This window comes from Triticum aestivum, chromosome 1A (genome assembly GCF_018294505.1).
Source record: "Triticum aestivum cultivar Chinese Spring chromosome 1A, IWGSC CS RefSeq v2.1, whole genome shotgun sequence".
NCBI lineage: Eukaryota > Viridiplantae > Streptophyta > Magnoliopsida > Poales > Poaceae > Triticum > Triticum aestivum.
The window spans coordinates 116,815,546-116,887,634 of NC_057794.1; positions in this window are offsets into that span (position 1 = coordinate 116,815,546).

Here is a 72,089-nt window from a genome sequence, read left to right on the forward strand (position 1 = left end):
GGAGTACAGATTACTACAGGCTGTTCTGTTTTTGACAGATTCTGTTTTCAGTGCATAGTTTGCTTGTTTTCTAGTTTCTATGGCTTATATTGCTCCATATAAATTGTGGAAATAATATTATACAGTAGGCATTGTGTGAGAACAATTATGAATCTTGTCTTTGGCAGTACCAAAAGTGAAATGGTTTACTCTTTATCATACTAACCTATCTCACAAAGTCCCGTTAAGTTTTGTGTGATTGAAGTTTTCAAATATTGGGTGAGATGTAGATATGATGAGAATAAGGAGTGACAAGACCCTAAGCTTGAGGATGCCCAAGGCACCCCAAGGTAATATTCAAGGAAGATCCAAGCAACTAAGCTTGGGGATGCCCCGGAAGGCATCCCCTCTTTCGTCTCCAACATTATCGGTAACCTCACTTGGAGCTATGTTTTCATTCGTCACATGATATGTGTTTTGCTTGGAGTGTCAATTTATTTTGCTAGGATTTACTTTCTGTTATTTAGAATAATATTTTGCACCTGTTATTTCGATAAAAATGTCAAGTATAGCCTTTGCCATGCTTATCTTGCAAGTCTACATGTTGCTGTTTGAAAATAGAAAGTTTACCGCCGTTGCAAAAAATCCATAGAAAATTCAGAATGTGATAAAATGTTGAATTTTTTTTTTTGCAAAATGAGGTCTGATAAATTTTCTATAGTGTGGCAATATTTCACAACTTTTGGAGTTATAGAAGTATTGATACTCTTGCATTCTTTAGAGACTATACTGTTTGGCAGATTGCTGTTATGTTTGCATTATTTGCATATGTTTGCTTGTTTAATGATTATATTTGAGGATAGGAGTATTAAATATGCAGAGGCACTTTAGTATGCAATGTTTAATTATAATTTTAGTGATTTGCTAGAGTAGAGAATGATAAGGTTTTGGCATTGGTTTACACTAACTTATCTCACGAGTCCTTGTTGAGTTTTGTGTGGATGAAGCTTTTGAGATTTAGGAAAACCGTGATATGAGAAGAATGAAGGAGACAGAAAATCTCAAGCTTGGGGATGACCAAGGCACCCCAAGATAATATTTCAAGAAGTCTCAAGCATCTAAGCTTGGGGATGCCCCGGTAGGCATCCCACCTTTCTTCTTCAACAATTATCGGTTAGTGTCGATTGAGCCTAAGTTTTTGCTTCTTCACATGATGTGTGCTATTCCTAGAATGTCATTTTATTTTCATTTTGCTTGCTGTTTTAATAAAGTACTTACATCTGAAAGTTTTTAAATAAAATAGAGTCCTCAAATAGTTGCCAGGGAGGCTAGGTAAGCGGCATTCACATCCCGTCAACGAAGCTCTTTTCTATGAAATTGCTCTAGTGGTTCACTTATATCTTTTGAGCATGGTGTGCTTTAGTATTTTTGAAGAAATTCTATCTTGCTTCACTTAAATTAATTTGAGAGAAATAAATATTATGCTCGTGATCTTCATTTATTTCTTTTTGGAGTAGTTTGTCATTTACTCTTGTGCTTCACTTATATCCTATGAGTAAATTGTTGAATAAATTGAATGTCATGAAGTTGAAATCATATCATGCCTAGTGGTAGCTTCACATCGGGTTTAGAAAGTGAAATCTTTTGAGGCTTGACAATCACAATATTGGTCATATAATCAATTCACGAATAATTTGTAGAAGGAAGAGAACTTTCACATGCAAATATACTATCCTGGAAATCTTTTGTGATTGTGAGCCCCCATCAAAATATTATATGCCAAAATTGTTGACGTTGGACAAGGAAGACAACGTACTGATTCATGTTTGTTCATATTCACATAGAAGTTATATTGTCATAGATCCTTTAACATGTGGTGCTTGCCCCCCATCTTTGATAGCCAAAAATCCCGCACCGAGTAGAGATACTACTTGTGCATGCAAAAACCCTTAAACCCAAATCTTATTTTCAAGAGTCCACCATACCTACCTAAGGATTGAATAAGATACTTCAAGTAAGTTGTCATCGGTGCAATAAGGCAATAAAAGTTGCTTCTAGAAGTGTTAGATCATTTAGTGTAAGAGAAAATTGAACGTTGTACGAACTTGTGATGGCAAAGAACAAAAGCGACATACTGCATAATAAAGGTTGCTATCATAAGGGGCAATATAACGTGACGTTCTTTTTCACTAAGGGGCTGAGGATACAAACAAATAAGCGCATGGCAACCTCTGATTCCTTCTGTGAAGGGACTATCTTTTACTTTTATGTATTTACTTTTATGCAAAGAGTCAAAGTTCTTCTCTCTATTCCTTTTTATTTTTCTCTTTTGGCAAGCATCATGTGGTGAGGAAAGATCTAGGCACATATATCCAGTTGAATATGGGTAGCGTGACTTATTATTGTTGACATCACCCTTGAGGTGAATATGTTGGGAGGCAAAACAATAAGCCCCTATCATTCTATGTGTCTCGTTGAAACGTTTTGCTCATGTGTATATGGTGAGTATTAGCAATCATAGAAGACTATATGATGGTTGAGTATGTGGGGCTCTTACTTAAACTATGTTGAATAAGTTGAATTGAAATTGGTTGGTGACTGAGAACATAGGTTGTTGAGTTTCAAGAGAATTCATTGTTCGAACGTTAACATGTGAATTGGTTGCTACTATAACATGAGAAGTTATATAAGAAAGAATTGCTGTCATGATGCTAGGAAAAGTGGTTGAAATTATCATTGATCAAACTTATGCACTTTGCTAGCATTCACACTTCATAAATTATTTCTTTTCTCATTTACCAACTCGAGGACGAGTAGGAATTAAGCTTGGGGATGCTGATACGCCTCCAACGTATCTATAATTTATGAAGTATTCATGCTGTTATATTATCATTCTTGGATGTTTTACAATTATTTTGGAGCAACTTTATATCATTTTTAGGACTAACCTATTGACCCAGAGCCCAGTGCCCGTTGATGTTTTTTGCTTGTTTTTTACATCGCAGGAAATCAATATCAAACGGAGTCCAAACACCGCAAAACTTTTTGTGGATTTTTTATGGACCAGAAGATCACCAATGGGCCAGAGCAGCACCTGGGGGGTGCCCCGAGGGGGGTCCAACCCACCAGGGCGTGCTTGGGGGCCCAGGCACGCCCAGGTGGGTTGTGCCTACCTCGGTGGCCTCCCGCCCCCGCTCTTTACCCTATAAATTCCCAAAAATTCCAAAACCCTCGGGGGTTAACCTAGATTAGAAGTTCCGCCTCCGCAAGGCTCTGTAGCCACCAAAAACCAATCTAGACCCTTTTTGGCACCCTGCCGGAGGGGGGAATCATCTCCGGTGGCCATCTTCACCATCCCGACGGCCACCAAGATGAGGAGGGAGTAGTCCACCCTCGGGGCTGAGGGTTTGTACCAGTAGCTATGTGTTTAATCTCTCTCTCTCTCTCTCTCTCTCGTGTTCTTGAGATGGCACGATCTTGATGTATCGCGGGCTTTGTTAATATAGTCGGATCATATGGTGTTTTCCCCTCTCTATCTTGTTGTGATAAATTGAGTTTTTCCCTTTGAGATTTCATTGTAATCGGATTGAATACTTTTATGGATTTGAGAACACTTGATATATGTCTTACAATTGAATACTGGTGGTGACAATGGGGTATCATATTGATTCACTTGATATATGTTTTGGCACTCAACTCGCGGATTCCCGCGGTGACATTGGGGTAATCTATGCATAGGGGTTGATGCACGTTCTTGTCTTTGTTTCTTCGGTAGAAATCTTGGGGCACTCTTTGAAGTTCTTTGTGTTGGATTGAGTATTATGAATCTGAAATTATTTGGTGTTATTTTAGTATGAACTCTTGGATAGATCGATCAGAAAGAATAGCTTCGAGGTGGTTTCGTACTCTACAAACGATTTCTTCTTATGCTCTCCGCTAGATAGGAACTTTGGAGTGATTCTTTGTTGCACGTTGAGGGATGGTTATATGATCCAATTATATTAGCACTGTTGAGAGATTGCACTAGTGAAAGTACGGACCCTATGCCTCATTTTTAAGCATTAAAATGCCATTTTTGTGCCCGCTTACTATTTGCTACCTTGCTGTTTTTATTTATTTAGATTATAAAAAAAATATTTGTACCATCAATATCACACTTTTATCACCATCTCTTCGCCGAACTAGTGCACCTATACAATTTGCCATTGTATTGGGTGTGTTGCGGACACAAGAGATTTTTTGTATTTGGTTGCAGGATTGTTTGAGAGAGACCATCTTCATCCTACACCTCTCACGGATTGATAAACCTTAGGCCATCCTCTTGAGGGAAAATTGCTACTGTCCTACAAAACTCTGCGCTTGGAGGCCCAACACGTGTCTACAAGAATAAAGTTGCGTAGTAGACATCAATTACAATCTAGAAAAATGCAGCCTTCTTCACAAGAGGTTGGAGTGGATGAAAAGTTCCTTAAGAAAACTAGTACATATGAATGCAAAGGAGAAATGCTTATGGATTGTAACCATATGGATCAAGCAACCAATATGGGGGGGGGACATGTATGTACTGAAATCCTCCAAAAGAATCCTTCAAAAATCATAGTACATTGTCATTGTAAACTTGGAAAAAGGTGTCACAAAATGAACTCCCTTATGGTTAACATTTAATAGGAAAGGAACATCACCTCGATATATAGCTTCTCCAGGCACGGAAAGCATCTCAGAAAACTGACAACTTGCTCCAAGTTGGGGCCGATAGATTCTAGTGTCAAGACCTTCACTGTGCGCAGTTTCGGGGTCAAGCTTGTCGGAATCATTTTATGGATGATAGACGAACATACATCTTCAAAATTATAAATAATGTTAATTTGTAAAGGAGAGGTGGAAGGCGGCTGTTGTACCTGAACGGGTGTGGATCCAATAACAAGTTCGGAGTATTTGTCAGACGAGTAGCCCACCGCTATCAATTTGGGTGCAGAAATGACATTGATTCTTGTTGGACCTTCTTGACCAACTACAAGTAATCTCTCAAGTGCAGGTGTGTCCTTAATGAACATACCATGGAACACATCTTGTGATGTCTTCTTGCCACACCAGCAACACACATAAATAGTCCAGAGAGTCATGGAGGTGATGTGGAAGCTACTCAACCCATTGATTTCCTGAAGACGAAGGTACTCGAGTGCAGTACAGCCACAGAACAGGCACTCCACATCACCATTTGGGAGGCAGACGCGACGAGCTCGAGGTGCTTCAGTCGTGGTAGAATAAGAGCGGGCGTGTCATTAAGGGGGGATGGCAGTTCCTGAACTTGGCGACGCGTAGCGTGGGCGGGAGGCGGAGCGCGGACATTGGCAACGAGCGCATATGCCCATCATCTAAAGTGAGCTCCTCGAGCTGATCTAGGTCGGAGGATCAGAACCAGTCGTCAAGCTTGGCTCGGTCCTTGCCATTGGAACAGAACTTGCCCATTCTAAGGCCTCTGGTTTGGCCAAGGTGACTGTCGAGGATCTTGGAGAACACATCCAAGCTTTTGCGATAGCCATGGTAGAGCTCATGGGTGTCGATGAGGTCGAGAGGGGTGTGTTACATAGGGGGCGCCACTGCCAGGAAAGGATGGTTGTCCGCGCCCCATATTTGATTGGGAGGAGGGAGATGATGACTGTCAACATATCACCGGGGAGGCTGCCGATGAAGTCTAGGCCTGCTTGTGACGCCCTGAGACCGTTGCGCCAGGTGTCTTCCAGTTATTCGCTGTTGTTGCCTTGTCATTTGCTTGCGTGTCGCATCTTGTCATGTCATCATGTGCATTGCATCATCATGTTTTCAAAACTTGCATCCGTCCGGGTTTCCCCGTTCCTTCCGTTGTCCGTTCTGAGTCCAGACACACTTGCACGTGCCCACGGCACGTCCGAAATATTATTTTATAAGTGGCCAGAAAATGTTCTCGGAATGGGTTGAAAGTTGGCATGCGGTGTTGTTATGTTATAGGTAGGCCGCCTGCCAAGTTTCATCGCATTCGGAGTCTGTTTGACGCCCCAACGATTATCTATAGCGGCAATAGTAGTCGGTCTTTCATCGGACGTTTCGATCTCCGAAACTGCTGCCGGGCCTCTCTCCCTCTCTTCTCTTAGCTCGAGCCCTTCTGCACAGCCCACAAGTTCCAACCGATCCCTCGCGTGCGTGTCCGAAACTTCCTTGGACCCGACCCAGACAGTTGTCACCGTTGGGTCCGGATCATCCCCAAACATCTACAAAACGTCTCCATTTTCTTAATTGGACTTCCTAACATATTTTTTTCCGTCCGCCTGATTATGATTGGAGGGATGAGATAGCCCCTAGCCTAACCTACCCGCTATATATACTAGTCTAAACCGGGACCAAATCCCTAATTTCTAGGGATCCTACCTAGCGCCACCGCCACTCTCTCGGGATCTCCTCCCGATCCACCTGCTCCTCTCTTTCCGCGCCTAGCCATCCCTTCGATCCACACATCCAGTTGATCCAGCCACCTCCTCGATTGGCAAACCGAACCAACCAGCTACCTCCTCCCGATATGCCTCCATGCCTCCTCCCAACATTGAATGCAAGCCAGGAGCCCGAGCTCCTCTTCCCGAGCCGTAGCCACCCCGCAGCCGTCCAACCTCGTCAGCCACCAGGACCTCTGCTCCTCCTCTCTATCTTCTTCTCCTCCCTCTCCCATTTTCTTTCTCTCTCACGCACCTCCCTCTCTCTCAGGTACGCCATGAGAAGCGCCATGGATGGGCTCCTCCAGCCGACGCCAAGTCCCTCCGTTGCGGCCTGCTTCGCTTCGAACCTACGCCTGGACTCCCCTCCGCCGGCCTTCAACGCCGTCCAGGACCCGAATCCGCCCCTTTGCCCCGCTCGATGGAGCTCTGCTCCCAGGCACCGCTGCCCTGCTCGCCTCCTTTGCTTCGACCTTGCGCGAGGAGGATGACCCAGTGCCAAGTCCCGCTTGCCCGTGCCCGTTGACTCCGTCTACGAAGCTCAGCTACCTACCAGTTGCAGCAGCGCGTTGGTCCAGCCCCGCCAAGGCCCACCTCCAGATCCGGCTTGCCTTGGCTTTCTCCATAGATCTGGGCCTTGGCCCATGGTGAGGCACCGGCACCCCAGCGCCCAATGTGCTCTGTACGCCCAGTTTGGGCCCGATAGGGTTTTTTTCCCTGCGCTACGATTTTCTCTATTATCCAGCGAATTACTGTTTTACAGAAAGGTCCCTAAACTTCATGCATTTAATAACTTCACAACCATGCATCGGATCTAAATAAATTATATATGAAAGTTGTTTAGAATTTTGTCTAGTTTAATAATATTCAACTTTCATGCATGTTTGAAATGTTTAAAATGCTGTTTGGTTAGATTTGCTCCTATGCCATGCTAAAATGCTTTAATTCATAACTAATTAACCGTAGCTCCAAACCTAATAATCTCTATATGTAAATGGAGTAGATAAATGCCTAGTTTAACATGGTGTACTTGTTTTTCATGTTTAATAACTCTAAAATTGTGTTTAGGACAGAACAGTACCAAACCTAATATATGCATATGGGGATTTACCGGAACTGTTGTTCGTTGTTTTCGGCCTCATTTTAACTTGACTAGATAGGTAGTTTTACTTTGCTTCATCCTCTTGCCATGTTTAACAACATTTAATATTGTTGGGTACATAAACGAGATCGAACTAAATAACTTGAATGTGGTGTTTTGTCAATATGCATCCCGATGCATATTGAGCTCCACTTAACTTGTAGTGTTGTTTGTGCACTTTGCCATGCCATGCCTCATTAAACTGGACATGCATCATACTTGATTGTGCATCATGCCATGTTTATGTGGTGGTTGTTTACTATGTTGTTTGCTTCTTTCCGGTGTTGCTTCTTCGGGTTGGTTCCGATAATGTTGCGGTTGTGAGGATTCGTTCGACTTCGTCCGTTTGTCTTCTACATGGACTCGTTCTTCTTCCTTGCGGGATCTCAAGCAAGATGACCATACCCTCGAAATCACTTCTATCATTGCTTTCTAGATGCTCGCTCTATTGCTATGCCTATGCTACAATACCTACCACTTGCTATATCATGCCTCCCATATTGTTAAGCCAAGCCTCTAACCCACCTTGCCCTAGCAAACCGTTGTTTGGCTATGTTACCGCTTTGCTCAGCCCCTCTTATAGCATTGCTAGTTGCAGGTGAAGATTGGAGTTTGTTCCTTGTTGGAACATGATTATTGTTGGGATATCACAATATATCTTATTTACTTTAATGCACCTATATACTTGGTAAAGGGTGGAAGGCTCGGCCTTATGCCTGGTGTATTGTTCCACTCTTGCCGCCCTAGTTTCCGTCATACCGGTGTTATGTTCCTTGATTTTGCGTTCCTTACACGGTTGGGTTATAATGGGAACCCCTTGACAGTTCGCCTTGAATAAAACTCCTCCAGCAATGCCGAACCTTGGTTTTACCATTTGCCACCTAGCCTCTTTTTCCCTTGGGTTCCGCGGACTCAAGGGTCATCTTTATTAAACCCCCCGGGCCAGTGCTCCTCTGAGTGTTTATCCAAACTAGAGCCCCTTGCAGCGCCACCATGGGGAAACTCAAGGGTTGGTTTTAGTTGTACGGATTGCTTATCCGGTGTGCCCTAAGAACGAGATATGTGCAGCTCCTATCGGGATTTGTCGGCACATTCGGGTGGTGTTGCTGGACTTGTTTTACCATTGTCGAGATGTCTTGTAACCGAGATTCCGAGTCTGGTCGGGTTGTCTTGCGAGAAGGAATATCCTTCGTTGACCGTGAGAGCTTGTGATGGGCTAAGTTGGGACACCCCTGCAGGGATTTGAACTGTCGAAAGCCATGCCCGCGGTTATGGGTAGATGGGAATTTGTTAATATCCGGTTGTAGAAAACTTGACACTTAACTTAATTAAAATGCATTAACCGCGTGTGTAGCCGTGATGGTCTCTTTCCGGCGGAGTCCAGGAAGTGAACACGGTGTTGGAGTTATGCTTGAACGTAGGTTGTTCTAGGATCACTTCTTGATCATAGTTCATCGACCATGCTTTTGCCTTCTCTTCTCGCTCTCATTTGCGTATGTTAGCCACCAAATATGCTAGTCGCTTGCTGCAGCTCCACCACATAACTTTTACCCTTCCTATAAGCTTAAATAGTCTTGATCGCGAGGGTGTGAGATTGCTGAGTCCCCGTGACTCACAGATACTTCCAAAACCAGCTTGCAGGTGCCGATGATATCGTGCAGGTGATGCAACCAGGCTCAAGGAGGAGCTCGATGAAGTTCCTGTTTGTTATGTTGTTCCATTTTCCAGTTGATCAGTAGTGGAGCCCAGTTGGGCGATCGGGGATCTGTAGCATTAGGGGTAGTCTTCTTTTATTTTGGTTCCGTAGTCGGACCTTGATTGTATCCGGTTGATGTAATTCTATATTCATGTATTGTGTGAAGTGGCGATTGTAAGCCAACTATGTATCCATTTCCTTATTCATTACATGGGTTGTGTGAAGATTACCTCTCTTGCGACATTGCCCTCAATGCGGTTATGCCTCTAAGTCGTGCTCCGACACGTGGGAGATATAGCCGCATCGAGGGTGTTATACTGCTGGAGTCGCTTGCGGTTCTTGCTCGCCCCGCCTCCGCTTGTTGGCAGCCCTGTTCTCCACCACCGGAGTCTACTTGTCAACGGCTCTTTCGGATAGAAGTGGGAGTACAGGGAATATTTAGGTAAAACAGGGCAATAGAAAAGTGTATTGGTAACTAGAAGTTATTAGGTAGGAATATAGTAAGAAAATGGAATAACAATTGGTTGCTTAAATAGTACACAATTCATTTGATATTGCTGGGTAAGTCAACATGCAGATACTTGAAAAGAAAACTTACTTCAAACAAAGTCTGGACGGATGATATCGTCGAGGAAGTTAGCATATATCTCATGACCAGGCTCTTTTATGTGCACTGCAATTATAGTGCCAGCTTTCCGTACATAAAACTTAGAAATTTCTTTCCTAAGGCCAAAGCCAAAATAGGAGTCACCACGTTCATCAACTCTTAGAGTAGCAATGATTGTAAATCCATGGTTTGTGTTCAGTATGATATCCCTGCAGTATTGATTTATGTAAACGGAAAGATTGTGCACTACAGATTCTATTGCATAGCAAGGGACACACTGCAGAAAATTGTAGGATTGTTAAAGAAAATATGGTAACATGCAAATATGGGCCCAAATTGAAAAAACTGTACAACAGTTGAAATCGAAGGACAAAAAATCTATAATTAAACAGATAGGATAAACATGATGTCATGGAAATATGAGAGTAATCGAGAGAACAATACATCATCAATTTTCCTAATATAGAAAGAAGAGGGGAAAAAAATCCCCTTTGATGTATATGGTGCATGTGTCACCTTTTATCCAAGTGTAGCAATATTTAGTATATGTTCAGGAAAGAAGGCGATGCTAACCGATTTAGGGTGAGATTAAACATACCGCACGCATCCTCAAGTCATCTGGTATGGTGAGTTGGAATGTCTGGCGGAGGCCGCAAAGTCCTGATGTGTCTGCGCACTGTACACTCTATGAATGAAAGAAACCCTCAAATCAACTCGAATAAAAATGAATTCACGACAATTTCGGTCAGGTGATTAAAGGAGGCAGATGAATTGGGATAAGAGATGAGATAATATCTCATTAAATTAGTTACCTTGTTGTCCATGAGAAAAAACCCTAAGTACGGCAGATTCCCCAACCGAGTGGAGCGGGTCGACCACGAGCAGCATTGAGAAAGTCTATGGTGATAGGCGGCGACAAGCGGAAGTGGCGAAATGCGGTGGGGTTTGCCAGCAGCCTGGCGGCGGCAGGCGGCAAGCTAAGTTGTTGCCGCCGCGATAGGCGGTGCCATGCATAGACGCGGAGGAGCTTGTGCAGGTGTGAATGGGGACCGTAGGGGGTGGCGGGCAGGGTGAGGGTTTTTGTGACGTGGGGATGGTGAGGTTTTTCATTTTTCTTTTTTGAATTGGGTGGTGAGGGTTTTCTGTCCCACGAAGAATTTCGGAGGCAACGGTTTGCTAGAGCCAACCGTGTGTGATTGACACAACAGGCAAAATGAAAGTCATTGCACACGGTTCCAATTTTGGGAACCGTGTGTGATTGACGTACTATCTCCATCCTGGTTTATTGGTCCCCTTTGTAATTTGTACCAAAATTTGACCAAATATTTAACTAAGAAATGTTTATGCATGTCAGAAAAAATTATATCATTGAACACTATATTCAAATACACATCCAACGATATAATTTTTGCTGACCTGCACTAACATTTTGTCATTTAAATCTTTGGTCAAAATTTAAAACAAATTACAAAGGGGACCAAATAAACCAGGATGGAGGTAGATTCCAGCAACCGAACTGATCGCATCCATATCCCACAGTTAGACATAAGTAAACATAGATTAAACATACTCAGACATAGATAATAAGCATACAAGTACACAAACATAGTTCAACCATAACTACATAGTTGAACCGTCACTAAGCATACTCAAGCGTACATAGTTTGATCCCACATCTCATCTCACATGCCAGCACGATCCTGAAGCTTCTCCAGGTACTCGGCGGACGCGTCGTGCGCCACCCTGCGAGAATACTTCCGCTTGAAGGAGCGAACGGCCCATCCTCTTGCATGCGCAAGAACACTTTGTTACGCGTCATGAAGCTTCTGGTTGCAAAATGGGCATTGATAGCCACCATTCCAGGTCCTAATATGCCTGTTATGCATTCTCGCATAAAGCTCCCTCAGGATTTGCCTCTTGTACCTCCTCTGGCCATCTTCATCCTCGATGTCCACATTGTCAGACAACACCTACACAAATAGTAGAACAAATTTGGCACCAAATCAAATGTTTACATGCCATGAAGTAGGATTAGGAATTTATGGCTATTTTTATACATATCCAGAGATTATGGTTTGATTTTTAAGCACAATCGTCTATTTACAGACCAATCTTGAAGGAAACAATGCTACAAACATATATGTAGGTCATTCAAAATCAATTGTCAAGTCCTGGCTAGGAATTATTAGCACGAACACTAACCCTAGTCGGATTACTAGCATAAATCATTTGCACAGATGAAACAACTAATCACTTATCACTTGTACCATTCAAACAATTAATACACTACACGGATATAACAAAACTTACTCAGATTTCATGGATTGAGAGAACATAACCATAGGATTTCTATTCCAAAAAGGGGAAGGCAGGAGTAACCAGAGAAACCCTAGGATCTATTTGACATTTAAATGGGTATAGATGACTAACCAGTTGTCCATCATCGTCGGAGTCATCGCTGGAGTGGTCATCGGAGTCGTCACCGGGGTCGTCACCCGAGTAGTCACCAGAGTCGGTGTGGAACTCCGTCTCCGAGCTGTCGAAGCTCGACGTCGTCGACGACGTCAGGGTGCAGCGATACCTCGCCGGCGGTGACGGCAACCTCTGTCTCCATCTCCACGCCGTGCTTCGATGCTTCAGTAGCCCCGACATCACCACTCCCTCCGATGGGGCGCTTCGGCGGCATCCTCATACACTGGCGGCTCTGAGGACTGAGAGCAGTGTCGAGGATGCAAGCAGAGAAAGAGGATTGTGTGTGTGGCGAGGATGGGGGGTGCGGCCGCTCGGGAACACCATTAATATGGAGTAGTGGGAGAGAGGCGGGCGGCGGTCAAACCGCTGGCTCGTCTTCCGGTGAGCCTGCACACCGGACTGCTGGCATGCCTACCGTCGTTTCACACAGCTACTCACACGCATCCTAATGACACTATGCAGCGAGCACACCTCCGTCAATTCACACACCTGCACACACGCCTCCCGGTCTGCCTACGCGGCAGACTGCTCGCATGCGTCCCGTCAACTAACGCCTGCTCGCACGACACACAGGACACATGGCGGCATGTATATTGTTTTTCTATTTGGATGATTAATGCTGCCACTTTATTATTTAACCGATGCATGGCACGTATCCATTGTTGGTCTAATTCTCACGGTTCGAATAAATAATCCGTTTGGGATATTGGTTCCCAATTATTAATAATCTCCTGTTTGTAAGAAGATAAAGATTACATCAAATCTGGTCTCAAATTTGACAAAAAAGTATAATGCCACTTAGTATTGGCGTCCATATGAAAACATGATAAGTTTCATGAACTTCAAATAAGTTTTGGATGTACTAGAATTTCAAAATCAAGATTCTCAATGTTTGAAATTTCTTGCATGGGGAGTAAACATGCACCCCGTGAGACACATGTGTTTTCGCAATCCATTTAGGTGCACTGTCACGTGTGCATGTAGCTCAAATTTGATTTTTGCACATTATACCCGTAGAAAATCAATCAATGTACTAAAATGTCTTAATGATCTCTATTTTTTTTCGAAATTAAAACATCCCTCCTTTCGTAACATATGTTCACCGCGGGATAATTTAACATGCATCGTACTTGCGGTGGATTCGCGATGTGTGTGTGTGTCTGGGGGGTGGCGGGTGGCTCAAAGTACACTACAAGTTGTGAGCCACCGTGTGGGTTGGCCGTTTTGTTAGGCAGGTGCCTGATACGTCTCCGTCGTATCTACTTTTCCTAATGCTTTTCCTCTTGTTTTGGACTCTAATTTGTATGATTTGAATGAAACTAACCCGGACTAACGTTGTTTTCAACAGAACTACCATGGTGTTGTTTTTGTTCATAAATAAAAGTTCTTGGAATGGAACAAACTTTGCAAGGATTTTTTATACAATAAAAGAGAATTTTTGGAGCCAAGAACCACCAGAGGGGGGCACCTGGGTGGGCACAACCCACCAGGGCGCGCCACCCCCTCCAAGCGTGCCCAGGTGGGTTACCCCCACCTGGTGGTCCCGCTGACCCTGTAACCGACACTATAAAATCCTATTTTTCCAAAAAAACAGAGAGAAAGAATTATCACGTTCCACGATACGGAGCCGCCGCCGTCTCGTGTTATTCATCGGGAGGCCAGATCTGGAGTCCGTTTGAGGCTCCGGAGAGGGGGATCTTCGATCTTCGTCATCACCAACCCTTCTCCATCACCAATTCCATGATGATCCCCACCGAGAGTGAGTAATTTCTTCGAGGATCGCTGGTCGGTGAGGAGTTGTATGAGATTCATCATGTAATCTAGTTAGTTTTGTTAGGGCTTGATCCCTAGCACCCACTATGTTCTGAGATTGATGTTGCTATTACTTTGCCATGCTTAATGCTTGTCACTTTGGGCTCGGGTGCCATGATTTTAGATCTGAACCATTTATATTATCACCATTATATCTATGTTCTAGATCCGATCTTGCAAGTTATAGTCACCTACTACGTGTTGTGATCCGGCAACCCCGGAGTGACAATAGTCAGGACATTTCCCGGTGATGACCGTAGTTTGAGGAGTTCATGTATTCCCCGTGTGTTAAATGCTCTGTTCCGGTTCTCTATTAAAAGGAGGCCTTAATATCCCTTAGTTTCGAAGGACCCTGCTGCCACGTGAGGGTAGGACAAAAGATGTCATGCAAGTTCTTTCCATAAGCACGTATGATTATTTACGGAATACATGCCTACATTATATTTATGAACTGGAGCTAGTGCCGTATCGCCCTAGGTTATGACTATCACATGATGAATATCATCCAACAAATCATCGATCCAATGCCTACGATTTTCCTACATGTTGATCTTGCTAAGTTACTACTGCTATTGTTAATGTTGCACTTGCTATAAAACTACTGCTATCACTGTTACCGTTACTATTGCTGCTGCTACTACTATCAAAACTATCATACTACTTTGCTATTAATCTCTAGGTGTGGTTGAATCGACAACTCAACTGCTAATACTTTCAAATATTCTTTGGCTCTCCTTGTGTCGAATCTATAAATTTGGGTTGAATACTCTACCCTTGAAAACGGTTGTGATCCCCTATACTTGTGGGTTATCAAGACCTTTTTCTGGCGTCGTTGCCGGGGAGCATAGCTATATTTGTAGAGTCACTTGGGATTATTATCAATTTATCACTATGAAGAATCAGAAGGATGCGAAGACTAAGATTTTTCCCTCTAAGACGAGGGGAGGTAAGGAACTTCCATCTAGCTCTGCTTTAGATTCACCTTCAGTTATAAGTAAACTTGCAACACCACCACATGCTACTAATCCTGATATGTCGCAAGTTATTGATGATGCTACTTCTACTATGAATGATACTTATGATGATGCTAGTACCTTGCTTGATGATCATGTGCCACTAGGTGAATTTCTTGATGAACAAATTGCTAGAGTAAGATAGCATGATATTGTTGAAACTGATGATGAGCTTGAAACTGAAAATCTTGAAACACCTATTAGAACTAGCCCTCCTAGATATGAATTGCCAAAGGTACCAGAAGGTTATGTTATGGGTGAGGAGGCAACTAGAGATATTCTTGCTTGTAAGGATAGAGATGACCTAGAGAAATTATTATGCAAGTACAAAGAAAAATCTTTGAATGCTAGAATGAAATGTGATCCTAAGTTTGCTACTTCACCTCTCTTTATTGATGATAAGGATTATGAATTCTCTGTCGACCCAGAGTTAATTAATTTGGTTGAATCCGATCCTTTCCATGGTTATGAAACTGAAACTGTTGTGGCACATCTTACTTAGTTGAATGACATAGCCACCCTTTTTGCTCATGATGAGAAAATTTGCTATTACTATATTCTCAAATTATTTCTGTTCTCATTAAAGGGTGATGCTAAAGCTTGGTACAATACACTTTCTCCTGGTTGTGTGCGTAGTCCCCAGGACATGATTTATTACTTCTCTGAAAAATATTTCCCTGCTCATAAGAAACAAGCTGCCTTACAGGAAATATTTATCTTTGCGCAAATTGAAGAAGAGAGTCTCCCACAAGCTTGGGGGAGGCTTCTCCAATTGCTTAATGCTTTGCCTGATCATCCTCTTAAGAAAAATGTAATACTTGATATCTTCTATAATGGACTAACCGATGCTTCTACGGATTTCCTAGGTAGTTGTGCTGGTTGAGTTTTCAGGGAACGAACTATTGGGCAAGCTAAAGAATTATTGAATAACATATTGAGAAATTATGATGATTGGACTCTTCCTGAACCACTGTCTAAACCCACTCTGAAGAAGAGGGGCATTTTATATCTCAGTCCTGAAGATATGCAAGAGGCAAAGAAATCTATGAAGGAAAAGGTATTAAAGCTGAGGATGTCAAAAATTTACATCCTATTGAAGAAATACATGGGCTTGATACACCACCACTACCTAAGGTGGTAGAGGTAAATTCTCTAATGAAATTCAATGATAATGATAATCCTCACAATATGAACCCTAGCCAATGCCTTTATGAGTTTGAGAATTACATTAGAAAACAAGATCACTTCAATGCAAATGTTATGAAACAATTGAAATACAATTCTGATATGATTGCTCGCTTGAGTGACTTGTTATTTAGAATCTCAAATGATGTTAGAGGTGTGGGGAAGCATGCTTCTATGGTTCAAACTCAGTTAGAACAAGTTGCTAAATCTCAAAGAGAGTTGTTAGATGAAATGAATAGTAATATCAATGATCATGCTGTTAGAGTAATGACTAGAGGAGGTAATATGAATCAGGAACCACTTTATCCTGAGGGACACCCAAAAACAACTGAACAAAACTCTCAAAGAGTTAACACCGATACACATAGTCCTTCTAAAATGAAAAAGAAGAAGAAAAATGATAGGACTTTGCATGCCTCTAGTGAACCTGAAGTAGAAAAATCTCCTGATAATGATAATGAATTTTCTATCTCTGATGTTGAAAATCAATGTGGTAGTGAACACTCACCTTCTGATAATGAAAAATATAATGATGAGGTTCAAGAAAATACCCAAACAAATAATAAAGAACCAGACAATGATGTTGAGATAGAACCACTAGTTGATCTTGATAACCCACAACCCAAGAATAAAAGATATGATAAAACAGACTTTGTTGCTAGAAAACATGGTAAGGAAAGAGAACCATGGGTTAAAAAACCTATGCCCTTTCCACCTAAGTCAACTTAGAAGAAAGATGATGAAGAATTTGAACGCTTTTCTGAAATGTTGAGGCCAATCTTTTTTGCGTACTCGCTTGACTGATATCTTAAAAATGCCTCCTTATGCAAAGTACATGAAAGACATCATCACCAATAAGAGAAAAATACCGGAAGCTGAAATCTCAACCATGCTTGTTAATAATACTTTTAAGATGGAGTACCTAAAAAACTTGGAGATCCGGGGATACCAACTATACCTTGCTCTATCAAAAAGAATTATATGAAAACTGCTTTATGTGATTTAGGAGATGGTGTTAGTGTTATGCCTTTTTCTTTATATAAAAGACTTGATTTGAATAAAATCACACCTACTAAAATATCTTTGCAAATGGCTAACAAATCAACTACCATACCTCTTGGTATCCGTGAGGATGTGCCGGTTGTTGTTGCTAATGTTACTATTTTGACTGACTTTGTTATACTTGAGATGCTCGAGGACGACAACATGTCGATTATCCTTGGTAGACCCTTCTTGAATACTGCAGGGGCTGTTATTGATTGCAGTAAAAGCAAGGTCACTTCTCATATCAATGGTAGTGAGCATACGGTGCACTTTCCGAAGAAACAATTCCAAGTGAATGGTATTAATGCTATTGAAAAATCTCCGACAATCACTATTGGAAGTTTTCAACTACCTCTACCTACTGTTAAAAAGAAATATGAAATGCTTATTGTTGGGGATATTCATATCCCCGTTGAGGTAACTTAGTGATTTATGAAAGTTCTTCGGTTTCATGCTAATCGAAAGTGGTTGTTAATAAGACTTGATCAACCTTATTAATGGATCATTTTTGAGAGGCGTGAAGTTGATAAATTTAGTAAGCACTGCCTTCTGTCCCTACCTTTTGTTTTCTAATTTTATTAGTTAAATAAAATAAAATGCCATGTTTTGTCTATTTTCTAAATTTCCCGTGCAATAAAAAAATGACCCAAAATTAGAAGTTCTCAGAATGCTTTGAAAATTTAATACGATTTTTTCTGAATATTTAAGAATTTTTGGTACAAATAACATGCGAGGGAGGTGCACCAGGTAGGCACGACCCACCTAGGCGCGCCAGGACCCCCAGGCGCGCCCTGGTGGGTTGTGGTCCCTACGTGGGCCCCCTCACTTATCTCTTCATCCCACATCACCACCTACCTCTAGAAAAAATCACCATTGTTCTCTCTCTTGTGTTCTTGCTCTCAAACCCGTGGATTTTGATCTCTTTGCTCGAAGCTCCATTTCTGAAATTGTTTCAGGGGATTGTTGCTTGGTATGTGACTCCTCCGTTTGTCCAATTAGTTTTTGCTTTAGTGGTTTATATTTTGAATAATTAGCTACTCTTGGTTCTGTTGTAGATGAGATTGCATGTTGAATTCTTAGAGTTCTAAATAGTTTGAATGCTTGCTATGGCCTCTATGCATCCCTATGAGTAGTTGCCTTCAATTTTGTGAAGTTTTGTTGACAAATTTTTATCACCCAATTTTTTTTAGAAAATTGTACACGAATATGATCAACCTCTTTGGAAGGAGTTCTTCAAGGAGGAGATCCTCGGAGGCATCTTCTAGTAACAGCTCTGTTCGTCGGTCTTAGGTTGAAGCAAGTGAAAGTTCCATACGAGATGCCGCCACAAAAACATGCTTATGGCCATGCGACGATTATATGGTGAGTGTGGGCATTAAGGAAGAATTTGAGCAATATGTTCACAATGCCGATCTCGGTCCCTACATTTTAGATAAGTCCAACCAACACCTCACTCTCACTGAATCATTTTTCAAAGGATTTAAATTCCATCCCCGTGAGTCTAGGGTGTCATTTAAACTGTATGAAAATCCATTTACCATATCTTTAGAGAGATTTGCTCACCATTGCAAAATCCAATTCCGGGGTTCGCTAGACAAACCACCAAGTTCTGAGTTTTAAGCATTCTTGACTAGTCTTTGCTATGGTGAGACTAGGGGAGTGACGCAAGGTAGAATAAAGAGCATTCATTTTCCCACAGTTCAGTACTTTGCATTATTTAATGGAAAATGTATTGTAGCCAAACAAAATTGTAGTACACTTTGTGCTCCAGACTTGAGCCCCATACGCACCGCTCTCTCCGGTGATAGAAGTTATAATCTTGGAGCAATTGTTGCACGCAGGTTGCAACACAACGCTAGTAGTGGTTATTTATATGGTGGAATTTATGCCCCACGCTTAGAAAGAGAGCTGGGTGTTGCACCTTTGCCCTATGACCCTATTTTACCCACGCAATATTTTGACTTTGATGCTATGAAACGTCATAAGATCCTTAGAGGTGAACCCCATAATTTCACCTACAAATTGTTGTTTAATCAAAGTTTCGTTGTGCACACATATTTGCATGTGCCTGCTCTCTTTGATGCTCATAGTAGGGGAATATATTTTGTTATGGAGAGCGAGGCCCGAGCTCATAACACGGCGGTTGTGGCCGCATGACAGGCTAAGGCATCCGCACTAAGAGCCTCCGTGAGCTATCACTTCGATCACTATGCAGGCTACTGACTGATTACCAAGTTAGGCCAAAAGCCTAAGCCTGGGGGAGTACATATTTCCACTGACATTACATTCATGTTCACACATTTAATTCTAGTTGTCGGTGTTCACACCATGCTAATTTTATTTTCTCGCTTTCTTCTTGTGTGTTTGAAAAACTTTGTGAAAATACAAAAATATTTCCTCCTTCTTTTTGATTTTTCTTTCTAGTGTAGTTAGTTGTAGCTCTAAAAAGAAAACCCCAAAAGATTTCGTTCTTCTTCTTTTGCTTGTTGGGAGCTTTCTCGTGTAAATAGTTTTTCTCGTTTTTGCTTTTCCCTTTTATTTGCTTGTTCAGGAAAACCAAAAACTCCAAAAATATTTCAGTGTGTTTCTCTGAATTTCTTTTCTTTTTATTCGAGTCATACCGTGGAGAAGACCACGATGAAAATGTTGAGTGGCTCTCATTTGCATAATTGTTCATCTAACAAAGAGCCCATTTTACATTGTCCTCTCCCGTTGAATAAAATGTTTGCAGATTCCAGCTTAGTCAGAGAAAGGTGAAAAGAACCCCTAGTGGGTAGTGAAATAGAATGTAAAACTGTGCTGAGCTCCCAAGCAGTGGGAGGGGAAACTGATCTCTGACCGCGTGCCTGTTGAAGAATGAGTTGGCGACTCATAAGTAGTGGACTGGTTAAGGGAACAGAACCCACCGGAGCCGTAGCGAAAGCGAGTCTTAATAGGGCGATTATCACTGCTTATGGACCCAAACCTGGGTGATCTATTGATACGTCTCCAACGTATCTATAATTTTTGATTGCTCCATGCTATATTATCTACTGTTTTGAATGTTTATGGGCTTTACTATACACTTTTATATCATTTTTGGGACTAACCTATTAACCCAGAGCCCAGTGCCAGTTTCTGTTTCTTACCCTGTTTTAGGGTTTCAAAGAAAAAGAAAATCAAACAGAGTCCAATTGACCTGAAACTTCACGGAACTCATCTTTGGAAGGAAAGAAGCCCAGAAGACTTGGAGTGCATGTCGGGGGACCTGCGAGGAGGCCACGAGGCAGGGGGGCGCGCCCACCCCCCTAGGCGCGCCCTCCACCCTCGTGGGCCCCTCGTGGCCCCCCTGACGTACTTCTTCCGCCTATATATCTCCATATACCCTAAAAACATCCGTGAGCACAATAGATCGGGAGTTCCGCCGCCAGAAGCCTCCTAGCCACCGAAAACCAATCTAGACCCGTTCCGGCACCCTGCCGGAGGGGGCAATCCTTCTCTGGTGGCCATCTTCATCATCCCGATGCTCTCCATGATGAGGAGGGAGTAGTTCTCCCTCGGGGCTGAAGGTATGCACCAGTAACTATGTGTTTGATCTCTCTCTCTCTCTCTCTCTCTCTCTCTCTCGTGTTTTTGATTTGGCACGATCTTGATGTATCGCGAGCTTTGCTATTATAGTTAGATCTTATGTTTCTCCTCCCCCTCTTCTCTCTTGTAATGAATTGAGTTTCCCCTTGGAAGTAATCTTATCGGATTGAGTCTTTAAAGATTTGAGAACACTTGATATATGTCTTGCCCTGCGTATCTGTGGTGACAATGGGATATCACGTGATTCACTTGATGTATGTTTTGGTGATCAACTTGCGGGTTCTGCCCATGGACCTATGCATAGGGGTTGGCACACGTTTTCGTCGTGATTCTCCGGTAGAACTTTGGGGAACTCTTTGAGGTCCTTTGTGTTGGTTGAATAGATGAATCTCAGATTGTGTGATGCATATCGTATAATCATACCCACGGATACTTGAGGTGACATTGGAGTATCTAGGTGACATTAGGGTTTTGATTTATTTGTGTCTTAAGGTGTTATTCTAGTACGAACTCTAGGGTTGTTTGTGACACTTATAGGAATAGCCCAATGGATTGATTGGAAAGAATAACTTTGAGGTGGTTTCGTACCCTACCATAATCTCTTTGTTTGTTCTCCGCTATTAGTGACTTTGGAGTGACTCTTTGTTGCATGTTGAGGGGTAGTTATATGATCCAATTATGTTATTATTGTTGAGAGGACTTACACTAGTGAAAGTATGAACCCTAGGCCTTATTTCCACACATTGCAATACCGTTTACGCTCACTTTTATCATTAGTTACCTTGCTGTTTTTATATTTTCAGGTTACAAAAACTATTATCTACCATCCATATACCACTTGTATCACCATCTCTTTGCCGAACTAGTGCACCTATACAATTTACCATTGTATTGGGTGTGTTGGGGACACAAGAGACTCTTTGTTATTTGGTTGCAGGGTTGCTTGAGAGAGACCATCTTCATCCTACGCCTCCTACGGATTGATAAACCTTAGGTCATCCACTTGAGGGAAATTTGCTACTGTCCTACAAACCTCTGCACTTGGAGGCCCAACAACGTCTACAAGAAGAAGGTTGTGTAGTAGACATCAAGCTCTTTTCTGGCGCCGTTGCCGGGGAGGTTAGCGCTTGAAGGTATATCTTTAGATCTTGCAATCGAGTCTTTTAGTTTCTTGTTTTATTACTAATTTAGTCTATAAAAGAAAACTATAAAAAATGGAATTGAGTTTGTCTCATACGCTTTACCTTTTTAATATCTTTTGTGAGTATGATGGAAAGGATAATTGTGCTCAAGTGCTAGAAGAAGAAATCTATAAAATGTTTGGCACTAAATATTTGAATGATGACCATGATTGCAATGTTGTTAGTATGAATTCCTTGAATATCCATGATGCTAATGATATGCAAAGCCACAAGCTTGGGGAAGCTATGTTTGATGAAGATGATAGTTTTTGTCCCCCAAGTTTTGATGAGCAAATTTATTATGACGAAAGCATGCCTCCTATCTATGATGATTATTGTGATGATACGTATGATTTAAAGAATAATGATAACCATGAAATTTGTCATCTTGATCTTAATTTTCAATCACATGATAGTTATTTTGTTGAGTTTGCTCCCACTATTATTCATGAGAAGAAGTTTGCTTATGTGGAGAGTAATAAAAATTCTATGCTTGTAGATCATGAAAAGAATGCTTTATGTGATGGTTATATTGTTGAATTCATTCATGATGCTACTGAAAATTATTATGAGGGAGGAATATATGCTTGTAGGAATTGCAATAATATCAAGTTTCCTCTCTATGTGCTTAAAATCTTGAAGTTATGCTTGTTTTGCCTTCCTATGCAAGTTGATTATTGTTCCCATAAGTTGTTTGCTCACAAAACCCTCATGCATAGGAAGAGGGTTAGTCTTAAATGTGCTAGTCATATTCTTCATGATGCTCTCTCTATATTTCAATTCTTATCTTTTATGTGAGCATCATTGTCATTATCATGCCTAGCTAGGGGCGTTAAACGATAGCGCTTGTTGGGAGGCAACCCAATTTTATTCTTGTCCCTTGCTTTTTGTTCCTGTTAGTAATAAATAATTCATCTAGCCTCTGTTTAGATGTGGTTTTATGCTTTTAGTTAGTGTTTGTGCCAAGTAGAACCTTTGGGAAGACTTTGGGAAAGTCTTGTTGATCATGCTGTAAAAAACAGAAACTTTAGCGCTCACGTGAATTGCTACCATTTTTATTTGGAGAGTGATATTTAGTTAATTATTTTTGAAGATGATTAATATATACATTCCTCAGGTCCAGAAATTTATTTGAGAATTTTATGAGTTCCATAAGTATACGTTTGATCCAGATTACTACAGACTGTTCTGTTTTTGACAGATTCTGTCTTCGATGTGTTGTTTGCTTATTTTGATGAATCTATGGCTATTAAAAGAGTTTATAAACCATATAGAAGTTGGAATACAGTAGGTTTAACACCAATATAAATAAATAATGAGTTCATTACAGTACCTTGAAGTGGTGATTTATTTTCTTATACTAACGGAGCTTACGAGTTTTCTGTTAAGTTTTGTGTTGTGAAGTTTTCAAGTTTTGGGTAAGGATTCGATGGACAATGGAATAAGGAGTGGCAAGAGCCTAAGCTTGGGGATGCCCAAGGCACCCCAAGGTAATATTCAAGGATAGCCAAGAGCCTAATCTTGGGGATTCCCCGGAAGGCATCCCCTCTTTCGTCTTCGTTCATCGGTAACTTTACTTGGAGCTATATTTTTATTCACCACATGATATGTGTTTTGCTTGGAGCATCAATTTATTTTGTTAGGATTTGCTTGATGTTATTTAGAACAATGTTTTGCATCTTTTATTTCAATAAAAGTGGCATTGATAGTCTTTACTACGCCTATTTTAGAAGTCCACATCTTGCTGTTTGAAAACAGAAAGTTTACCGCTGTTGCAATAATTCCCTAGAAAATTCAGAATGTGATAAAATGTTGAAACCTTATGCATATTAAGCTCTGATAAATTTACTACAGTGGGAATTTTCTTTCATAATTTTTGGAGCTAGGGAAGTATGGATGTTGCTGCATTCTTTACAGACTGTCCTGTTTAGGCAGATTGCTGTTATGTTTGCATTGTTTGCATATGTTTGCTTCTTTAATGATTCTATTTGAGTATAGGACTATTAAATATGCAGAGGCATTTAGTATGCAATGTTGAATAATAATTTTAGTGATTTGCTACAGTAGAGTATGATAAGGTTTTGGCAATGGTTTATACTAACTTATCTCACGAGTCCTTGTTGAGTTTTGTGTGGATGAAGCTTTTGAGATTTAGGGAGACCGTGATATGAGAGGAATTAAGGAGACACAAAAGCTCAAGCTTGGGTATGACCAAGGAACACCAAGATAATATTTCAAGAAGTCTCAAGCGTCTAAGCTTGGGGATGCCCCGGTTGGCATCCCACCCTTCTTCTTCAACAACTATCGGTTAATATCGGTTGACCCTAAGTTTTTGCTTCTTCACATGATGTTTGCCATTCCTAAAATGTCATTTTATTTTGCTTTGCTTGCTGTTTGAATAGAATACCAAGATCTGAAATTATTAAATGTTAGAGAGTATTCACATAGTTGCATAATTATTCGACTACTCATTGATCTTCACTTATATCTTTCGGAGTAGTTTGTCGTTTGCTCTAGTGCTTCACTTATATCTTTTAGAGCATGGTGGTAGTTTTATTTTGAAGAAATAGATGAAATCTCATGCTTCACTTAGATTATTTTGATATTTTTAATAGCATGGTAATTTGCTTAAAATCCTAATATGCTAGGTATTCAAGAATAATAAAACTTTCTTATGAGTGTTTTGAATACTAAGAGAAGTTTGATGCTTGATGATTGTTTTGAGATATGGAGGTAATAATATTAGAGTCATGCTAGTTGAGTAGTTGTGAATTTGAGAAATACTTGTGTTGAAGTTTGTGATTCCCGTAGCATGCACGTATGGTGAACCGTTATGTGATGAAGTTGGAGCATGATTTATTTATTGATTGCCTTCCTTACGAGTGGCGGTCGGGGACGAGCGATGGTCTTTTCCTACCAATCTATCCCCCTAGGAGCATGCGCGTAGTACTTTGTTTCAATAACTAATAGATTTTTGCAATAAGTATGTGAGTTCTTTATGACTAATGTTGAGTCCATGGATTATATGCACTCTCACCCTTCCACCATTGCTAGCCTCTCTAGTACCGCGCAAACTTTCGCCGGTACCATAAACCCACCATATACCTTCCTCAAAACAGCCACCATACCTACCTATTATGGCATTTCCATAGCCATTCCGAGATATATTGCCATGCAACTTTCCACCGTTCTGTTTATTATGACACGCTCCATCATTGTCATATTGCTTTGCATGATCATGTAGTTGACATTGTATTTGTGGCAAAGCCACTGTTCATAATTCTTTCATACATGTCACTCATGCATCATTGCACATCCCGGTACACCGCCGGAGGCATTCATATAGAGTCATATCTTGTTCTAAGTATTGAGTTGTAATTCTTGAGTTGTAAGTAAAAAAAGAAGTGTTATGATCATCATTATTAGAGCATTGTCCCAGTGAGGAAAGGATGATGGAGACCATGATTCTCCCCACGAGTCGGGATGAGATTCCGAACGAAAATAAATAAATAAAAGAGGCCAAAGAAGTCCAAATAAAAAAAGAAAATAAAAGAGGTCAAAGAAGCCCAAATAAAAAGAAAAGAAAAAAAGAGGCCATAAAAAAAAGAGAAGGCCCAAATAAAAAAATAAAAAATGAGAGAAAAAGAGAGAAGGGGCAATGCTACTATCCTTTTACCACACTTGTGCTTCAAAGTAGCACCATGATCTTCATGATAGAGAGTCTCCTATGTTGTCACTTTCATATACTAGTGGGAATCTTTCATTATAGAACTTGGCTTGTATATTCCACTGATGTGCTTCCTCAAAATGCCCTAGGTCTTCGTGAGCAAGCAAGTTGGATGCACACCCACTAGTTTCCTTTGTTGAGCTTTCATATACTTATAGCTCTAGTGCATCCGTTGCATGGCAATCCCTACTCACTCACATTGATATCTATTGATGGGCATCTCCATAGCCCGTTGATACGCCTAGTTGATGTGAGACTATCTTCTCCCTTTTTGTCTTCTCCACAACCACCATTCTATTCCACCTATAGTGCTAGGTCCATGGCTCACGCTCATGTATTGCGTGAAGATCGAAAAAGTTTGAGAACATTAAAAGTATGAAACAATTGCTTGGCTTGTCATCGGGGTTGTGCATGATTTAAATATTTTGTGTGGTGAAGATAGAGCATAGCCAGACTATATGATTTTGTAGGGATAACTTTCTTTGGCCATGTTTTTTTGAGAAGACATGATTCCTTAGTTAGTATGCTTGAAGTATTATTATTTTTATGTCAATATGAACTTTTGTATTGAATCTTTCAGATCTGAATACTCATACCACAATTAAGAATAATTACATTGAAATTATGCAAAGTAGCACTCCGCATCAAAAATTCTGTTTTTATCATTTACCTACTCGAGGACGAGCATGCATTAAGCTTGGGGATGCTTGATACGTCTCCAACATATCTATAATTTTTGATTGCTCCATGCTGTATTATCTACTGTTTTGAATGTTTATGGGCCTTATTATACACTTTTATATCATTTTTGGGACTAACCTATTAACCCAGAGCCCAGTGCCAGTTTCTGTTTTTTTTTTACCCTATTTTAGGGTTTCGAAGAAAAGGAAAATCAAACGGAGTCCAATTGACCTGAAACTTCATGGAACTCATTTTTGGAAGGAAAGAAGCCCAGAAGACTTGGAGTGCACGTCGGGGGACCTGCGAGGAGGCCACGAGGCAGGGGCGCGCGCCCACCCCCTAGGCGCGCCCTCCACCCTCGTGGGCCCCTCGTGGCCCCCCTGACGTACTTCTTCCGCATATATATATCTCCATATACCCTAAAAACATCCGTGAGCACAATAGATCGGGAGTTCCGCCGCCAGAAGCCTCCATAGCCACCGAAAACCAATCTAGACCCGTTCTAGAACCCTGCCGGAGGGGGCAATCCTTCTCCGGTGGCCATCTTCATCATGCCGGTGCTCTCCATGATGAGGAGGGAGTAGTTCTACCTCGTGGCTGAGGTTATGTACCAGTAGCTATGTGTTTGATCTCTGTCTCTCGTGTTCTTGATTTGGCATGATCTTGATGTATCGCGAGCTTTGCTATTATAGTTGGATCTTATGTTTCTCCTCCCCCTCTTCTCTCTTGTAATGAATCGAGTTTCCCCTTTGAAGTAATCTTATCGGATTGAGTCTTTAAAGATTTGAGAACACTTGATGTATGTCTTGCCGTGCGTATGTGTGGTGACAATGGGATATCATGTGATTCACTTGATGTATGTTTTGGTGATCAACTTGCGGGTTCCGCCCATGGACCTATGCATAGGGGTTGGCACATGTTTTCATCGTGATTCTTCGGTAGAACTTTGGGGCACTCTTTGAGGTCCTTTGTGTTGGTTGAATAGATGAATCTGAGATTGTGTCATGCATATCATATAATCATACCCACGGATACTTGAGGTGACATTGGAGTATCTAGGTGACATTAGTGTTTTGATTGATTTGTGTCTTAAGGTGTTATTCTAGTACGAACTCTAGGGCTGTTTGTGACACTTATAGGAATAGCCCAATGGATTGATTGGAAAGAATAACTTTGAGGTGGTTTCGTACCCTACCATAATCTCTTTGTTTGTTCTCTGCTATTAGTGACTTTGGAGTGACCTTTGTTGCATGTTGAGGGATAGTTATATGATCCAATTATGTTAATATTGTTGAGAGGACTTACACTAGTGAAAGTATGAACCCTAGGCCTTATTTCCACACATTGCAATACCGTTTACGCTCACTTTTATCATTAGTTACCTTGCTGTTTTTATATTTTTCAGATTACAAAAACTATTATCTACCATCCATATACCACTTCTATCACCATCTCTTCGCCGAACTAGTGCACCTATACAATTTACCATTGTATTGGGTGTGTTGGGGACACAAGAGACTCTTTGTTATTTGGTTGGAGGGTTGCTTGATAGAGACCATCTTCATCCTACGCCTCCTACGGATTGATAAACCTTAGGTCATCCACTTGAGGGAAATTTGCTACTATCCTACAAACCTCTGCACTTGGAGGCCCAACAACGTCTATAAGAGGAAGGTTGTGTAGTAGACATCATCTATCCATGACCAGGATGAAGCTTGGATGAAGCTAAGAAGAGGTCCGAACCGACTGATGTTGAAGAATCAGTGGATGGGTTGTGGTTATGGGTGAAATGCCACTTGAACCCAGAGCTAGCTGGTTCTCCCCGAAATGCGTTGAGGCGCAGTAGTTGACAGGTATCGTTCAGTCGTGCAAGTGAAAGGCAATAATGACGATATTTGATGAACTGGTTGTGGCAGAGAGAAAGAGGTATGAACTCGACTTGTTCTATTTTTGTAAATATGTTTAAGCTAGTATCCATGATTCAGCTTATTATGATTAGACGTGTTTGCAATTGTCGGATTACGGGTTCCGGCAAAACCCTTGAGGTTCGAACACTGAGGTGTGCACGAAGATCTTTTCCCCCGGCTCATGCTCTCACAACGCTCTCAAAACCTAGCTCGCCGAACCCAAGGAACAAGGGACACAAGAGTTTATACTGGTTCGGGCCACCATTGCGGTGTAATACCCTACTCTAGTGTGGTGTGGTGGATTGCCTTGTAGGCTAGGGATGAACAAGTACAAGGGAAGAACAGCCTCCCGAGGAGAGGTGTTCTTGAGCTCGATGAGCTTGTGTGGCTGGGGATGATCTGAGTGATCCGTCTCCAGATGAGCCTCTCTCTCTCACTCTCTTGATGAGCCCCCCCTGGCTATGGTGGTGGTTATCCTTATTTATAGAGGCTCAGGTTCCTCTCCCCAAATATTAGGCAGGAAGGGATCCCACAACGGCCAATTCGAAGGGGGACGGTGAGTACAAGTTATCCTGACAAAAGGTGGTCTTCGCCTGCCAAAGGTTCTCGTGCTGACGCCGTCATGGACTCCATGGTGACCTCTGTCTTGCCGTCCTCCTGGTCTTGGTCTTGTTGCACCGGTATGGAAACCTTTGCCTGACGCCTCGAGACTCCTTGCTTGTGCCCGCCTCTTTAGCACCAAAGAGGAAACTAGTACTCTGCACCCGCTGGCGCCCGCCTGGCCTTGATCGTCATGGCTCACGTCACGGGAACCTCATGAGGTGCCCCTCAGCTTGATCTCTCCGCTCCTCGCGAGCCGACCCAATGAGGCCGCCCTTGAGGAGGTCTTGTGTAATACGCCTCGCGAGGCTTGGCCCCTCGCGAGGGTCTTGAGCGCTGGTTGATGAAAATGGGCCGTACCAGGCCGTTGGTGGAGCCATGCCGTGGGCCGCAGGCAGGCAAGTCTGGGGACCCCCATTCCCAGAACGTCGACAGTAGCCCCCGGGCCCAAGGGGCACTCGAACTTGGCTTCGAGGCGAAGCCAAGGGGCAAGTGCAGAGCGCCGCGGGCCCCAATAGCCTGCAGCCTTGATTGACGTGTGGCGATTGATAGGACGTGGGCGCCTCCACTTCCCCATGCAGCCTCGATTTTCGCCTGGCTAGGCAACCACCGTCGTCTTCATAGATCCTCATCCCTTACGGGCAGCACTTTCCTCCACTCCCTCATCTCACAAAAGGCTGCAGATCTCTTTCCTTGGCTCAATCTGACACCAACTCCCCCTGCCGCCATGGCATCAAGTCGGAAGAAGAAGGCAAAGAAAGAGTCTGGTACCTCAGCCACCGCGACGCATGTCCTTGAGCCCGCTATCTAGCGGTCGGTGGTGCTCAACCAAGAGGCGATGGGCAAGGTGCGCCCGGCACTCGCCACCGATTTCAATGAGTGGGGGCAATGGTGGCTTGGCCCGCTTCCCGCGCCAAAATTGACATGATGGCCATCGAGGTCCCCATCCATCTTCACGCCCTCTGGGCAGGCCTAATTCCTCCCTTCTCCGATTTCTTCAACAGGGTGCTCTCGCATTACCAGATCAATGCGCTGCACCTCGATCCCCAATCCATCATCCTTCTTGCTATCTTTGCCTTTGTCTGCGAAGCCATGGTGGGCATTGCCCCTTCCGTGGCCTTGCTTCGCCACTTCTTCTCGCTGCACCTGACAGACCCTCTCCAATGCTCTGGGTGTGTATCCTTCCATGCCATCGCGGCGACAGCCGGCTCGGGGATTGACCCGTAGCTCTCGCCGGTCGTCGGAGGCTTCAGGAGGAGGTGGGTGTTCGTGGACGTTGGCATGCGCAGCCCCCTGCTGCTGCTCCCTCGGGTTCCAGCTGCTCCGAGCTCCGGTTGGGGGCACGTGAAGCTCACCGATCGGGCGGCTCGCCCATGTCTGGATCCGGCTCGCCAGGTTGAAGGACCTTGGTGTGACGGCGCCCATGGTGGTGAAGGAGTTCATCCGGTGTCGCATCGCATCGCTTCAGCTCCACCCTTGAAAAATGTGGACCTTCTCTGGCTACGGGGACTGCACGAGGCTTCAGGCTCTGGCTCTTCCTCCTGAGGCATGATGCACAGTGCTCGAGCTCCTAACGGGTGACCCGATGCCAGCCAACCTGCCGGAGGAGGGCTGTCTTCTGTACTGCTGCTCGAACAAGGAAGAATTCGTGAAGCAGATGCCCCCTTTTGATGAATGGGGACCACGCCCAGCTGGCCTTGAAGGGCCTCGAGAGAGCCCTGTCTTCGTGGCCCCCCTTCCTGCCGTGAGCGCGGGGCCTGCCCCAGGAGCAGGCGTAGGGGGCGGTTGCTGTCGGGCGATGGCGACGCTACTACTGAGGAACCGGCACCACTCAGGGCTCCTGAGGAGATGGCCTGGGGGGTGATGCAGTCCGATGCTCCTGAGGCCGGAGCCCCCGAGGCCTTGGTGAACCTCCACGAAGCGAGCACCAAGGTCTCAACGCGATCCGGCACCCCTGAGGTCGCCTCCTCAGGGGCCGCACCATCCGCGCTAGGCCTTGGTGGCGGTGCCCAGGGCTTCGTCTGGCTCCGCCCGAACTTCACGGCGCTCCATAGAATGAGGGGATCTCCAGGCTGCAGTGGTGACGCCTTCCGACCATTGAAGCAGAGGAAGTACATCGCTATTGACGAGTGAGTACCTTATCTTTGTAATTTCTAGGGTGCTGCTTCTCCTCCTGACTGTGATTCCTCAGGGCCCCTTCCGCCAAGGCAACGAAGTTTCCCGAGAAGCAACCTCCTCCTGTCTCGAGTCCTCCGTAGACCTTGAACGCCTCAAGCCAGCCTGCAGCACTTGGTGTGAGGTTGGCCGGAGAGGCAAGCATGCCGGCCTAGCGTCTTAACCCCGTGTTCTTGCCGTCCGCTCTTCGAGACCTTGCTTGGGGTGCGGGAAGTGTGCCAAGGGCTCCTCCTCTGGTTATTGATCGCAGCTGGGTGGCCTCGGCTCTGGCCTCTCCTTCGGGTAACAAGCCTCCACCCCTCAGGGCCTCCGTCGAGGCCCGAGGGGCGGCTGGAAAGGCGCCGACTTCCAGCCCCTTGCTGGGAAGAGGCGAGCCACCTCAGATCTCTTCAACAACTCCCAGCATGGAGGACGGGCCCGGCTGTGCATTCGAGCTTGCACGCAGGCGGGGCGCCGTCTGTCATGAGCTCTTCTAGGAAGCTATGGGTGCGATGAGCTGGCTCGGGGAAGAGCTTGTGGATGTGGATGCTCGCCTCGAAACCAAGGGTCTTCGGCTGGTGGATGAATGGCGTCAATTGAAGGTGGCCATCAACCTCGGGCGCCTCCAACGTGAGCGCGCCAACGTGGACGCCGAGGCATCCCTTGCAACCTCGCGCGAGGCCTGCGCCCGAGCCTTGGAGGAGGCCAGGGAGGCAGACCGCCACTGCGAGGTTGCCGAGAAGCGCTGGCAGGAGCTTCAGGCCCTGAATGCCCTCCTGGGGAAACAGGCGGAGGCATGCAGAGCTGCATTGGCGTCGATGAAGGGGGCGCCGACTGGCGAGGAGGAGGTCCTGAAGCGCGAGGAAGCTCTAATGCTGGAGGCCACTGAGCGCAGCTTCGAGCTTGAGCGGTTGGAGACAAGGGAGCGACAGGTTGCGCAGGCGGAGGATGCCGTCAGCGCACGCGAGGCCAGGATCCAGGAGGAAGTGGACCACAGGGCGGAGGAGGTTTGTGCTGACATTGCCAATAGGCACGACCTGAAGTTGAAGCTCGTGGCCGCCGAAGCTGAGGGCAGGACCACCGCTCTTAGGTCGAGGTTGACTGAGGCATGGCAGCGCGAGAAGGCCACTGCAGCTGCTTTGGTCTCCGTGCAGGTTGAGTTGGCCTCCGCCTGTGCTAAACTGCTTCCGCTCCACCAGCGAGTTACCGCCGCTAGACGTTGTAGCGCGAACACGCCCCCATGCTCCATGACCTCAGGGTGAGGGCCAACTGGCTCTGGGCGCTATCTATGATGAATATGCCCCTCATCCCCATGCAGAAGACTACCTGGCCACCTTCGCTTCTTCGCCGATGTTGTGACGCACCTGGAGAACCGGGCTAAGAGAGCCCGCGAGCTTGTTGACGAAAGGAGCCGCGACCTCCTTGGGCGCGTGTTTTCCCGCGTCTTCAACCATCTTCAGAATGACGACCCCACCTTCAACTTCGACGTCACCATCGCCCCAATCCCTGGGGCTATTCGGGGCGACCTGGCGCGCTGGGTGGATGATAACGTGGATGCTCTGGTTAGAGCTTTCGCTTCCGATGATGATGCTATGGTGGTCGCGGCGGATGAAGGCGACGTGGTCGATGATGATGAAGACGACGCCGGTAGCATGTCCGGGAGTGATCCGGAAGATGTTGCAAGCGACATGTCCGACTGAGCCTGCTCTCCTTGTCCTGAACCTATGCGCAAAAAAGCTTGGGCATGGCCCCCGACGATGTGAGTGTATTTTGGGGAGGGGGAGCCTCTCATGTAATCAGACTGTTGTTTTATTCCCTAAGCCGAACTTAAGGCGTGCTTTAGCGAGTTCTCAAGTTCTTCCTCGTGCTCACCACAGTAACTTACCTCAGTCTAGGCGGGCTCCGGACTGGCCTTGTAGTTGTCGATGTGTGGTTCTCCCGAGGGGAGTCCTCCGCAGACTTGTGAGGTTTCGGGCTTCTGCGAAGCTCGTTGGTCCGCCCGAGAGGACCCTGAGAGACGGGCGTTAGACCACGCTGAGATGCGCACGCATACCACACCCAGCCCCCGCTCGTGGAGCGCTCGTGAGGAAGGGGTAGCAGGCGCCGGTTTCAAATAAGGCGCGGAGCCGGAAAACTCAAGAAACCAACACGAACGAGAAAAGATGCCCCCCATGCTTTGCCAATGAAAATACGAATGCGAATTGAAATCCAAAAGACGGTAAACCGAGCTACATAGAAAGGGCTTGAAAGCAAAAAGGCTGTGTCCGGCTGTAACGCCCTCGATGCGGCTATATCTCCCACGTGTCGAAGCACAACTTAGAGGCATAACCGCATTGAAAGCAATGTCGCAAGTGAGGTAATCTTCACAAAAACCCATGTAATAAATAAGGGAAAGAGATACAAAGTTGGCTTACAATCGCCACTTAACACAATACATGAATAAAGCATTACATCATCCAAATACGATCAAGGTCCGACTACGGAACCAAAATAAAAGAAGACTACCCCAAATGCTACACAGATCCCCGATCGACCCCAACTGGGCTCCACTACTGATCGACTAGAACGAAGCAACACAAAGGACAAGATCTTCATAGAGCTCCTCTTCGAGCTTGGTTGCGTCATCTGCACGGTATCCTCGGCACCTGCAAGCTGGTTTTGGAAGTAATCTGTGAGTCACGGGGACTCAACAATCTCACACCCTCGCGATCAAGACTATTTAAGCTTATAGGAAGGGTAAAAGGTATGAGGTGGAGCTGCAGCAAGCTCTAGCATATATGGTGGCTAACATACACAAATGAGAGCGAGAAGAGAAGGCAAGGCATGGTCGAGAAACTATGATCAAGAAGTGATCGAAGACTACTTACGTCAAGCATAACTCCAACACCGTGTTCACTTCCCGAACTCCGCCAGAAAGAGACCATCACGGTTACACACACGGTTGATGCATTTTAAATAAGATATGTTTCAGGTTTTCTACAACCGGACATTAACAAATTCCCATCTGCCCATAACCGCGGGCACGGCTTTTGAAAGTTCAAAACCCTGCAGGGGTGTCCCAACTTAGCCCATCACAAGCTCTCACGGTCAACGAAGGATATTCCTTCTCCCAAGACAATCCGATCAGGCTCGGCATCCCGGTTACAAGACATCCTCGACAATGGTAAAACAAGTCCAGCAAAGCCGCCCGAATGTGTCGACAAATCCCGATAAGAGCTGCACATATCTCGTTCTTAGGGCACACTCAGATTGTCCAAACTTCCGGTAGGCCAACCGAGAGTTGCCCCTGGTGGCCACCGGCGACTGACAGGTTGGACCAACACTCAGAGGAGCACTGGCCCGGGGGGGGGGGGTTAAATAAAGATGACCCTTGAGAGCGCGACTCCCAAGGGAAAAAAAGGCTAGGTGGCAAATGGTAAAACCAAGGTTGGGCCTTGCTGGAGGAGTTTTATTCAAAGCGAACTATCAAGGGGTTCCCATTATAACCCAACCGTGTAAGGAACGCAAAATCCGGGAACATAACACCGATATGACGGAAACTAGGGCGGCAAGGGTGGAACAAAACACCAGGCATAAGGCTGAGCCTTCCACCCTTTACCAAGTATATAGATGCATTAATTAAATAAGAGATATTGTGATATCCCAACAAAATATCCATGTTCCAACAAGGAACGAACTCCAATCTTCACCTGCAACTAGCAACGCTATAAGAGGGGCTGAGCAAAGCGGTAACATAGCCAAACAATGGTTTGCTAGGACAAGGTGGGTTAGAGGCTTGGCTTAACAATATGGGAGGCATGATAAGCAAGTGGTAGGTATCGCGACATAGGCATAGAAAAAGAGCGAGCAAACTAGCAAGCAAAGATACAAGTGATTTCGAGGGTATGGTCATCTTGCCTGAGATCCCGCAAGGAAGAAGAACGAGTCCATGAAGAAGACAAACGGACGTAGTCGAACGGATCCTCACAAACACACTGTTATCGGAACCAACCCGAAGAACCACACTGGAAAGAAGCAAACAACATAGTAAACAACCGTCACATAATCATGGCATGATGCACAACAAGTATGATGCATGTCCGGTTTAATGATACATGGCATGTCATGGCAAAGTGCACAAGCAGTCCTACAAATTAAGTGGAGCTCAATATGCAACGAGTTGCATATTGAAGAAACACCACATCAATTATTTAGTTCACTCTCGGTTAGGTACTCAACAATATTAAATGTTGGTTAACATGGCAAGAGGTGAAGCATAACAAAACTATACCATTTAAACAATTTAAATGGGGCCGGATATAACAAACAACAAGTCCGGTAAATCCCCATATGCATTAGCAATCTAATGCAACAACAATTTTAAGCATTTTTAATTGTTGTTATCATGATGCAGATGACATGAACAACTTTATGCAATTTTTATGAAAATAAATATTGATAAGGGCATTATGAAGCGTTTGTCATCGTGGCGGAAACGAAAGAGGTGCCACAGCGACGATAACGAAACGGTGCCACAGCAACGTTCCGGTTTCGATAACTCATTGAGACGTCGGTGCAAAAGAAAATGTGACGGGAGCGTGCAAAAGATGGTGGGGTGATCCCGGTTACCGGGTTCCCACGGGTCGACGATGGTGACAAGGCAAAAGAGGGGCAACATGCACTGACAATTCGAGCACGGAGCAAGCACGAGCATCTCATACATCACAAGCATTCGTTCCCGGGCGGTCGTCTCGGGATTATACCTTCGAAGCGTGCGTTTCAAAGAGGATCGGTTCGTAACGGAAGTAGTCGTTCACGACCCTTGTGGAAGTAGCGGTACATGTTCGGAAAGCGGTAGAGGTACGAGTCTTCGACAATGGTCGTCGTACACGTTCCGAGGTCGTCGGTAGAGGTTCTCGCAATCTCGGCGACGGTAGTGGAACACGTTTTCGTAGGGGTTCAAGTCATCGGTAGCGGTACTTGATGAATCTTGAAATGGTCTTAGGCGTCTTCACGCGTAGGGGTACTTGGCGTTTCCGCATCGTCGGTGTTGCCGGTCCCGGACTCGGCAACGTAGTTGTACAAGAGCGTCATCGAACTTGTCGAGTTCGAAGTCTTCGGGGTTCGTCGTGTTACTTGGCGCTTGCGGTATAGATAGCTCGAAGGGGCACTTGGCGGGTCCGAGGTCTTCGGCCGTAGTGGTACTTGATGATATGGGTAGTCGAACTTGACGAAAATGGGTCTCCTCGAGGACTTGATGCATCCGAATTCTCCGGGTTTGTAGTAGTACTTGACGGGGGTGGTGCATTGGCGAAAAACCTAGACGGTCTTGACGTTAACAGCCACAAGCGGGGGTGCATGGAGGATGCGTCTTGCATTCCTTGCGGAGGTGGTCTTGACCATGGCGTTCCTGTGGAGGCCAGAGAGCTCATGGCCTGCATCAGCTGCAAGACGAAGAGCTCAGTGGCCATGACTCGTCGGTCGGAGTGACGACGGGCAGAGGAGACTTTGGGGTCGGCCCTGGCGCCAACTTGACCATGGAGATGACGGAGGTTGGCGGCTGGAGGTGGAGGGGAACACGACGAGGCAGGCGACAATGGCAAGCTCGCTGGCACGGCTGGTGGCGGAGCTCGCTGGGCGACGGAAGCGCGGCGCTGGTAAAGGGAGGCCATGGCAGATGGGGGCGGCGCGGAGTAGCAGCCTGCTGCTGGTCGCCAGCACAGACGAGGCAAGGGGCGGCGGAGCGTCATGGCTGAGGGAGCAGAGGGGGAGGCCGAGCCGGGCATGCTGGTGGCCCCGTGGGCGCGACGGCGGCGAGGAGGCCGACGGGGCTCTGGCCTGGATCCGTGTATCGAAGGAGGAGGGAGGCTAAGGGGCGCTGGAGGGAGATCGAGAGAAGGAGGAGGTCGAGCGAGGCAGAAGTGCACGTTGCCTCTGGCGGCATGAGGGAGAGGGTACGAGAAGGAGGGATCAAGGGGAGATGGGATCGGGGAGATGGTGGGTTCGGGCGCTGTGCCTCCTCTCCTGGCGGCGCGAGGGAGGGATTGAGAGAAGGAGAAGTGCGTGAGGGATTGGGCTAAGGTAGAGCTAGGGTTAGGGGGAGGTGGCCTTGGGGCCGGCCCAGGTGTTTAAGAGGCCCAGGTGGGCAGGGGCGTGGCTGGGCCTAGGGATGGGCCTTAAAGGCCGGCCTGCTGGGCTCTCTCACACTACTAAAAGAAAAGAAGAAAAAACAGAGATTAAGAAAGAAAAGAAAGAGGGGTTAGGGAAAAAAGTTGGACATGCAGATAATTTTACAGACTCGTAAAAATGTGCACGGTCCACGAAAATTAGGGGAGACATGATTGAAAGATATCGTTCAAACTCATTTGAATTTAAATTAAATGGGTTTGAACTAGGGCTTGGTTATAGAAGTGTCCAAAAGTGTTGAGGTTTTGGGAGGAGCCTCGAGAAAAGAGATGAGAGATATTGGCAAGGTTTGAAGGTCAAACTCGAAGAGGAATAGACATGGGAATTATTTTGCACGTGTGTTACGATGATTCCAAATTAATGGAATATTTATAATAGCTCCCTAAACATTAGGAGGATAAAGTTATAAAGATAAGTCACTCTTCCCTCGATTTAAATGGATCGAAGATCCACACAAATTATTTAGTTTAGATGCAAAAGATTTATGACATGATGCAATGCACATGATGCAAAGATATGAAATGCATGACACGCAAGCAAATGACGAGGCAACAACAGCGAATAACTGGACGACACCTGGCACATCGGTCTCGGGGTGTCACACCGGCACCTAGCTAGTCTTCTTGTCTTCTCACTAGTGCGGAGCCTAGTGCCTTTGCTGGCCGTGAGCTTAGTCATTGGGGGACAATGTCGACGGCCAGCGCTGGGCATGGTGCTTCCACTAGGATGTGGGCGGGAGCCCCCGAGGCCCGAGGGTGGCACTCCTGAGACTCCGGGGCGTGTATAGCCCCACTCATTATTACATGAGAGTGTCACGAGCGGAGACCTTCACAGGCGCGAGCCTTGCTTCATATTGCCAGACGAGGGCCCCGCCTTGCGCCACCCTCGACCACCGTTGGAGTGTCCAGAAACCAGGACAAGGCCAAGGGGCAAAGGGGACACCAGCGGCGCCCTCGGCGACCACGGGCCCTCTCCGGGGGGAGGGCTCGCCGGCGCCTCCCTGGCAGAGGACCTACCTCCCAGTGATGCCATGCCCCATGTGACATGAGGGAGGGCCTTGCTCCGGACCCTTTCCGTGCAGCCCCCAGTGCGTCGCTCCTGATTGGAGTGGGGCTGCATTGCTGGGGTCGCTGTCAACCGCTGCAGCTCGGTCCACCTGCGGCCCATGGTTAGGATAAGCCTGATCTAGAGATATCAGTGGTACCCTGGGGTGGTTGTCGCCAGTGGGGTCGGCAAGGCTCCTGGGTGGCTCGTAGAAGGCCTCAGCCTCCAGCATATCTTCCTCCCAGCTTGGCTCGTGGAATGTGCAGGGGTCGTTCTTTGGCGTGTACTGCTGATCCACCATGCGGGGCACATAAGCTTCCTGAGCTGCCTCGCCGAGACCTCCGCCAAGGCACCCTACGCCCCACGCTGTCTAGCCTGGCGCGCCTTCCTGGTGGCGCTCGATTGGGACCGCGAGGAGCGACCCCCACGCCTATGCCTCCCGGGGGAGGCAAGGGCACAGCCGGATGTCCGGTACCGCCGGTCGTGCTGGTGCTTGCGAACCCTCCTGGCGCACCTAGGGGTGCGCGGGTGCAACGAGGCCCGCTGTGCAACCTGTCCACAACTTGAGATGTAAGTAGGGAGCAGAAAGGCGGTGTACCCCTAGCCACAGCATCCAATAGCTCGGCGACGCGTTCCAGCAGCGCGTCACGGCCGCCCTCCATCAGCGGGCACCACAACAGCTCCCGTGTCACCACGAGAGCAGCTCATATGTTCGCCTGTTCCCGTAAGGTGTGCGGCGTCGTCGCTGCTGCGTAGCTTGCGGATCTTGTGGCGGCCCGCGCTCGCTGCGATTTGAGGGCGGTGGACGTTGATCCGCACTGCCCGCATCCACGAGCGTTGGGTGGCGCGCGGGCCGCGTGGAATGCGAAATTGAGGTCTTCTTGGGTGGTCGGCGTCACCCGGGCGGGCCATGCCGCCCAGGAGTCAGCTTGGGTCCTCGGATCGTCGGACATCGGAGCCGCAGGATGGCGGCGGGTCAGCTACGGAGAGGGAAGCTTCGGCGCACCCCTACCTAGCACGCCAAATGTCGGATTATGGGTTTCGACAAAACCCTTGAGGTTCGAACACTGCGGTGTGCACGAAGATCTTTTCCCCTCGGCTCACGCTCTCGCAACGCTCTCAAAACCTAGCTCGCCGAACCCAAGGAACAAGGGACACAAGAGTTTATACTGGTTCGGGCCACCGTTGCAGTGTAATACCCTACTCTAGTGTGGTGTGGTGGATTGCCTTATAGGCTGGGGATGAACAAGTACAAGGGAAGAACAGCCTCCTGAGGGAAGGTGTTCTTGAGCTCGATGAGCTTGTGTGGCTGGGGATGATCCGAGTGATCCATCTCCAGATGAGCCTCTCTCTCTCTCTCTCTTGATGAGCCCCCCTTGGCGATGGTGGTGGTTAGCCCTATTTATAGAGGCCCGGGTCCTCTCCCCAAATATTAGGCGGGAAGGGATCCCACAATGGCCAATTTGAAGGGGGACAATGAGTACAAGTTATCCTGATAAAAGGTGGTCTTCGCCTGCCAAAGGTTCTAGTGGTGACGCCGTCATGGGCTCCATGGTGACCTCCATATTGCCGTCCTTCTAGTCTTGTTCTCATTGCACCGATATGGAAACCTTTGCCTGATGCCTTGGGACTCCTTGCCTGCGCCTGCCTCTTTAGCACTGAAGAGGAAACTAGTACTCTGCACCCGCTGGCGACCGCCTGGCCTTGGTCGTCATGGCTCATGTCACAGGAACCTCACGAGGTGCCCCTCGCCTTGATCTCTCCGCTCCTCGCGAGCCGGCCTAGTGAGGCCGCCCTTGAGGAGGTCTTGTGTCATCCGCCTCGCGAGGCTTGGCCCCTCGCGAGGGTCTTGAGAGTTGGTTGATGAAGATGGGCCGTACCAGGCTGTTGGTGGAGCCACGCCGTGGGGCCGCAGGCAGGCAAGTCTGGGGACCCCCGATCCCAGAACACCGACAACAATGACAATTAGAGATTACAGTTTCTCATGCCATGCATAAGTAGCTAGGAGTGGATAATGATTTATCTTGGATGTCAACATTGTATTAAAATGATTGTGATGTAGTATGATGATATGGTATCCTCCTCTGAATGTCTGAGTGGCTTGACTTGGCACATGTTCATGCATGTAGTTGAATCAAAACCAACATATCCTCTATGATATTTATGTTCATGGTGTTCATATCCTACTCATGCTAGTGTCCAATGTTACTTATGCATAATGCATGTTCATGACTGTTGTTGCTCTCTAGTTGGCTGCTTCTCAACCTATTTTCTAGCCTTCATCTGTATTAAGCGAGAATTCTGCTTGTGCATAAAAAAGACCTTGAATCCAAGTTATTCCAGATGAGTCCACCATACCTACCTATATGCGGTATTACCCTGCCGTCCCAAGTAAATTTGCATGTGCCATATCTAAAAAATTCAAATAAATATCCTTTTTGTGTGCCTGGATTGTTCATAGAACGACATGAGGTAGTTGGTATCTTCCATGCTAAGTGGATTATTCTCAGGCGAGTGTTGATTCACTCGCCATTGCACGAGAAAGGGGCGGTAATAGGGATTCCCAGTGCCAAACTGCAAACAGAAAAGAGCTTACAAATAATTAAAAAAAAACTCCTATGGAGTCATAACCTTTACTTTATCGCTTGGGAACTGCCACTAATGTGTTTAGCATGGAAGATATTGATAACTGATGGTCGCGAAGTAAACAAGAAGGGCGCATTTCTCAAAATATCATTTACCTTTGTTTTAAAAACTTGAGCTCTGGCACCACTGCAAATCACTGCTTTCCTCTGCGAAGGGACTTTCTATTTACTTTTATGTTCTGTCACAACCTTCTAAAATAAGCGCCAGAACCTGAGAGCACTGCTGCCATGCTTATGCATTGTGTGTAGCTAATCTTGGGTGCATCATGACTGGATCTTTTCTACCATGAATTACAATGTTTAGTCACTGCTTGAAATTTGGAGGTGCTCTGCATTTATGTTTTGCGGTCTCAAAAAGGGCTAGCGAGATACCACTATTTTCATGTTATGTCATGGTTGTTTTGACAATGTGTTGTGGTTCGAGATATCTTATTATAGCTCGCTAGCTGGTTATGTCATTGATATGAGTTAATATAATTTTTAAGAGTTATTGTCGACATGGTTAGTTATAAAATTAGCTGAAAGCCTAGATGTTGTTTAAGCTTATTTATGCAAACAAGAGCAAAAGAGTTCATCAAAGTTTGTATTTTTCACTTTCAGTTTATCAACTAAATTGCTTGAGGACAAGCAAAGGTTTAAGCTTGGGGGAGTTGGTATGTCTCCATCATATCTACTTTTCCTAATGATTTTCCTCTTGTTTTGGACTCTAATTTGCATGATTTGAATGAAACTAACCCAGACTGATGTTGTTTTCAGCAGAACTACCATGGTGTTGTTTTTATGCAGAATAAAAGTTCTCGGAATGGAACGAAACTTTGCGAGGAATTTTTTATACAATAATAGAGAATTCTGGAGCCAAGAACCACTGGAGGGGGGCACCTGGGTGGGCACAACCCACCAGGGTGCGCCACCCCTCCAGGCGCGCCTAGGTGGGTTGTCCCCACCTGGTGGCCCCACAGACCCTGAAACTAATGCTATAAAATCCTAATTTTTCAGAAAAAAATCAGAGAGAAAGAATTATCGCGTTCCACGAGACGAAGCCGCCGCCGTCTCCTGTTCTTCATCGGAAGGCCAAATGTGGAGTCCGTTTGGGGCTCGGGAGAGGGGGATCTTCGATCTTCGTCATCACCAACCCTTCTCCATCGCCAATTCCATGATGCTCCCCACCGGGAGTGAGTAATTCCTTCTTAGGCTCGCTGGTCGCTGCGGAGTTGGATGAGATTCATCATGTAATCTAGTTAGTTTTGTTAGGGCTTGATCCCTAGTATTCACTATGTTATGAGATTGATGTTGCTATGACTTTGCCATGCTTAATGCTTGTCACTTTGGGCCCGGGTGCCATGATTTCTGATGTGAACCGTTTATGTTATCACCATTATATCTATGTTCTAGATCCGATCTTGCAAGTTATAGTCACCTACTACGTGTTATGATCCGGCAACCCCAGAGTGATAATAGTCGGGACACTTCCCGGTGATGACCGTAGTTTGAGGAGTTCATGTATTCACCGTGTGTTAATGCTTTGTGCCGGTTCTCTATTAAAAGGAGGCCTTAATATCCCTTAGTTTCCAATTGGACCCCGCTGCCACGGGAGGGTAGGACAAAAGATGTCATGCAAGTTCTTTCCATAAGCACGTATGACTATTTACAGAATACATGCCTACATTATATTGATGAACTGGAGCTAGTGCTGTATTGCCCTAGGTTATAACTGTCTCATGATGAATATCATCGAACAAGTCACCGATCCAATGCCTACGAATTTATCTTATATTGTTCTTGCTAAGTTGCTACTGCTATCGTTACTGTTGCACTTGCTATAAAATTATTGCTATCACTGTTACCGTTACTATTACTGTTATCACTACTATCAAAACTATCATATTACTTTGCTACTGATCATGTTGCTGCAGATAATTAATCTCCAAGTGTGGTTGAATTGACAATTCAGCTGCTAATGCCTTCAAATATTCTTTGGCTCCCCTCGTGTCGAATCTATAAATTTGGGTTGAATACTCTACCGTCAAAAACTGTTGCGATCCCCTATACTTGTGGGTTATCAAGAGTGCCACAATAGAGTCATGAATTCGTTATTTAAAACATTACACAACCCTTTCATACATACATGTTCGGGCCACATGCAGTCAATGGTTTTCCTACATGACACTCGATACTCGCGTGTGACGCTTTCTGTGAGCCCGCGAAGTCGTCGTCCATCACTTTGACGAACAGCGGACAGTGAGGTTAATTTGACCAGCTAGGTAGAATCTTTTTTGTTTGTGTTATGGTGGGAGTATATATATAGTACGTGTCGAAGAGGTGGGAGGGGACTAGCTTATATACTATACGTACTCGTCTGTGAACAAGTACACCTCACTCAGTGTCGGGTCTTTACGGTTTCCGAGGCACGTGCCACATCAAAGTTGCAAAATTGGCTATTCAAACATGACACAACACCTCTTTGGGCCACATGCATGTAGGCAGTGGTTATACTAGCTAGGACACTCATGTGTGACGCTTCGATCTGTGGGCCCATGAGGCCATCGTCGATGCATGCATCACTTTGACCTACATCGGGAGAGGTTAATTAATTTCACCATCGAGGAGGATTATTTTTGAGTTGTAATATGGTAGGAGCATATAGTATGCGTCGAAGAGGGGGAAGGGGACCATCATATGTAGTACGCTTCATGAACCTCACTTTGTGTGGGGAATTTACAGTTTTTGAGGCATGTGGCACATCAAAGTTGTGCATTTTGGGTATTGAACATATGTTTGGCCCACATGCAAAGCGAGGTGGTTGTCCTCTCGCACCCACTTAAGCGGTTATCAGCGATATCGGTGCTTTCCATCTATGGGCCTGCTTGGTCCATCACTACTTTTTGCCTGACAATGAGAGAGGTTAATTTGACTTGGGAGGGGATTATTTTTTTGTTTGTAACATGGTATATATAGGTCATGCTCTGGGAAGACATGATATAGTTTGAGCACACACACATGCATGTGTACGCATGAATCCCTCCCATCGAGTCGAAGTGGCTAGTACAACGACACACACTACAAAAAAATACACTTCCGTGATGATACGTATTTGTCACAGTAGGCCGCTTTTTTTGTCATGCATGTACATCCATGACAAATTTATGGCAGAATCAAGATAGTCATACCTGTGTTGTTGTAGAAGTGTTCCATGACATTACCAAAATTATCATCACGGAAGTGTCCACTTCCATGACGATAAATCGCGCGTCACAGAAGTGCTTTCGTCAAGGGTGACCGACACGTGGCATCCACCGTAACGGAACACCATTAAGCTATCGGGTCGGGTTTTGGAACCGATAACCCATTAACAGCCCCAACCAATGGGGATTTTCCACGTGTAAAATCATCATTGGCTAGAGGAAACACATGTCGGCTCATCGTCGGGACAGATGTCATCCACTCACGGGACAGAAGGCGCCTATGATACGTCGACACGTGGCACGGCCCAACAAGTTTAAATGGGCCGGCCCAACTAGAGGCCCACAAGATTTTGCGGACCATAATGGGCCGGCCCAGCTAAAGGCCCACGAGATTTTGTGGACCATAATGGGCTAGCCCAGCTAAAGGCCCACAAGATTTTGCGGGCCATAATGGGCCGACCCAGGTAAAGGCCCACAAGATTTTTTTGTGCCATAATGGGCCGGCCCAGGTAAAGGCCAACAAGATTCTTGCGGGTCATAATGGGCGAGCCCAGCTAAAGGCCCATGAGATTTCACCGACATTAATGGGCCAACCCAGCTGTAGGCCCACAAGATTTTGAGGACCCTAGTAGGCCGGACCATTAACTGGCTGCCATGTTTTGGGCCAAATGCCGGCCCATATTTGATCCGGTCCATTAATGGCCTGCCACGCTCCGGGCCTAATAGTGGCCCATATGATATCCGGCCCGTTAAAAGCCTACCACGTTCTGGGCCAAATTACGGCCCAGATCAGGTCCGACCCTTTAGGAGGCTTTGGGATCAATTATGGCCCATATCAGATTTGGCCCATCAACTGGACACTATGCTTTTGGGCCCACTTGCTAAAGGCCCACTTAGTAATTCGGCATGATATTAGTTTTGGCCTGTTAAGGGCCCGTTTAACATTTCGGCCCTATATTAATTTCGGCTTGTTAAAAGCCCGTCATATAGTAGGGCCTAACTATGGCCCGGTTTGCATCCGGCCTGCTCGCAGCCCATATCTGATTGGGCCAAACAAGGACCCAGACAATTTTGGCCTGTTAAAAGCCCGTGATTTGATTCGCACAATCATGGGCCGGGGTTCATTTCGGGCTGCCACGTAACTAGTAGGAATTAAGAACAAACCTACTCTATACAATAAAGAAATTACGGCATAGTAACTAAGAATAAACCTACACTGCACAATAAAGGATTTAAGGTATATTACATCCACTGGGCATCAAAGTTCGCCACCAGTGATCATAAAGCGCAACGAAGAAGAAGATTACCAAAACTGGGCACCATTGCAGCGTAACAAAATAATACTGAACCGAGACCACTTCCAAGACAGTTCAAGAAAGGTTAGCCTTGCGGGGGAACTGCTGCGCAAGCTGCTGAGCAAGGCTGTGAGACCGGCCTAGCATGTCGGTCATAGCTTCCAGGTGTAGCTGTTTAGCGACGAGGTTCTCATTGGTGTTCTCCGCAATCTTTCTTAGAGATAGGACTTCAAGTTGAAGTTGAGTTACAGAATGCCTTTCTGCTAGAACTTGGGACAGAAGAAGTCGAACTGATTCAGACAACGAATTCTGTGAGCTTGTCTGACCGTTAGTCTCAAGTAACTTGAACACTGCATCAAGACAAGACTTTGGGGTTGTCTCGCTATCTTCAAGATGTTTTGCCTTCTTTGCTGCAATATATGTTGGGTTTGTCTCATAGCCTTCAGCAGACTTTTGCATGCCATCAGGCATATCACCCTGAAACAAAGCAGAGAGATGACATTTTTTGCACGTGTATAAACAAAGATGATAACTTTTCTGTCAATTCTATCCAATTTCAAATTAGAAAATAAAGAGTATGTTCAAAATATCAATAGCATAATTTGGCATTGTTCATATTGTGGGGAGCTTCACCACACTACTGGATTACCATGTCAACATAACAAGCATAGATGAAGGGCAAAGAAAATCATTGTATCTATTTTGGATAATGTGCATGGCACGTTGTTCATATCATCAGCCACATCAGTAAGATAAAACAAGAGATGACAAGGTGCAAACGTGGGCTGCTTCACCACACACTGGATTATAGATCCACAAAAACAAGCATACATATAGGGAGTATTAAGTAATGTGCATGGTATGAATAAGGAATTTGGTTTTACAAGTAAAACTTAGAACTTACGGTTCTTATGAACGTGCATTTGGGTAGAAACAGCAAACTAAACAACAGTAAACGATAGGGAGTATGAGCAAATTAAACATCAGTTGAGGATAAAGGCTTTAGAAGGACTGACTTACATTAATAGTTAACACCGGCTTTATAATGCCCTTCTCCATGGCAAGGGAAGGATAACTCAAGAATTTCAGCACACAATCTTCTTCATAAGCATTGCCTGTACTCTACATTTTGTAGAGAGTAATTATAGACATGATAATACTGGAAGGGATAGAGGATAATGAAGATAAGATGCAGATTGATGCTACATAATCAACTACCAATCCCTGGAAGTACAAGCGTTAAAGGACAAAATGTACTGACAAGAGCAATGGGCTACACTTCTGCACTGGCATTGTCAGTGTATTCTACTTGTTGGTAAGATTAAATATAGATCTAATCTTTTTTAGTAAATGGTGGGCGAGGGAGATAAGATGCAGAATGCTACAAAATGAACCAATCCCTCTTCCCATAATACAAGAGTGTTTTGAACACTGGTGTACTGTACAAAATGTTCTTATATTATGGGACGGGGGGAGCAGCTGTTAATGTAAGTACAGTCAAGAGGACTGCAGAGCTAAACCTCTTCAAAAGAATTGGGTTGATTCTAAATTTATGTAAGATTCCATACGGATCTTATGATGTCCACCAAATGGATGATTACGAGGCTAACATGTGCAGTGATGCTACATAATCAAACAGCTATGAAAGTAAGTATGGTCATACAGGGCAAGAGGTACTCACAAGAGCAATGTAGTGTGCAGTATAGTTGCGAGATTCTGTGGTCCCTTGAGAACGAATGTTCTTCTGCTAACAGTTTTCGTACAAGTGAGACATTAAGGCAAATGCAGATATGTAGTTCAAATTGTGATGTGATATCATAGACAGTACATTACACTGCAGTCGAGACCAATGTGTAACAAGATTATTCCAGTCACCGTCAGATAAATGTAGCACCAAGGACTTTACAGAAATTTCGTTCAGAGGCTTGCCATCAAAGTGCGCTTGCCTCAGGTAGGAATGATACTTCATCAACGAGTGCTTGAAAAGTGCAACCAATCCTTGCTCGTCATCACAATCCAGTTTGTGCCTCGCCTATTTAAAAGAATGAAATCTTGTCTCTTCTGTCAGCGGAAACATATGCAGTAATGACCATGAATAACATTAGTACATTACTTACGCGTAAGTTGCGGAGGAAGACTAGAAATTGTTCTGTGTCTGTGGTATAAACTTTCCATGAAGGAAAGATGCGCACAAAGTTCCTGACAACAACATAAGCTTCATCTTCTAAACTGGGAAGAAATGGAACATGGGTCCTATTTGCTACAATTGGGGCTCTCTCTGGTTCGAAAAGGGATTTGGCAACTGGATTTGGTGTACTCTTTGCTGGAATGGGGGTTTTTGTCATACAGCTGGTGCTATGTCAACTGGCATAATCATACTGTTTGCTGCAGTTGGGGTCTGCTGAGTTGGGGCATCAGAAAGGACCAGTGTAGTAGGGCCAGAGTCTGCTAGAGTTGGGGTATTTTGTGGGTCAGGTGATATTGCAACTACACCTAATGGGCTATTTGATTTATCAGGTGCCACTACCTTTTCCAAATACTTTGCTTGTGCTCCTCCATGATCAGAAATCGCCCTATTTCTTTTGAATGTCTGATACACAATAACAACATTTGAATGGATAAATATGGTATGATGACAGATGGAATATGTACTAAAAATGGATAGGCAGGGTGTATTCACATACACGATGTGTAAACTAAGCTAATGGCAGCTCAACAAAGTAGAAGCAATGCAAAGCATTAGTTGCAAGATATGTGCGAGCAATGTAACCTTGGAAAGTTAGAGCAAGTACCTTGATGGGTGAATAAGATAGGGCATCTTCCTCTGACTCCTCCACTAGGGAGCTACATTGACTTAGGTCTCCCTCTAGCTCAGAATCACTGTTAGGATCATATTCTGAGCATGAATCTGTAGGTGGAGAGTGTTTGCATTGCATTGCATCCAGACTTGATTTCAGTCCCTTAATGCCAAGTTTGACAGCCATGGCATTGTTCTGCTTTATTCTTTTCATGCGCACAAGCTCATAATCATTATGATGTTGTTCAGAATCTGAGATTCATGAAAACATAAAAAGTAGTCAGATTATCTATGGAATGCATTGCGGTTTCAACTCGGAGAGTGTCTCCCTATAAACCCCTGCATATGCAAAGTTCACCTCCCCAACCGTGCTGACCAGACCACATACAAAGATACACACCCGAGCGGCGAACATGCATTTTCGAAACTAATTTAGGAACATTTAGCTGACCAATTAAATAACTCTGTTTTAATAATACCAGATTCGTATTTGAACAACTAAGCTTGTTTAGCTTGATGGGTGGAGCAGTGTTATTATGACACGAAGAATGTACTCTGATTGTATAGTGATCATAAAAGGGGGAAACTCTAAGCAGATATTTTTTAGCAAAAGAGGCTTTCCCCTCTGATTTCTATTAAAGAAACCACCACGGAACCAACATGATCAATTAAACCCTAAGCATGATCAATTAAACCGTATTATGGCTGTGCCATGGCAGATTTGAAGCTGCAAACCGGAGAAATGATATTTAGCATCCATTGTTTGCTTCGAACTAAGAACTAAATTCTAAGAGCTGAAAAGAAAGTAGAGTAACCAAGTTAAGATCTATTTTCTGGTTGAGATCAAAAAGTTGAGGAGATATGAAGTACCACCTCTCTTGCGACGCCGTGTAGGCATCGGGGGTGCGATGGCTGTTGGTGGCATTGAAGTAGATCTGCGATGGTAGATGGGTGCATCGGGGGATAAGTCCCGTTGCGGTGGAAGAGAAGGTTGTGTGAGCGGCCCCGGCAAAGAGGACGACGGCGCCAATGAAGCGAGAGGACGCGATGCAAGGCTATTGGTCTGTCGCCGTGGATGAGAAACGTCCATCTCTAGAAGTGGACGACGCGGTCTTGGTAGGCGCTCCGACATGGTAGAGGACAGTGGAGATGGATGTGGTGGAGGACGGCGGCGATGGATGGGGTGGCGGACGGAGGCTGGTGTGGGAATGGGGTGTTCTAGCACGGACGGTGTATGAATGGGAAAATGGAGGGAGAGGTACGGGGAGCCATTTTTTTGGGACGCGCTTGTCTGAAATATGGGAAAGTTATGAACTTATCCCCCATTTCAAATTTGGATGTCTTGTCGGTTGGGGATAGGACGGTGTCGGGGAAACTGATCCACGAACACCTATGGGGCCGGCGGACCGGGCCCCTTTCGGTTCGGCGGGGGGCGGAGATCACACGAAGAGCAGATCGAGGCAAAGCACACGAGCAGTTTACCCAGCTTCGGAGCTCTCCGGAGAGATAACACTCCTACTGTTGCTTGTTTGATTATCTTGTGTTCTTGCTCCAGAGAGAGAGCATAGTGTTTTTCTGGGTTCCGAACTAGTCGAACCACCCGAACCTCTCGAACCTTGCGAACCCTCTCTACGTTGCGCATGGGCCTCCTTTTATACACTAAAGGGGTCACCGACAGGTGGCAACGCAGAGAAGGGTACAAATGTAAAAAGTGAGGTGGTTGGTATAGTTACTTGTACAGTGCACCCTACCTAACCCTGACGGCAGGGGACAAGGGCATTAAATGCCCGTCTGAGTCGCCCAAACAGTGCAGAAAAGGACCGTTAGGGGCGCCGCCATTCGCCACGATGGCGATCTTGTCAGCTTCGCATGCCACTGCGCACCGCTGGCTGCACAGCCTCCCGCCACGCGCGCCTGGAGAGGCCCCCAGAGCGACACGTTGGTGGATGCGCTGGAGCGTGGGCACAGAGTGGCCGCCTGCCGCGGCAAGCGCCTTGCCGCTGCTGTTATCTTGTCGGGTCCGGAAGCTTGTCGCTCACCGGGCTTCGAGGTACCTTGGTTGTTCTTCCCGGCAAGCTCCTCATGCCGGGGCCTTGTTGCCTTGCCGGAGTGCGTGGCGCGTCGCGGCAAGTTCCTTGGAGTGCCTTGGTTGGCCTTCCCAGCAAGCTCCTCTTGCCAGGGCCTTGTCTCCTGAGCTTAAATACTTTGTTCTTGAATGGCTCCAAGGGAAGCACGGAGGATCTTGGTGTTAGCCCGACAAGCCTTGCCGCGGGGTGCTGCAACTGCCCGTGCACAAGTTCAGGGTACTAGGGTACCCCTATTCTAGTACACTGACAGGAGCCCCCGGGCCTGGGCCAGACACGGTGCCGAGCGCTGTTGGGCCAGGCCCTAGACAGGGCACGGGCACATGTGGACTGGGCCACGCCGAATCTTGCTCCGTATCCACAATCTTGCTGTTTTTATCTTGTATCTGACTTGCTTCAATCTGGACTCCTTTCTTTTCAGGACGCTGGCCCAGAGAGCGGCGAATAGGGCCAAGGCCGCGGTGATTGTCATCGAAGATGACCCCACCGTGTCAGCAGGGGGTGGGTCCGAGACCACCTTGACGGACCCGGCAACCACTCCTCAAAGCAGCCCCCAGCGCAGCCCCCAGCGTAAGTTCATAGTTAGCTTTCCGCTGTCAGGCGCGCATGAGTGCTTTTTCCTTTGTTGATATCTTGCTTGTTGATTTGTGTAGGAGTAGAGCAGCCATATCAGGAGCGCCCGGAAGCTGGTCCCGAAGTGCCATCTGCTTCGACTACGCCGCCAAGGGAGGAGTTCCCGGTAAGGGAGCGCTTTCCGGCAAGGGGTAGCACCGTCGATCCTGCGGCGGCCGAGACCGCAACTGCAGGTCTTGGCACAGGTAATTCACTTGTCCAAAAACTTTCCCTTGGGTTCTTCTTCTTCTGATTTTCTTCTCTTGGATTTTTGATTGATTTTTCTCCCTTCTTCGTTCTTCAGACCCATCTGCTGCTGAGCCAATGGAGACAGAGGGCGCCGGCGAGGAAGGCGCGCATGGCAGCACTGACGACGCCACTGCCAACGAAGAAGGGGCCGGTGCTGATGAGACCGCCGGCGAGGAGGCCGCCAAGGCTGCCGCCGCAGAAGCCAGCGAGGGATCGGGCAATAGCACTGATGACCCTGAGGCCGCAGGAGCGCCAGGCGCTGCCCGACCGCCGATCCCTCTGCCGCTGCTGCGGAGCCGGGCTCCGAGGAGCCCCAGCCCGGCGCCTACTTGAAGGCCGGCGACGATATCTTCATCAAGCTACCCTGCGCGTCGAGCTCCAGGGCGCCGGTCGAGGGTGAAACTTTCGATGAGGAGGTGCTCGCCTCCGCTGGACTATCGTTGGTCGACGCACCCAGCAGCAGCAGTGGCGAGCCTGAGGAGGAGCAGCTGCTGCGGAAGCTGCTGTCACTCTATCGCGCCCGGCAAGCCAAGCTGGCTTCCCGGGAAGCGCTTGTCGTGAAGGCGGGAGTTGATATGGAGAAGCGTGCGGAGGAGCTCCGGTGCCACAATCAAGAAACTCTCCGGTCCCTGGCACAGGAGCGGGAGCGACTTGACGAGGAGCGCACGGCCTTCCTTCTCGAGAAGGCCGAAGCTTAGGAGGAACAAAGGCTGGCCGCCGAGAAGCAGTCTGCGCGAGAAGGCGAATTGGTGCAGCGGAAGGCCAACCTCGACAGCTATGAGGAGGAGCTTGCGAGCGCGAGCAAGCACTTGGCGGGGCGCTCAAGGAAGCAAAGGACGCTGCCGCAACCGCAGAGGCCGCCAAGAAAGAGCTGGAGGAGAAGGTGGCGCAGCTGGAGGCCAACATCGGGAAGAGCGGCGAGGAGCTTGCCGCGCTCAAGCGTGAGCGTGAGAAGGATGCTGCCGCCCACGGTGAGCTGCAAGGTCTTCTCGCTGAGAGGGGCAAGGAGCTCAGCACCGCCAAGAATTCCAATGCAGACCTGGAATTGAAGCTGGCCACGCTGACGCAGACGCTGGACGACGCCAAGGAGCGGGAGAAGACCTTGTCGGAGAAGGTCAGGGCCGACAAGGCGCTGCTGGAGAGCATCGCAGTTACCCAGAACTCATTCAGAGATACTGTGGAGCACTGGACCGAGGGTCTGGTGAATATTGCCGCAGTCATCGACGAGGAGCTGGCGCAACTGGGGATGGAGGACTTTGGGTATCCCTCCGACGAGAATCTCCAACCCAGCGCCAAGCTCAGCCTGTTCTTCAAGGGCGTGGCGACAACACTCCAGCGGCTCCGGGAGAGGATCCCAAAGCAGCTGGCCGACGAGTCGCGCAAAATCTGCGTCGGGGTTCTCCAGAAGGTGCTGATGAAGGTGGCCTTCCGCAATCCAGGCCTCAGCTTCACCAACGTCCTCAAGTCCTTGCCGCCAGACGCTGATCGGGATGCACTCAAGGCCCTTGTCGCACCCATTGTGGACAAGGTGAGCGAGATCAAGAGGGTTGAGGGCGATCGCGTAGACTAGACCGCTCATTTCTTCTTTTCCCTTGTCGCTGCTAATCACGTTATGAAAATAGTCTGTTAGAGCTGCGACAAGTTATCTTGTAATATAACTTTATTTCTGTTATCAACTGCTATGTTATTTCCTCTACTAGATTCCTTCCTTTGTATGTTTTTACCCTACGCTTCTAGGGAACTTGTCGGCGCAGGCACCCGAGCCGCGAGCACTGAGTGCGGAACGTCAGCAGCCTGCTGGCGGCGCTGCTTCCGACAAGAAACCTTGTCGCTACTAGATGCAGCACACTTAAGTTGTTGAGGGAACTCGAAACAAAGTAAGGGCGCAACTAGCCACGAGTTGGTTCCTCCGCGCACAGGTTTTCCATACAAAGCAGGGTCGTTCGAGGAAGATAATTCAAAAATTTAAAAACTGATTGCTCAAACTTTGGCAACTTAGCTTTTCTGTCGTTTGCTTCCCAGCAAGGCAAAACTTTGCTTGAATGATGCCTGGTCCATACCACAATCTTCTCCTTCCCCCCCGGCAAACTTGTGTGCGAGGGAACCTTCTTTTCCTTTGTTGAAAAGAAGAAAGAAGAGAAAACAATGATATGGAGCCCCTCGGCTCGTTATTGCTTACCGGATGTAGGTGCTGCACAAAGTGTCAGATAACGCATGCAAGAAAGGAACTAATGCATGAAATGGACAAGTTGTGCGAAGCACAAGGGGTTTTACTTATGCACGGGATCTGCGCCCGGATTTGTACAAAGGATTACATGCAACAGCGGCAAGACTTGTACAAAAGGTGGTTGCCGGAACGGGTTCCGGCAACCGCGCCCTACGGGAAAAACTTACGAAGATGTTCTATGTTCCAGGAGTTGCTCATCGGAATGCCATCTTCGGTCTCAAGGCGGACAGCGCCGGGCCTTGTGACTCGTTTCACCCGATAAGGGCCTTCCCACTTCGGCGTCAACTTGTTGGAATTCTTGGCGGATTGAACGCGCCGAAGAACAAGGTCGCCTTCCTTGAAGCTTCTGGCCTTAATTTGCGGCTATGGTAGCGGCGCAAAGCTTGCTGGTATCGAGCAACTCGTACAGCAGCCTGAAGACGATCTTCCTCAAGGAGCAGCGCGTCGTCTTGTCGCAGTTGTTCTTGCTCAAGCTCATCATAAGCGAGCACTCGAGGCGATCCATATACGAGTTCCGTGGGGAGAACTGCCTCCGCTCCATAGACTAGAGTGAAAGGCGTCTGGCCAGTGGCTCGATTTGGCGTCGTTCTGATCGACCAAAGAACCACCGGCAGCTCCTCGATCCAGTTTCTTCCGCACTTGCGCAGCCTGTCGAAAGTTCTTGTCTTGAGCCCGCGCAGCACTTCAGCATTTGCCCTCTCTGCTTGACCGTTGCTTCTCGGATGAGCAACAGAAGCGAAGCAGACCTTGGCGCCAAGGTCTTGGACATACTGCATGAAGGTGCGGCTCGTGAATTGCGTGCCATTGTCGGTGATGATCCTGTTAGGGATCCCGTAACGGCAAACAATTGACCTGAAGAACTTGACTGCTGACTGTGCTGTCACCTTCCTCACTGGCTGCACTTCCGGCCACTTTGTGAACATGTCGATTGCGACGTACAAGTACTCAAAGCCCCCGACAGCTCGGGGGAAAGGGCCGAGGATATCGAGCCCCCAGACCGAAAATGGCCAGGATAAAGGGATCGTCTAGAGAGTTTGAGCTGGCTGGTGTATCTGTTTGGAGTGGAACTGGCACGCTTCACACTTGGTTACTTGTGCAGTTGCATCCTGGAGGGCTGTCGGCCAAAAGAAACCTTGCCGGAAAGCTTTACCGGCAAGTGCTCTCGCGCCAATGTGGTGGCCACATATGCCTCCATGTATCTCTGCCAACAGCTTTTGTCCATCTTCCCGGCAAATACACTTCAATTTCACACCGTTGAGTCTTCTTCTGTACAGTATGCTATCGACAAACTGGTACATACTTGACTACCGGGCTACTTTTTCCGCTTCTTCTTGCTCTTCGGGAAGTTCTCCTGTCTGAAGGAAATGGACAATCTGCTGTGCCCATGCTGGAGCTTGTGGCTCGACAACAAGGACTAAAGGCACATCTGCTGCTGCGGGAACATCCGCTTCTATGGCAAGGACTTGCGGCCCTGCCGGAGCTTGATGTTCCTCGGCAAGCTTGCCGGAGCAAAACTTGTCGGGAGCGTCTGCTTCAACGGAACAAACCATAAGGCTTGCCGGAGCAGACTGCCCCTCAGCATCCTTGGTGTTGATCTTGGGGACTTTCTTGGCGCTGATCGCGATGAGCTCGTGGATCCGACGATGCGGTGGAGTTGCTGTCGAGGTGGATCCGGCGAGTCGGCGACCTTGGCCTTCGGGGTGGTGATTGCATGGTAGTTGCACCTCCACCCGTTTCGTCGCCACCGGCTCGCGCCCGGCAACCCTGCCGCGGCGGCGACGCGCTCGGCCGCCATGGAGTGTCGCCGTTGGCGTAGCCGATGAGACTCTGAATGGTGGCCCTCCATTCATCGATCTTGTCCGACGTCGGGGGGTAATCTAGGAGCAGTTGAGCTCACGCCAAAGCTTCTGCTGGAGTGGTGGGTGGCAGTGGCGGACGGCGCGAGGAGCGGGACGTGCTCGGACTTCTAACTATGTTAGAAGGAGCAGTATCCCGTCCAGGCGACCGTGCCCCACTCGTGCCAGCACGTTGGCGTGCATGCTGGTCTTGAGCGCCCCGAGATCCACCAGCTTGGTCTTGGCCTATCATGCGTATGGCACTGCGAGTGCTATGACGCTGTTGGTCTTGCGCCTCCTGAGAGTGGCGCGGAACATGTACAGTCGCCGAGGTTTGTGCAACCTTGTCCTTGGACCTGGCAGCATCATAAGCTTCCTCGTCGACGTCCATTCTTCCGCCGGCGTCCATTCCACCACCCGTTTGCTCCAACGGTGGCGGAAGCGACGTGGACGGAGCGGCTGCCGCCGAAGTCTTCTTCTTCGGTGCCATGTTGATGAAGGGAATGAAGATCTAGCTCGTGTGAACGCCGGATCAGATCCACGCAATCTCGACGCCCCCTACCTGGCGCGCCAAAGATGTCGGGGAAACTGATCCACGAACACCTATGGGGCCGGCGGACCGGGCCCCTTTCGGTTCGGCGGGGGGCGGAGATCACACGAAGAGCAGATCGAGGCGAAGCACACAAGCAGTTTACCCAGCTTCGGAGCTCTCCGGAGAGATAACACTCCTACTGTTGCTTGTTTGATTATCTTGTGTTCTTGCTCCAGAGAGAGAGCGTAGTGTTTTTCTGGGTTCTGAACTAGTCGAACCACCTGAACCTCTCGAACCTTGCGAACCCTCTCTACGTTGCGCATGGGCCTCCTTTTATACGCTAAAGGGGTCACCGATAGGTGGCAACGCAGAGAAGGGTACAAATGTAAAAAGTGAGGTGGTTGGTATAGTTACTTGTACAGTGCACCCTACCTAACCCTGACGGCAGGGGACAAGGGCATTAAATGCCCGTCTGAGTCGCCCAAACAGTGCAGAAAAGGACCGTTAGGGGCGCCACCGTTCGCCACGATGGCGATCTTGTCAGCTTCGCATGCCACTGTGCACCGCTGGCTGCACAGCCTCCCGCCACGCGCGCCTGGAGAGGCCCCCTGAGCGACACGTTGGTGGATGCGCTGGAGCATGGGCACAGAGTGGCCGCCTGCCGCGGCAAGTGCCTTGCCGCTGCTGTTATCTTGTCGGGTCCGGAAGCTTGTCGCTCACCGAGCCTCGAGGTACCTTGGTTGGTCTTCCCGGCAAGCTCCTCCTGCCGGGGCCTTGTTGCCTTGCTGGAGTGCGTGGCGCGTCGCGGAAAGTTCCTTGGAGTGCCTTGGTTGGCCTTCCCGGCAAGCTCCTCTTGCCGGGGCCTTGTCTCCTGAGCTTAAATACTTTGTTCTTGAATGGCTCCAAGGGAACCACAGAGGATCTTGGTGTTAGCCCGGCAAGCCTTGCCGCGGGGTGCTGCAACTGCCCGTGCACAAGTTCGGGGTACTAGGGTACCCCTATTCTAGTACACCGACAGACGGTAATCTCGCATCTCCCAAATATTTGCCGGTACCTATTTCGGGCGAGGAGAGGGTGTTTTGCCGCCCACGGTTGGCGCCCACGGTGTATGAATGGGGCTGACAGGTAGGGCGGTTGTGTCACGTCTGATGGAAGTTACACACCTGCCCCTATTAAAAATATTAGCCTACATCTATTTTGGACGAGGAGAGGGTGTTTTGCCGCCCACCATGTATGAATGGGGAATGGAGGGAGAAACATAGGTCTTCCGGACGAGCTTGAATCAAATGAGTTTTGCCGCCCATGTTTGACGCCCACCATGTCGGAATGGGCTCAGAGGCGGTCGTGTCATGTCTAATTGAAGTTACTAACCTACCCCTATTTAGAGCAGTGGAAATCGGGCCAATGGATTGTCCGTGTAATGGGTAGACAGTAATTTCCATCTCCAAACACTTGGCTTCGGGCAACTGATGTGTGAGTGGACATTTTGCTGTTTCTTTCGAATTTTGGGACAATAAGCATCCACGTTTACCCTGGCAACTAAATTCGAATCCATTTTGTATTCCTATATGAATCTTTATAAATCATTCTATGTGTTTTTATATATCTTCAAAAGGACGACAAAGATGTATTCCACTGTCATATATGAATATGGTTTACAAATGCCAATACTCAAATTCAGAAACTAGAATCTAGTTTAAGGTGAATTCGAATATTTGGAACACTTCATGTCCAACTCAAATGTCACACACAACATAATGTCTACTCCCATTTAGATATGTACACAAGCGATGTATCAAGATTCAAATACCAAGTCAATCAACCAAGAATGTACGGAACTAACAGACATATAAACACTTATAGAGTATATGGATTAATAAATATCAACTAACATACATAAGCCAGGCCGCTGTACTTTTTTTGGCTACAACATCATCCTTTTTTTAGCCAGCATCTTGGCCCTTTCCGATGCATGCCACTTATGGTCCAGCTATAGTACTATTGCTGAATGCACATTCAGCCCGATTGGCATATTTGTAGGTCTGGCACAACAATCCAAATGAAATGTCTCCGAGTCTTATCAATTAATACAGACTTGTGCTCAAATAAAATTACAAACAAAAAAAACAATTATTACATGATCTCTAAAACAAATGGTTTGATTGATTACATGAACCGACACACGTGACCACCCCGACAGGACTATGCTTCGGTGCCTTAAGGCACCTGCCTTTGTGTCCATGACATATGGGTCCAACAGGTGGCTAGCCCACATGTCAGTGACCCAAAGGCAGTTGCCTTTAAGGCACCGAAGCAGCGTCCACCCCGACATGACCCTAGTTTGCCTGGTGCGCCTACATTTGAGAATGCAAACGAATCTTCTTTCATTTGCAAACGAATCTGTATGTATTACCATGCCCGTGTTTTCCTTGCAATAATTAGTCATTCGAAACGAGATACTCCATCCATTCACTTTTGTAAGTCGTTTCAGACAACTTAAAATGAACTGTTTTGCACATTGTCTGAAATGTCTTCAAGGTCTTATAAAAGTGAACAGAGGGAGTACTATAAATTAATTAATGAGGAGTTATTTGAAAAATAAAATCAAAACGGTACCCACGCTAACGTGGATTAGAGTGTGTGTCACATAATTAGTTATTTGAATTAGAGTGTGTGTCACATAGTTAGTTATTTGAATTAGAGTGTGTGTCACGTAGCGATCTCCAATTCTAACGTGGATTTCGCATTTCACTGTATCCATGCTACTTTTTTAATACAAATTCATATGTATATGATGAACACCATGGTAGTGAGAAAACTTTTGGATGGATTCAAACATATGACCTACAAAATAGCACAACAAACTGAGTCAATGTCAACTTTTTGAAACTTGGTATGGCACGAATTCGAAATAATTACTCGTATGCCTGGTCCTCGGTTCAAATCTTACAATGTACACCGAATTGAAACATCGATATTAAGTCTCGTACTATGTACATTCAAATGTTGTTTTTAGCCCCCGCCCCCCGCACAAACGCTACATACTTCCTGTATCGGTCAATCTTCCTCTCCTAACCACCTTAGGAAGCTATCGGTTTCCAACACACATTCATTCTTTCTCTCCATGTTTCGATCTCTAAGTCTCTCAACTACACAACCCCTTTTTCCACTTTGTTACCAAATGTATTTACCTCACACACCCGCCATTGCACCCCATGCCGAGCTCTCTCTCTCCCCCTCTCCCTCTCACCCTCTCGCGCTAAATACATGCATTGCCTATCTACCCCCCAACCTCTCGTGCATGCGCACGCACACACGTTGTATATCTAGGTCACTCCCTTGAGACTGTCTCACTCTTTCTTCCACATGACGGGCCACACTCGCTCAATCTCGCTCTCCTTATCTGAGTCTCGTTTAACCTCGTTTTCTTTCACACACAAATGATATATCTCCCTGTTCGGGCCTCGATCGACACACTCTATACTCTCTCACGCAGATTGTCTATTTAGGTCAGTCCATCCAAGCCGCCACCACTCTTTCGACCTCATGGTGGTCCACGCTCACTCAATCTCTCTCTCTCTCCGTATGTCTCGATTGACCTCGCTCTTTCTCGGACAAAAACGATATATCGCCATGTTGAGCCCAATTCGACCTATTCACATTGTATACTCTCTCACGCACATCGTCTATCTAGGTCACTCTCTCCAACCCGTCTCACTCTTTCGATCGCACGGCGACCCTATGTGATCGGTTGACCTTGCTTCCTCCCACGCACAAAATATATCTACACGTCCGTGACTGGATCATCTCTCAAGCTCTATCTTACAGCCCTCACCCTTGCCAAAAAGCTCAATTGGACAATATCTCTCCAGAGCATATAAATTTGTTCAATGAATGTCGGACCACACTCACTTTGTCTCTCTACCTATATGTCTGTCGATTGACCTTGCTTTCTCACATCGTATCTTCCACGCGTTGAAGCTACTACCTCTCCATCCCTCGCAAAGCCGGAGCTATTTACATTGCGAGGGGCACTCCAACCTTGGATTAATTTGTGTAGGCATTTATTCCGGTCGGTTTAGATTATATTATCGTAGCATTCGGCCCACAACTACTCCAATCACCATAGCGGGTAATTAAGCTACGGGGAGCACCTAATATGAGCACTGGGGAGCCGTTGGATCGAAGATGCAGCGGCACACACGAGGCCTGAATGTTTTATTTGCAAAAAACATTTGGAGAGTTTGGAAATTGCGCATAATTACAAAGACTACCCCAAGCCATTGGATCTCACTTCCAACAGTGTAAAAACTCGTATCACCATAGTATCTAAGCTGTGGGGTGGATGTGATATTCTATGCCGCTGTCATTTTTGTTTGTAAACTTGCAAAAAACGTGTAACTCGTGCCGTTACTTGTCTAACCGCGCAAAGTGTTTGGTCAAAAAAACCATCCTACACTGAAATATCGGAACAACACACGGGGGTCCCACTTGTCGTTAATCAAGTTTGGACCTAAAACTAACAAATTTGAAAGACGAGATTCGAACTGGCAACCTGGACTACAAAGTGTAAGTCAATAGCCTGAAAAAACGAACGGTTGTTGGCTTTGTCCCATAACTTGATTTTATACAGTACTTGCGTTGAGTAGAGTAGAGGGAGTGCCTCGTCAACATGTGCATGACCGTTATCTCACTTACTGGTGGGTCCCAGGTCTGCGATCTCAATCTCTCTTCTCTCCATCGTCTAACCTTTGCACGGGCACACACAAAGAGCGGCGCTAGCTTGCCGTGGTGTTATTACAACTAAAAAAACTTGGAAAATAGAAGAATCGCCTAGAACAAGAGACATTGTGGCTGGTCGAGACGGAGCTAACCACATCTATCCTCCGTGCCACGTTTGCATGATGAAGCTGTGTGGCTAGTGGGGTGTTTTCAACCGACTGGCTGGGTCCCGAGGTCGAACCAAAGGTACTCTACTACGTCTGATACAGTATATTTTTACACGCAGATTTTTCCTCCGTGCCGAGACGTGGCACACCCTACCGCGCGGTTTCGGGGTCCTCCCGGGTGGTGCACGCATATATTCTTCCTGACGTGGGACGCCCTACCGCGCATTTTCTGGGTCCTCCTCGGTCGTAGCGCTGAAGCAAGTAAATGAGTCATCAAATCACGAAAGACCACCTTTCTCGCCGAGTACATCAGTGAAGCATGATGGCTAGCTAGTTGGGCTAGTTCGACCGATTAGCTAGGCCGCCGCCACATTTATTTTTTCACCCCTTTTTTATCTACTTGCTGGCAGGTAAATTTAAATATCCACCACGACGTTGCTCTGGTGTTTGGGTGCGGCAGGATTTTTAATTTTTTGATTGACGGGAGCAGGCGCGGCAGGATTTTTAATTTTTTGATTGACGGGAGTAGGCGCGGCAGCAATTAGTCATGATGACTCCGCCTGTACCCACTGCTCCCTGATGTGAGAAGTCATCGACTGGTGTTTTACCATGGTGAAAACCAAAAGATTCCCTACTCCCTCCGCCTTCCCGTAGATTACATTGCCTTTCAGCCGTTTCGCCCCCTTTGCTTCCTCTCCCCATTGCTTCTACCTGGTGCCATGGTGGCGCAGCAGATCACGGAGCCCGAGGTGAGGCTCCTGACATAGGAGCTCCATGCCAAGGATGCGGAGCTCAGGGACAAGGACGTGGAGCTCCATGAGCTCAAGGAGGAGAGGAGTGCCATGCTCCTCCGTTATGTGAGGGAGTTCACGGAGCTTCAAAAGCGGCAGGCGTCCACCACAAAGATGCTTGAGGCGTCGGCGGCATTGCTGCAGAAAGCGGGAGATATGATAGGCCGTCAGGGGAGCCGGCTGGAGCGCGAGCGGGCCGATCGTGACGAGGTCCAGGATCACCTCAGCCACTTGGTGAACCAAGTTGCCACGCACGTGTTGCGGCTGCGCGATGCCTACCGTCGTGCCAGCGCGATGATGCCAGCCGTTGGGCTAAACCCGTTCTACCACCCGGTCGACTTCAACAAGCTACGGCTTCCTAACCTGGTCTCCTTCTTCACCTATATCTCTGAGGAGCTGAGCCGTCTCCGTGCAATGGTGGGGGCTGAGCTGGACAAGGAGGGGTTGTAGGCTGCCGTCGCCGTTGCCGGGCGAATCCTTTCAGGGCTCCGTCACCGGAATCCATTCGTGCCATTGGACGCCGTCTTTGACCAGCTGGCTCCTGTCGACCGGGAGCGGGCTCTGCGGGCGGTTGCACCCTACATCACCAACGTCGTGCGCCTCGAGAAGCAGAGGGACTTCGGTGGTGTTTAGGCGCCCTCTGCATGGGCGTGTCCATGTCTCGGTGCAACATGACCGTTGGATCAAACTCAGACGATGCAGATCAGTCACTGTAGCACAAAGCGTGTGGGTGTGTTTGGTTGCATTCTCATCTCAATATAGTTGTTTCCCCTTCGTGTATTTTTGTCAACCTACTAGTGTGGACTCATGCACCCTTCATGCACTCAGCCAAACACCCAAAAGTGGGTCGAGAAGGGAACTTTTGCTCCCATCCCGTGCACCCTTCATACACCCTGCCTAACACTATTCGTGCTTCATATGGTTCATGTTTCATGGAGTACTGTAGCACCGTACTCTCCGTGCGTTGTGGACCTAGTTCTATTTACATTGATCTCACCGTCCATTCTCGACCGGACAGTCGAAAAAGCGGTACTATGTTACATATAGGAGTAGTTGACATGCGCACAACATCATTTATTATCGTCATATGTTACTACACTAGCAACAAGATTGTGTAGTACGGACGTATGAACCACTGCACATGCCTAGTAGTAGGAGCACTATGTATGTTCAAGTGGCTGCCGTGTTTCGCACTCCTCCATCGTAAGAGTGGAAACACTTGTTGTAATCATTTTTTTCTTCTGAAAAATAGTGGACACGCTCTACTGTGCGGATCCTCCTCCAGCCATGCACTAAATTACTCACTTTCGCCGACGTGTGGGACAGCCAGCATCAGGGTCCACCAGCCATGCACTAAATTACTCCGTAGTAGAGTGACGGTAGACTACCCCGATGGAAGCGCCGGAGTAATGCCCAATGAGCCATCAAATCACAAAACCCCCTCCTTTCCAGCAGTAAGTTGGACGGACGAAGCAACCATCATTTCACTCTTCTCTCTTAGCTTCCTCTCTACCCAACCCTCGCTTATGCCTCATATTGTTCCTCATTTCTTCAAGAAAACCCTGACCTGCTTCTTCCATTGTTCTTCTCTCCCAAAGAAGGAAAGGTGAGCGCATCAATGGTGTTGATTCTGGCCAAGGCCCGGTCTTGCAACCCCGAGACTGATCCTATAACTCCCTCTCTTTTCTTCTTTTGGTGTCAGGACCCCGACTCGATGTCACATCGATCTAGCCGGTAACACCTCATATCACTTTGCGGCCTCACGCACGGTATCCCCACGGGTGTCGCCTTACCTTTGCCCGGGACCGTTTGCGCCTTTTGGCTCACGTATATGATAGTGTCGCTAGCATCCATATGATAAAGAGCCCGGGCTGACATGACTAGTCGTAAACCCAAAGTGGCACAGACTTACAGGGACAGGCATCCATGACCCAGCTCCGAACGTGTCGGTCATCAGCAAATGGGTCCGGGCTGTAGCACTGGGCTAGCAGGACTCCGGTAAACCGGGCTGTAGCGGGCTAACAGGACTCCGGTACTCAAAGCGTGACATTTCCCCGAAGGGACAGACACAGGAACGAAGAAGGACACATGCCGGCCAGCCTAAGTGTTCCAGAGTAGTAGCAAGCTACCATGGCTCAGCGGTAACACTAGGAGACATTTCCCGGTAAGAGAGGCTACTAAAGATAAACAACTAGATAGTCAGATCCCACACATACCAAGCATTTCAATCATACACACAATATGCTCGATATGTGCAAATACAACGAAGCATCACAACATGACTCTATGACACAAGTACTTTATTTAAGGCTCAGTGAGCCATACATATCATACACAAAGGTACGGGTCTCACGACCCAACATACAAGTCATGCAGTCATACAAGCCAGCAGCGGAAGTAACTTGTCTGAGTACAGACAACTAGTGAAATAAAAGAGGCTTGGAAAGCCTGGCTATACTACGTGGTCCTTCACAAGCTCAGGGTCACCACCTGGGTCTTTAGCCTACTCGTTGATGTCAACGTCTACATAGAACCCATCAGAAGGGGTTGCAGCGTCTTCTGTAAAAAATGTAGATTATAGCAACATGAGTACAAAGGTACTCAGCAAGACTTACATCAGATCCTACATACATGCATAGTATCAAGAAGGGTTGGTGGAGTTATTGCAGCAAGCCAGCTTTGACTCTTGGCTAGACTATCCTACGATACTCCAACTTGAAATAGTTTTGCGCACACGAGTCCACTACTCACCACTTCAATACACTACCGAGGATCCACCTCCGTCTTCCTACGGAAGAGCCATCCTCGGCACTCACACTTAGCTTGAGGCTTTTAATAGTTTCCATTTACTTGTCTATGAACTGTATAGGCAACCAAGTAGTCCTTTACCGCGGACGCGGCTATTCGAATAGATCATGTTAACCCTGCAGGGGGTACTTCTTCATACACGCTCTCACCACTTACCGTCGTTTACACGACATGTACTCGGCATCCTTCAAGCGGAAGCCCAACGTGGGTGTCGGCCACGACCTACCTAATCACCTAAGCCTCCAGTCCAGGTTTATCGCCTATTGATACCAACGCTGTCAGGACCCCGACTCGATGTCACATCGATCTAGCCGGTAACACCTCATATCACTTTGCGGCCTCACGCACGGTATCCCCACGGGTGTCGCCTTACCTTTGCCCGGGACCGTTTGCGCCTTTTGGCTCACGTATATGATAGTGTCGCTAGCATCCATATGATAAGGAGCCCGGGCTGACATGACTAGTCGTAAACCCAAAGTGGCACAGACTTACAGGGACAGGCATCCATGACCCAGCTTCGAACGTGTCGGTCATCAGCAAGTGGGTCCGGGCTGTAGCACTGGGCTAGCAGGACTCCGGTAAACCGGGCTGTAGCGGGCTAACAGGACTCCGGTACTCAATGCGTGACATTTCCCCGAAGGGACAGACACAGGAACGAAGAAGGACACATGCCGGCCAGCCTAAGTGTTCCAGAGCAGTAGCAAGCTACCATGGCTCAGCGGTAACACCAGGAGACATTTCCCGGTAAGAGAGGCTACTAAAGATAAACAACTAGATAGTCAGATCCCACACATACCAAGCATTTCAATCATACACACAATATGCTCGATATGTGCAAATACAACGAAGCATCACAACATGACTCTACGACACAAGTACTTTATTTAAGGCTCAGGGAGCCATACATATCATACACAAAGGTACGGGTCTCACGACCCAACATACAAGTCATACAGTCATACAAACCAGCAGCGGAAGTACATTGTCTGAGTACAGACAACTAGTAAGATAAAAGAGGCTTGGAAAGCCTAGCTATACTACGTGGTCCATCACAAGCTCAGGGTCACCACCTGGGTCTTTAGCCTACTCGTTGATGTCAACGTCTACATAGAACCCATTAGAAGGGGTTGCAGCGTCTTCTGTAAAAATGTAGATTATAGCAACATGAGTACAAAGGTACTCAGCAAGACTTACATCAGATCCTACATACATGCATATTATCAAGAAGGGTTGGTGGAGTTATTGCAGCAAGCCAGCTTTGACTCTTGGCTAGACTATCCTACGATACTCCAACTTGAAATGGTTTTGCGCACACGAGTCCACTACTCACCACTTCAATACACTACCGAGGATCCATCTCCGTCTTCCTACGGAAGAGCCATCCTCGGCACTCACACTTATCTTGAGGCTTTTAGTAGTTTCCATTTACTTGTCTATGAACTGTATAGGCAACCAAGTAGTCCTTTACCGCGGACGCGGCTATTCGAATAGATTATGATAACCCTGCAGGGGTGTACTTCTTCATACATGTTTCCACCACTTAGCGTCTGCACACGACATGTGCTCGGCAGACTTCAAGCGAAAGCCGACGTGGGTGTAGACCACGACCTACCTAAACACTTAAGCCTCTAGTCCAGGTTTATCACCTATTCAGGTTCCATCCGCAGGGAGTCCGGCCGAGGTTTCCCATACGGCCCCGAATGATGTGAACAGGGTTCCCGAGATACCTAACGGGTATTCGGTACACCGTGCCACGTACCTACCGCATCACAGCCCACCCCTACGGTCAGCGCTGTCCACGGCCTCCAGTAGGCTACAAACACCAGAAACTACGTGCAACTCCTGGACAGAGGGCTAGGGTGAATAAGAAGTCGAGCGGGGTCATATTTCAGGGCCCAATGCATGGTAGTAGCTGTATCTTAAATCACACATACAGATCTCAGTGCTTAAGGTCGGCTTCAATGAAACAACCCACCATGTACTCCTACATGGCCTCTCATCGATACCTTTACCAAATCGTGTTCACCACACCACTCTCATTACTGACATAATCATTTCACTCTAGCCCATCACCCAGATGAACCAGACCTGACACGACTCTAAGCATAGCAGGCATAGCAAGGTAGGAACAACACATACATATGGTTCAATCAACTCCTACACATGCTAGTGGGTTTCATCTAGTTACTGTGGCAATGACAGGTCATGCAGAGGAAATGGGTTCAACTACCGTAGCACACAGCAGTTTGAAACGCGTTGTCTTAATGCAGTAAAAGAGAGCAGGAGCGAGAACATGGGATTGTATCGATATGATCAAATGGTTGGTTGCTTGCCTGATGGTTCGATGCACGGATATGATTCTTCGTTAGGGTAATCACGGTACTCCTCGGGGGCAGAACCTGTCGCAAAGGACACCGATACACAAGCATCACCAAACAATGTGCAACAATATGATGCATGCATGAAACATGGCAATATGAGTGTGTTGGGCTAATGCAACTAAAACCAGAAGGGTTTGAACAAATTTGAATCAAAGATTCAAATTTCAAACTCAAACATGGCCTCTTTAAGTGCTTTTCCTTGTTCTGCTTAAAACATCAATTTAACTTGTTTGATCATGCATGAAAATAGTACAGATGGATAGATTGGATTTTTCTGATCATTTTTCATATATAATTTGTCCAATTTGGAGTTACAGAATAAAAGTTATGAATTTTTGAAGTTTAAGTAATATTCTGGAATTTCCTGATTTAAATTAAATCCAGAAATTATAATTATTGCGCCAGCATGACGTCAGCATGACGTCAGTGGTCAACTGCGGCAGTCTGGAGTCAAACCTGACGTGTGGGGGCCACACGTCAGTGACAGGGGGGTTTAACAGGTTTAAATTAATCCTAATTAGGGATTAGTGGCACTGGGGCCCACTGGTCAGTGTCAGGGGTTAACTAACAGTGGTTAGCACTAATCCTAATTAGCTACAGGGCTGGGCCCACCTGTCAGGGACTCAGGGGGTGTCCTGCCGTGGTCAAAGTGGGTCAAACCCACCGGCGACGTGACGCCGGCGAGGCCCGAGACGGCGGCGCGACGCGGGATCGCGCTACAGGGCACGGGCAAGGCCGTGCTTGGGCTCGTTGGAGAGCCCTTGCTCCCGCGCGTCGAACGGTGGCCGTGGCTAGGCCTGGGGTGGCCGGAGTCGACGGCGGCGAGCTCGGCTGCGGCCGCCGGAGTTCGGGTGCGGTCGGGATCGGTGTTGCAGGGGGTTTGGGGAGGCGTTAGTGTGTGCTGCGTGATCCTAGTGAGGTGTGGAGCACGATAGTGTGCTCGGTTGGGTGCTACGGTGACCGTGGCCACGACGGCGACATCGCCGGCGGCGTGGAGCTCTCGGCCAAGGTGGGGCTAGGGCCTAGAGGTCGGGAGAGACCAGGGGAGAAGGGGGAAACGATCCGAGGGCTCACCGCGGAGCTGCAGGGATGGTTAGCGGGCTCGGGGACGCGCTGGAGACGACGAATTTGACGGCGACGATGGTCGGAGCCCGAAGAGGGGAACGACGACGTGGCGGCGATGCAGGGCTTCCGGGGAGCTGTGGAGCGGTGGGGAGGAAGAGGGGGTCGTGGCGGAGCTTCTGAGCTAGTCGGGGGAGCGAGGGGTGGCCGGAGACGGCTGCTGTGGCGAACGGCGGCGACGGTGGTGTTCGGCCGTGTGAGAGAGAGAGCGAGGGAGAGGAGGGAAGAGCCGGGGGAGAGTGAGAGAGAGCAGGGGGGAGGCGTGGCGTCGTCCAGGGCATCGAGGCGAGGAGGGGAGGGCAGGCAGGCAGGGAGAGAGGTGGCGTGGCGCGGTGGCGCGCGCGCGCCGGCCACACTCCCCTCCCTCTGTCGGGACGAAGACGACAGAGGAGGGAGGTGGGCTGGGCCGGCTGCTGGCTGGGCCGGCCAGCTGGCTGGGCTGCACAGGGAGGAGCCCAGGTAAGCTTCTCCCTTTTATTTTTTTTTCTGTTTTCTAATTTCTGACATTTCTTTTGATTTAAATAAAATATTAAATCATTTTATTTCCTTATGCCAATTTTTGCAGGAGCTAGATATATTATTCCAGAGCTCCTTTATAAATGGCATAATATTTGGACATATATTAATATATATAATTAATATATTTCCAATGCAAATATTTATGCATTAATTCCAAATGCCCAAAATAAATGCCTATGAGCTCTTAAAAATATTGGTTTGATTTTTATCTCTGTCCAATATTTTCAGAGAGCAACATGAGCATTTTCTTGGACCTTTTTGGAGAAATTTTTATCCGGATCATTTTCAAAAAATGATTCTGAGGGTTTCACAGATCCCCATTTCAAGTTTCTGATGAAAGAGTAAACATGATGCAACACTCTAATGCATGGTTAACTAGGATGTGACATTTGGGTTTGTGATTATGGTTTCTTTTCTTTTATTTCTATTTGACAGTTTCTTGATGGACGCTGGAGCACCGGCCAAAGTGATGTCTATGGCTCCGGCCAAAACCGTCGAAGCTTATGGTACGAAGAAGCGCAAGCACCCCGCCGAGACTACCGCAGACAAGCTCAAAGCCATCGCCCTGTCCAAGCCCCCCTCTCTGGGATCCCTCATTAAGCAAGTCCAGGTAATATCTCTTCTTGACGATCTTTTTCTCGATCTTGATCGTGTTTTTTCATCTAACACGCAGTGCTAGTACTAGTAGTACAACTTTCTGGGTGATCTTGCATGTGATTTTTGTGTGCCAAATGACGTTTCCAAATTCCTCTTTTGAACAAAACATGCGAGAGGTTGACACTAATTTCATATAGATTACTTTCAACTACTCCCTCTGTCCCAAATTTCTTGTCTTAGATTTGTCTAGATACGGATGTATCTAATACTAAAATGTGACTTGATACATCCGTATCTAGAAAAATGTAAGACAAGAATTTTGGGACGGAGGGAGTACTTTATGAACATAATGCTACCTTTTAAGAGGGTATATTTTCCTCAGTAACTTGTGTTATGGATATTGCATGTAATCCCTCTGCTCTCATGCCTTTGAAGACATGTTCTAGTGTCTTTGTTCACTCATTTCTGTGCGCATATGTAGTCATATATGGAGTATAATATCGAAAATTATCTTATATTTCTGAACAGAGGTAGTAATAAAATATGGTTTCTGTTTGAATTAGAACCAGGTCCGCGGTGGAGATGAAGTTCTCAAAGTCATGCCGTGTGAACTGGAAGACCTGATGATGAGTTCTACTGCTGAACTATCCAGCTGTTGTGTTCTTGTCACCACGTGTCCTGAACTAGTGTTTTCCTGTAGCATTGTTGTCAGGCGTGTTCTTGAGGCTGTACTTGACCACAACAATTTCCTAGTTGTGCCTTCGATTACGAAGGGTGTGGTTCTTGTAAAGCTTCCCAACAAATCTGATGCGGCCTGTCTTCATCATCATGTTTATGAGTGGAAAGACCACTCTGTTATGTTCTCCAAGGTTGACAAGATGGTGATGGTGCATGTAGACATCTCACACGAAGTCCATGGCCTAGTCAGTTATGCGGGGTTCATCCCATAGGTCGGTGGAAAAAAATAGTTTGCAGAGTTTAGTTAGTGCAACTTTTCTTGTCTGTAGTAAGTACTATTGTTCAGTACTTGATTTGTGTTTGTGAACCCTGTATTGTTTATTAGTACTACCGCTTTTGGTGTGTGGTCAGTCCTAAGAATGGTCTATGTTAATGTCTGTCCACTCAATTCAGTCTGTATATTTTGAAGTATCCATATCATATTTTTTGTGAGGATGGTCTATGGTTACACTCCAATATCTATATGCATCGCAGGGTTTATCACACCCACCAAGATTTCCAGCCCCATGGATGTTCGATCCATACGATTTGTCACGACCTTTGGACTGTCCTGCTTGTGGGAGTAGGTGGGGCCCCTGCATGCCATGCGTAGTTGAACGATCAATCTTCTATTTAGTACTTCATCATAGTGATTTCCTGGTAAGGATTCACTCATGTCACATCAAGTAAATCTTATTGATTTACTGTCTAAATCTTATTGATTTAATGTCATGTTTTCTTTCTTTTCCTGTAATTTTATGATGCAGGTTTTGCCATGTGACATTCATCACAGAATAAACCATTTGGTTTCCTCTATGATGGCTATTTTTGCAGGTTTCACTTCTTATGTCGTGTCAGTAACGAAGGCACTGTCCATCACTTATATTACTGGAAAAAATTGGACCAGTCTGTTGTCTGAGTACAAGCTGAATCCCTATGATGAACTGCAGTTTGGTTTAACAAAAACGCCACAATTAGTCCTTCTCGCGTTTAAAAGAAATGAAGAAAAAACTGGATCACGATCACGGATCCTAGTCAAGTTAGAAAGCTGATCATAGCAGACCAGACACGATCGTCGCTGTCTCGCACAGATCGAGCACCGACAGTTGCTCTAGCACTAACAGCGGCAGTAGCTCAGTCTGATCCAGCTGAGGATTGGGCACCGACCGTGTCAGCGGATCAGTCTGATCTACCGGAGGATCGGGCATCGACACCGGCACCTGCTCCGACACCGGCACCAGCTCTACAAGGAGCACCATCTCCGGCAGCAGCAGCGGCTTCGACACCTGCACCAACACTTGCACTTGCATCTGCTCCGACCCGTGCAGTTGCACCGGCAACAGACTGGGCTGCAGTTCGCACTTCATATGCCAAAGTCCTTACAAAAACCGACATGTCCACCTTCTTGGTAAGCATTGGCCGCCCAAGTGCTTCATTCTTTTTTCTTGCCATGTTGTTTCACATGATTCACTGTGTTGATCTAACTGTTTGGGTATGTCTTCTTGTTTGAAAACAGAGAATTCCTAGAGCAACGAGGGAGTCGTTCAACAATCCGGGTGACTGCGACCAAGTTTCTCTTACCATGCGCAGCCTTGGTGTGAATGAACCTACTCAATATATCATAAGTACAAAGGATGGTCGCATGATGATTGATGCTAAAGGATGGTCAAGTTTCAAATCTAAATCATATCTTGCGGTAGGGGATGGTGTCAAAATCTAACTTTCTCGGCAAGGAGAGCTGGTCCAAATCAACTTTGAAATTCTTCAGTAGCAGCACGCAACTGCCTAACTGATCTATCCTCCGAGAGATTTTGATGTAATAATTTGGCATGGTGAAACAAGTGTCCTGTGTGTATAAGTAGTAGATAGTATTATTTATCACATGCTATATCGTTGATAGAATTGCAACTCTGATTGCTAGTTAGGAACTGTTGTTCGATTTCATTCCAACAGCTGCCGTGCTTTATTCAATTTTGTATATTCGCCTTGCGACAGCATCTAAAACCAGCGCCGTACCGATCGCTTGCAATATGAAAAGCGCTGGGGTAGAACACATGGGCCCCCAAACATGCAGGGTCGGCCTGCGGCCCAAAGTCCAGAACCTGGTTTCGAGAAGCACTAGCTCAGTGTAGAAGTGGCGTCCTCCTCCTGCTGTGGGTTGGGCGAAGATGAATGTTGATGCTGCATTATCTCGCAATGGTGAAAGGGGAGCCCTGACAGTTGTGAGCCGGGATCATACAGGCTTCTTCCTTGGAGCATCGACACTGGTGTGCGAAAATGTTACTGATCCAGAGATCCTAGAGGCAATGGCATGTTGCCAGGCGCTATCTCTGGCTCTTGACTAAAACCTGCAACAAGTTCAGATTAG